Source organism: Triticum urartu, chromosome 5A, assembly GCF_056163025.1.
Source record: "Triticum urartu cultivar PI428250 chromosome 5A, HENAU_Tu73, whole genome shotgun sequence".
NCBI lineage: Eukaryota > Viridiplantae > Streptophyta > Magnoliopsida > Poales > Poaceae > Triticum > Triticum urartu.
The window spans coordinates 487793482-487857699 of record NC_141877.1 but is presented as its reverse complement, the minus strand read 5'-3'; the positions used below and the strand labels follow the sequence as shown (position 1 = coordinate 487857699).

At 43.1% G+C, this 64218-nt stretch overlaps 2 protein-coding genes and 1 pseudogene across 2 annotated transcripts; all 3 read right to left on the bottom strand.

The window, feature by feature from the left end:
- Positions 1-29643: 29643 nt before the first annotated feature.
- LOC125507193 (uncharacterized) lies at positions 29644-35600 on the bottom strand. The gene is made up of 11 exons (XM_087524246.1): positions 34608-35600; positions 34042-34416; positions 33302-33411; positions 33012-33204; positions 32365-32579; positions 32230-32247; positions 31545-32066; positions 31042-31181; positions 30431-30554; positions 29982-30234; positions 29644-29871 (listed from the first exon to the last, which is right to left on the bottom strand). The coding sequence occupies exons 1-11, from the start codon at positions 35595-35597 to the stop codon at positions 29644-29646; spliced, it is 3168 nt and encodes a 1055-aa protein (XP_087380372.1). The 5' UTR covers positions 35598-35600.
- A 4502-nt stretch (positions 35601-40102) lies between these two features.
- Positions 40103-46513, bottom strand: LOC147972153 (uncharacterized; annotated as a pseudogene).
- A 2150-nt stretch (positions 46514-48663) lies between these two features.
- Positions 48664-52723, bottom strand: LOC147972152 (uncharacterized). The gene is made up of 7 exons (XM_087524245.1): positions 51731-52723; positions 51165-51539; positions 50425-50534; positions 50110-50197; positions 49487-49701; positions 49352-49369; positions 48664-49189 (listed from the first exon to the last, which is right to left on the bottom strand). Exons 1-7 carry the CDS (start codon positions 52718-52720, stop codon positions 48664-48666), a joined length of 2322 nt encoding a protein of 773 aa, XP_087380371.1. The 5' UTR covers positions 52721-52723.
- Positions 52724-64218: the final 11495 nt, after the last annotated feature.

Genomic DNA, 64218 nt, shown 5'->3' with positions numbered 1-64218 from the left:
TACTATATGGAAAACTACCCACACATTAGCAACAATCTCTCTCTAGCCCAGCAGTAACGAACGAGCGAACCCAGCTCGAGGTCGTGGGTTCGAGTCCCCGCTAGCGCATATTTTTTAGGGAATTAAACGCTCGTGCACCCACCTGTCAAATGGGTCCCGCCTGTCAGTGTTGCAAATCGTTGCTCTGTTTTATGCCACCTGGTCGAAAGGTCCCACTTGTCAATGATACGAGAGAGCCGTAGTTCTATATAATGTATAGATAAACTCCCAGATGTGAGCAACTGTCCCTCTCTAGCCCAGCGGTAGCATGTGAGCAAACCAAGCGCGAGGTCGTGGGTTCGAGTCCCTCCTCGTGCATCTTTTTTGGGCGAATTAAGCGCTCGACCCCACCTGTCAAATGGGTCCCGCCTGTCAGTGTGTGCCCCGTCTGTCTGTTGAATATTAAAACTCAAGCAAAAATGACACCTAGACAGTGACACATAAGCGAGGTTGCTGAGGTGGCTGCCTAATCATCCTAATTCATTCAAACTCAAGTGTAGTGACCATTTTATATTGGTCGTTATCAGCTAGGCATGAGGCAGTGGACAGTGCTACTAGCTTTACGACCATTTCCTCTAATGAAATTATGACATTTCTGACCAAAATGGTCGTTATGGTTTAGGGTTTAGAGCCCCCTAGACAGCTTTTGACCAATTGGTCTAAAATGGTCATAAATTTATGACCAATTCTTCGAGGGTCACTGACAAAAGGTCATAAGTTGACATATTTCTTGTAGTGTGCGTTGATGTTGTGCACGAGTAGAACACAAGTGATTTGTGGGCGATATAAGCATACTGCTTACCAGCATGTCATACTTTGGTTCGGCGGTATTGTTGGATGAAGCGGCCCGGACCGACATTACGCGTACGCTTACGCGAGACTGGTTCTACCGACGTGCTTTGCACACAGGTGGCTGGCGGGTGTCAGTTTCTCCAACTTTAGTTGAACCGAGTGTGGCTATGCCCGGTCCTTGCGAAGGTAAAAACAACACCAACTTGACAAACTATCATTGTGGTTTTGATGCGTAGGTAAGAACGGTTCTTGCTAAGCCCGTAGCAGCCATGTAAAACTTGCAACAACAAAGTAGAGGACGTCTAACTTGTTTTTGCAGGGCATGTTGTGATGTGATATGGTCAAGACATGATGCTAAATTTTATTGTATGAGATGATCATGTTTTGTAACCGAGTTATCGGCAACTGGCAGGAGCCATATGGTTGTCGCTTTATTGTATGCAATGCAATTGCGCTGTAATGCTTTACTTTATCACTAAGCGGTAGCGATAGTCGTGGAAGCATAAGATTGGCGAGACGACAACGATGCTACGATGGTGATCAAGGTGTCGCACCGGTGACGACGGTGATCATGACGGTGCTTCGGAGATGGAGATCACAAGCACAAGATGATGATGGCTATATCATATCACTTATTTTGATTGGATGTGATGTTTATCTTTTATACATCTTATTTTTCTTAGTTCGATGGTAGCTTTATAAGATGATATCTCACTAAATTATCAAGGTATAAGTGTTCTCCCTGAGTATGCACCGTTGCGAAAGTTCTTCGTGCTGAGACACCACGTGATGATCGGGTGTGATAGGCTCTACGTTCAAATACAACGAGTGCAAAACAGTTGCACACGCGGAATACTCAGGTTAAACTTGAGGAGCCTAGCATATAACAGATATGGCCTCGGAACACTAAGACCGAAAGGTGGAGCGTGAATCATATAGTAGATATGATCAACATAGTGATGTTCACCATTGAAACTACTCCATCTCACGTGATGATCGGACATGGTTTAGTTGATATGGATCACGTGATCACTTAGAGGATTAGAGGGATGTCTATCTAAGTGGGAGTTCTTAAGTAATATGATTAATTAAACTTTAATTTATCGTGAACGTAGTCCTGGTAGTATTAGCATATCTATGTTGTAGATCAATAGCTCGCGTTTAGCTCCCTTGTTTTATTTTTGGTATGTTCCTAGAGAAAGCTAAGTTGAAAAATGTTAGTAGCAATGATGCGGATTGGATCCGTGATCTGAGGTTTATCCTCATTGCTGCATAGAAGAATTATGTCCTTGATGCACCGCTAGGTGACAGGCCTATTGCAGGAGCAGATGCAGACGCTATGAACATCTGGCTAGCTCAATATGATGACTACTAGATAGTTTAGTGCACCATGCTTAACGGCTTAGAATCGGTACTTCAAAGACGTTTTGAACGTCATGGACCATATAAGATGTTCCAGGAGTTGAAGTTAATATTTCAAGAAAATACCCGAGTTGAGAGATATGAAGTCTCCAACAAGTTCTATAGCTAAAAGATGGAGGAGAATAGCTCAAGCAGTGAGCATGTGCTCAGATTGTCTGGGTACTACAATTGCTTGAATCAAGTGGGAGTTAATCTTCCAGATAAAATAGTGATTGACAGAATTCTCTAGTCACCATCACCAAGTTAGTAGAACTTCGTGATGAACTATAATATGCAAGGGATAATGGAAACGATTCCAAGCTCCTCGTGATGCTGAAATCAACGAAGGTAGAAATCAAGAAAAGCATCAAGTGTTGATGGTAAACAAAACCACTAGTTTCAAGTAAAGGGACAAAGGGAAGAAATGGGAACTTCAGGAAGAACGGCAAGCAAGTTGCTGCTCAAGTGAAAAACCCAAGTCTGGACCTAAGCCTGAAACTGAGTGCTTCTACTGCAAAGGGACTGGTCACTAGAAGCGGAACTACCCCAAGTAATTGGCGGATAAGAAGGATGGCAAAGTGAACATAGGTATATTTGATATACATGTTATTGATATGTACTTTACTAGTGTTTATAGCAACCCCTCAGTATTTGATACTAGTTTAGTTGCTAAGAGTAGTAACTCGAAACGGGAGTTGCAGAATGAACAGAGACTAGTTAAGGGTGAAGTGACGATGTGTGTTGGAAGTGGTTCCAAGATTGATATGATCATCATCGCACACTCCCTATACTTTCGGGATTAGTGTTGAACCTAAATAAGTGTTATTTGGTGTTTGCGTTGAGCATGAATATGATTTGATCATGTTTATTGCAATACAGTTATTCATTAAAGTCAGAGAATAATTGTTGTTCTGTTTACATGAATAAAACCTTCGATGGTCATACACCCAATGAAAATAGTTCGTTGGATCTCGATCGTAGTGATACACATATTCATAATATTGTAGCCAAAAGATGCAAAGTTAATAATGATAGTGCAACTTATTTGTGGCACTGCCATTTAGGTCATATTGGTGTAAAACGCATGAAGAAACTCCATGCTGATGGGATTTTGGAATCACTTGATGCTTGTGAACCATGCCTTATGGGCAAGATGACTAAAACTCCGTTCTCCAGAACAATGGAGAGAGCAACAGATTTGTTGGAAATCATACATACTGATGTATGTGGTCCGATGAATATTGAGGCTCGTGGCAGGTATCATTATTTTCTGATCTTCACAGATGATTTGAGCAGATATGAGTATATCTACTTGATGAAACACAAGTCTGAAACATTTGAAAAGTTCAAAGAATTTCAGAGTGAAGTGGAGAATCATCGTAACAAAAATGAAAGTTTCTATGATATGATCGCAGAAGTAAAATATTTGAGTTACGAGTTTGGCCTTCAGTTAAAAACAATGTGAAATAGTTTCACTACTCACGCCACCTGGAACACCACATCATAATGGTGTGTCCCAATGTCATAACCGTACTTTATTAGATATGGTGCGGTCTATGATGTCTCTTACCGATCTACCACTATTGTTTTGGGGTTATGCATTAGAGACAGCTGCATTCACGTTAAATAGGGCACCATCTAAATCCGTTGAGACGACACCGTATGAACTATGGTTTGGCAAGAAACCTAAGCTATCGTTTCTTAAAGTTTGAGGTTGCAATGCTTATGTGAAAAAGTTTCAACCTGATAAACTCTAACCCAAATTGGAGAAGTGCGTCTTCATAGGATACCCAAAAGAAAATGTTGGGTACATCTTCTATCACAGATCTGAAGGTAATATATTCGTTGCTTTGAATGGATCCTTTCTAGAAAAGGAGTTTCTCTCTAAAGAAGTGAGTGGGAGGAAAGTAGAACTTGATGAGGTAACTGTACCTGGTCCCTTATTGGAAAGTAGTTCATCACAGAAATCTGTTCCTGTGACTACTACACCGATTAGTGAGGAAGCTAATTATAATGATCATGTAACTTTAGATCAAGTTACTACCGAACCTCGTAGGTAAACCAGAGTGAGATCCGCACCAGAGTGGTACGGTAATCCTGTTCTGGATGTCATGTTACTTGACCATGACGAGCCTACGAACTATGAGGAAGCGATGATAAGCCCAGATTCCGCGAAATGGCTTGAGGCCATGAAATCTGAGGTGAGATCCATGTATGAGAACAAAGTATGGACTTTGATTGACTTGCCCAATGATCGGCGAGCCATTGAGATTAAATGGATCTTCAAGAGGAAGACAGACGCTGATAGTAGTGTTACTATCTACAAAGCTAGAATTGTCGCAAAAAGGTTTTTGACAAGTTCAAGGTGTTGACTACGATGAGAGTTTCTCACTCATATCTATGCTTAAGTCTGTCCTAATCATGTTAGCAATTGCCGCATTTTATGAAATCTGGCAAATGGATAAACAAAACTGCATTCCTTAATGGATTTATTAAAGAAGAGTTGTATATGACGCAACTAGAAGGTTTTGTCAATCCTAAAGGTACTAACAAAATATGCAAGCTCCAGTGATCCATCTATGGACTGGTGCAAGCATCTCGGAGTTGGAATATACGCTTTGATAAGTTGATCAAAGCATATAGTTTTATATAGACTTGCGGTGAAGCCTGTATTTACAAGAAAGTGAGTGGAAGCACTACAACATTTCTGATAAGTATATGTGAAAGACATATTGTTGATCGGAGATAATGTAGAATTATTCTGCAAAGCATAAAGGAATGTTTGAAAGGAGTTTTTCAAAGAAAGACCTCCGTGAAGCTGCTTACATATTGAGCATCAAGATCTATAGAGATAGATTAAGACGCTTGATAAGTTTTTCAATGAGTACATACCTTGACAAGATTTTGGAGTAGTTCAAAATGGAACAGTCAAAGAAGGAGTTCTTGCCTGTGTTACAAAGGTGTGAAGTTGAGTAAGACTCAAAACCCGACCACGGCAGAAGATAGAGAGAGAATGAAAGTCATTCCCTATGCCTCAACCATAGGTTCTATAAAGTATGCCATGCTGTGTACCAGACCTATTGTATACCCTGCCCTGAGTTTGGCAAGGGAGTACAATAGTGATCTAGGAGTAGATCACTGGACATTGGTCAAAATTATCCTTAGTGGAATAAGGATATGTTTCTCGATTATGGAGGTGACAAAAGGTTCGTCGTAAAGGGTTACGTCAATGCAAGTTTTGACACTGATCCAGATGACTCTAAGTCTCAATCTGGATACATATTGAAAGTGGGAGCAATTAGCTAGAGTAGCTCCATGCAGAGCATTGTTGACATAGAAATTTGCAAAATACTTACGGATCTGAATGTGGCAGACCCGTTGACTAAACTTCTCTCACAAGCAAAACATGATCACACCTCAGTACTCTTTGGGTGTTAATCACATAGCGATGTGAACTAGATTATTGACTGTAGTAAACCCTTTGGGTGTTGGTCACATGTTGATGTGAACTATGGGTGTTAATCACATGGTGATGTGAACTATTGATGTTAAATCACATGGCGATGTGAACTAGATTATTGACTCTAGTGCAAGTGGGAGACTGAAGGAAATATGCCCTAGAGGCAATAATAAAGTTATTATTTATTTCCTTATATCATGATAAATGTTTATTATTCATGCTAGAATTGTATTAACCGGAAACATAATACATGTGTGAATACATAGACAAACAGAGTGTCACTAGTATGCCTCTACTTGACTAGCTCGTTGATCAAAGATGGTTATGTTTCCTAACCATAGACATGAGTTGTCATTTGATTAACGAGATCACATCATTAGGAGAATGATGTGATTGACTTGACCCATTCCGTTAGCATAGCACTTGATCGTTTAGTTTGTTGCTATTGCTTTCTTCATGACTTATACATGTTCCTATGACTATGAGATTATGCAACTCCCATTTACCGGAGGAACACTTTGTGTGCCACCAAACGTCACAACGTAACTGGGTGATTATAAAGGTGCTCTACAGGTGTCTCCGAAGGTACTTGTTGGGTTGGCGTATTTTGAGATTAGGATTTGTCACTCCGATTGTCGGAGAGGTATCTCTGGGCCCTCTCGGTAATGCACATCACTTTAGCCTTGCAAGCATTGCAACTAATGAGTTAGTTGCAGGATGATGTATTACGGAACAAGTAAAGAGACTTGCCGGTAACGAGATTGAACTAGGTATTGAGATACCGACGATCGAGTCTCAGGCAAGTAACATACCGATGACAAAGGGAACAACATATGTTGTTATGCGGTTTGACCGATAAAGATCTTCATAGAATATGTGGGAGCCAATATGAGCATCCAGGTTCCGCTATTGGTTATTGACCGGAGACGTGTCTCGGTCATGTCTACATTGTTCTCGAAACCGTAGGGTCCGCACGCTTAAGGTTTCGATGACAGTTATATTATGAGTTTATGAGTTTTGATGTACCGAAGGAGTTCGGAGTCCCGGATGAGATCGGGGACATGACGAGGAGTCTCGAAATGGTCAAGACGTAAAGATCGATATATTGGACGACTATATTCGGACATCGGAAAGGTTCTGAGTGATTCGGGTATTTTTCGGAGTACCGGAGAGTTACGGGAATATGTATTGTGCCTTATTGGGCCATACGGGAAAGAAGGAAAAGGGCCTCATGGGTGGTCGCACCCCTCCCCTTGGTCTGGTCCGAATTGGACTAGGGAAGGGGGGCGCCCCCTTCCTTCCTTCTCCTTTTCCCTTCCTCTTTTCCTATTCCATATGGGAGGTGGAATCCTACTAGGACTAGGGAGTCCTAGTAGGACTCCACACTTGGCGCGCCCCCTCCTAGGGCCGACCTCCTCCTCCCTTGCTCCTTTATATACGGGTGCAAGGGGACACCCCAAACACACAACAATTGATCCTTGAGATCTATTAGCCGTGTGCGGTGCCCTCCTCCACCATAATCCTTGATAATATTGTAGCGGTGCTTAGGCGAAGCCCTGTGACAGTAGAACATCAAGATCGTCACCACGCCGTCGTGCTGACGGAACTCTTCCCCGACACTCTGCTGGATCGGAGTCCGGGGATCGTCATCGAGCTGAACATGTGCTAGAACTCGGAGGTGCCGTAGTTTCGGTGCTTGATCGGTCGGGCCGTGAAGACGTACGACTACATCAACCGCGTTGTGCTAACGCTTCCGCTTCCGGTCTACGAGGGTATGTAGACAACACTCTCCCCTCTCGTTGCTATGCATCAGCATGATCTTGCGTGTGCGTAGGAAATTTTTGAAATTACTACGTTCCCCAACAATTTGTTGCCGAATTCTAATAGCAACATGCTCTCTTTGTGTTTGTTCTATCGGTTTACTTTTCTATCATGTAATTGTGTGTATACAATGATACAAATGGGTTGGCATGTCTTGTTATGCTCCAATTGTTTGTAGCAGAACTTGAAATTCATGTTCTGGGAGCGGCTGATGTCCGAGCTCCTTTTGGTGTTTGAGCATTTTGAAATAACGATAAACAAGTGCATTCGTATTCACTCCATTTGTAGAAACAAATGTCGTTTCTAGAAACTACTTTTCTTTGCCCTTTCCCCTCGGCTCCATTGATTTTTGACTAGAGTCGTGTCAGCATTTATATGAAGGTGTTGTACGATTATTGGTTTGTTCTAGGAAATCCAACCCATATTTTCGCAATGGTTGATGGTTGAGTTATTGGCTTTACACATTTGACTAGTCTTCATCCTAAACCTAGCTAGGCATTTAGGTTTTCCCTTGTTTGGGCGAAAATTGTATTGTTGACTATCATATAGGCCTGCTGACTACTTGTACAATGGAGGGGACAAAGGATGATTACCTGGAGCACCCCATCCCTTTTTAGTTTTGCACCTCATGTTCTAGGGAATTTGGGACTGAAGGTGATTTAAACTTGGTGTAGTGACATTGTCAACCAGGTTTTTTTCTTCGAAAAGTGTCACACTAGTCAAACCACACCAGTATGCCAAGCCTTTTTTCTGGCGCACTCAAGAAAAGGGGGGGTGCTTTTGCAAGTGCTCGAGAAAATAGGGAAACACTAACATTCAAAAAATCAACTTCGGTCGTGTCGTCCTCTCCCTCGCGCGCGACACGTGTTCATGTGGCCCCACAACTGTTTATCTCCTTCACGCGTTATTTTCATGCGAGAGCTCTCATCCAGCAGTTTTGTTATTCCCCCATTCCCATTTGCTCGATTAACACCATTGACGTACATGTTCGTATCACGTACCACCATCGAACACCACCTCTACAACATGTTCTAGCATGGTGCCACGAGCTCCACCAACAAACCAGTCTTGCAGATGCCACTGCTGGAAAAAAACCGGCTGTCAGTGTTGCAAGCAAGGTGACACTTGGTCACTTTAGAGGGCGTCGCCGGAGGCTGCTTCCGCAGATCGCTGCTGCATGGAAGTTGCTCAGAGATGCTAGAGTGGAGGCTAGTGTTGCAGGGTCGTACTCCATTCCATTGGACGATGATCGTGCCGGTGTTGCAAATATTCTGTACAGAGCGTGACGTGGGTCATGTTGCAACCGGCGTGCGCAACATGGCTCATGTTGCAAAAGGGGTTCAGATAATACGGTGATGAATGAGCACAAATGTTTTTCCCAAGCGCAACATGGGTCATGTTGCAACCAGCGAGTGCAACATGGTGCATGTTGCAAACCAGCGAGTCATAGTGAATGAATAACACGTATAGATTGGGCACCTGCCGCGTGCAGGATCCAGCGGCTCTGGAGGTGGCCGATTCGATCCACACTTTAATCGGCCGACATGTAGCACGCATCATCGATAAAACACTCGCTAAACCCATCAAATTCAACAGTGATCAACTGTGCTATATGTTGGCTGACTGGTATTTTGCAAAGATCGGACGAGCGACAAGCCGTTGGATCTAGTGAGCGACAACTGTTGGATATGTGCCATGTCTACCAGCTGATGAGTGTTTCAACATGATCCATGTTGCACTCAAAGGTTTGCAACATGTCCCATGTTGCGCTCGGAGATTTACAACATGGGTTCTTTGCATATGAGCCATGTTGCACTTGGAGGTTTGCAACATGACGCACGTTGCGGTTTGAGGTTTGCAACAAGGCCTTGCAGCACACCGTCCTGAGCTCGCCGCGGTTGCGGCGCCGCTTGCAACAGTCTTAGAGTGGCATCCGATAGCTCACAACACCATCGTTGGTGGCCATAGGGGTTAGACCCATGAAAGCATAGGGAGGCGATGCTTGCAACATAGAATTTCTACTGACATAGCTTCACTAGGTTCCGGTTGGGGGTGGGGGGGGGGAGGGGTGGGGGTGTCCCTTATCGAAAACATGAACTGTTGGCACACCTGAAACCAAGGAATCAAGTGTCTCTCATCCATCGGTCCTGATTCTTCTATTCTTTTTCGAGTTTTCTATGAGATCATCATCGCCGCTCTTTTACCTTGTATCATATTCCCATCAATGAAGCAGAACAAATAAAGCTCCAAATGTGTCTAGTCATAACCAGTAATGAAAACGACACCTGATTCAACTTCGCACATTGTGTAAGAGCATCTCCAGCCGTTGAGGCCCCCAGGAGGCATTTTTTTTCGCCGCCTGGGGGCTACCGGCGATAATTTTTGCCTGGGTGTCAAAATGTTTCCACTCATAGTCCCCCCACCCCCACATCTGTCTCTCCTCCGCTCGGCCATGGAGGTCGAGGCGGCATGGCCCTGCTCCTCCTTCTTTCTACCCAGCAGCATGACGCCACCAAAGAGCACGCGCAGCTCCCGCCCGCCCAGCAACAGCCGCAGCTCCTCCCGGTAGCCCGAGTCCATGGACACGTCCCGCTCGATGACCTTCACGTCATGGGCCTCGATCGCGGCGCGCACTGCGTTGCACTCCTCGAACGTCTTGCGGATGCCGCAGAGGGTGGTGGTGTAGAGCACGACCGCGTCCGCGCCGCCGGGCGGTCACTTGCCCTCCGCCACGATCGCCGGAATCACCTTCGGCTGCTTGGAGACCCGTCGCATTCGACGCCGCCCCGGCCATGCAGAGGCGGGCGCGAGCTCCGCCCCGGCCACGGGCGCGGGCGAGCTCCGCCACGCACAGGCGGGCGCGGGCGCGGGCGAGCTCCGCGTCTGCTCTGCTCCGCGCGTCGGCCCTCGAGCGCGGCTCCGCCCCGCTCAGCCACGCCGATGCCACACCGATCTGGCCGTCCCCACTCGCGCGCTGCTCCGCCTCGCCTCGGGCGCGTCCGACCTCCTGCGCACGGCTCCGCGGCACTCCCGGCCGTCCCCGGCTTGGCCACGCCTGGCCCTCCGTCCGCCCGCGTCACCGCGCCTCCTTCGCGCGGCTCAGCCCGTTCCAGCCCAGCGCCCCGCCGATGGACCACGCCCCGGTGGCTCCCTGCGCCCGCTACCGTGATGGGCCCGGCCGGCTTGCCGCTAGCCGACCGCGCCGCCTCGGGTCAGCTCCGCCTTTACCCGCGGCTGGGTTCTACGCCTCGCCTCCTCCTGCTTCACGCCTCGCCGGGTCGCCTCGCCTCCGCCTGCTTCACGCCGGCCGGCTCCCGCCGTAGGCAGCTGCCCGTCGCGGCCGGCTGCCCAAGTCCGGTTGGGGCGCGGACGAGCTCTTCCTCGGCGCGAGTGAGGGAGTGAGAAGAGAGTTCATTTTTTCTTGCATGTTGCATGTGGTGGGCCTACGCAGGAGAAGGAAGGAGAGAGGCTGGCAGTGGGCCTTGCAGCAGCTAAAAATAGCGCCGACGCCCCCAGCTGATGCCCAGTTTTCTGTGTTTCGCTTGCCAGCGCCGGCCGTAGTTTTCGCTATTACCGGCGCAAAACGATCACGTGGGGGTGCGGCTGGGACCATTTTTGACCGCCGGCGCAGAAAAAATGCTCCTGGGGGGCTTCCTAGGAGGCCTGGTGGAGATGCTCTAAGGGCGGACCAAGATGGTGGCGTGTACCCAAAACTTAAGGGTGGAGACGGGAAGAGCGCGGGCGGCGGAGAAGACCCACTGTCCGCGGTGAAGCCGGCAGCTCCAGCCTCTAGAGCACGGCGTGGACTGCAGGAGAGAATTTAGAGCGGCGTTGGGATTGGAAAGGGTGGAAGTCGGTGCACGAGAGTGGCAGCTTGGAGAAAAGAGACGATCGCCTCTCCAAAGGCCGCACTGAGAGGTACTTCCTCCGTTTCTTTTTAGTTTGCATAAAAGATTTGGTCAAAATTAAACTTTGTATAGTTTGACTAGCTTTGTAGGAAAAGATATTGACATTCACACTATGAAATCAATATTATTATATGCATGATGAAATTAATTTTCAGAACATATAACTTTTGTATTGTAGATGTTGGTATTTTTTTCTATAAAATTAGTCAAACTTTATAAAATTTGACTTTGACCAAATCTTATATATGCAGACTAAAAACGAAACGGAGGGAGTACACACGAGAGTCAGACGACTCACGGGCCCCTCTATAAATCGCGCACACTCTCCTTAAACCCTTACTAAACCCCACCGTCCCTCTCGACCCCATTTCCCCATGGACACGCTAGGGTTTTCCACCATGGCGTCGACATCGCGCGCGCTCCTCCTATCCAGGCTCTCATCCCTCCCGGCCGCCGCCTCTCGCTTCCTTCGCCCGCCCGCCTCTACGGGGACCTTCCTCCTGGCGGCGCTGGTCCCGGCCCTAACACCGGCACCCGGGGCAGCGGCTAGGCGGTTCGCGGCGCAGCCCGCGGACTCAGCCTCAAACTGCAACAACCGTGCCCCCGAGGACAGGCGATCCCCGGGTGTGACTACGAGCACTGGATGGTCATCATGGAGTCGCCCCCCAGGCGACACCAGCAACCCCGACATCCACCGTAACGAGATCATCGACGGCTACATCAAGACCCTCGCTCAGGTCATCGGAAGGTATGCTGCCCCCTCACCTCACCCTTGATGGGTTAGTGGATCTGGATAGGGTAAGTATGATAAAGTCATTTATGCACTATTTATAGCATATCTGTTTCTCAAATCTATCCTATGTCGTTGCAGTGAAGACGAAGCAAGGATGAAGATCTACTCTATGTCACAAAGTTTCTCTGTAGGTCGATCTACATGGAACCTCTTATCTTCAGCCTTCCGACATTGCTTTGAGATCCGTACTCTCTAGCTAACTTACAACAAGAATATTTCTCTTTTTTGTTTCTCTCAAATGAAAGAACATATAGACTTGAAACTTTGTAGATCAAACAAACTTTACAACTTCAATGTGTGAAAAAACTTTCAGATTTTTTGGACCGACATAAATATACAAAATAAGGATTTTTTTGTTAAAAAAATAATTTTTAGCATTTAAAATCCATGAAAAAAATCTGAAAGTTTTTTCTCACATAGTAATTATAATGTTTTGTTGTCCTGGAAAGTTTGAAGTTTATACGTTGTTTCGTTTGAGAGAAACAAAAAAGACAAATATGCCTGCACGGATCACAATGCAAAAATGAATGGCTAAGATAAGGGGTACCATGTAGCTCGACCTACATAATGTTTTTCTTTTGGTGCCCTACTATCTGACGAACTCGCCGGCAAACTCAGAGGTATATTGATCATTACATGAAATTCGTGTATGTGATCTTTTTATGAAGGTGACTTCAAATGATCTTGTGTTAAATGCCACTAATTTATTATTTTCAGAGTTGCCTAAGGTCCATTGGGTTATTCCCGATTCATACGTGGATGCAAGAAATAAGGACTATGGAGGTAATGATTATGTACTATCTGACTAAATATTCACTATAATAATTTGAAATGGTTGTTGCTTTTTCCCCTCACTAGGTAACAGATTTACCACTCTGTGTGGTACTATATGATGTTGTGTTATGATGACTATCTCAGTTGCAGGTTCCAGATCTAGGAATTTTGAGAAAATTTCCTTTAGCACATGTTTTTAGGAATTGTATTCTTACTCAAAAGGCTTAAGATTGTTATCCTGTCAGAATATTTTTTTCATTTATTAATTAACGATCATCATTGGTATCTTATTTGTGCTGCTAATTGCTTCTGTACCCATTTGTATTATAGTTAAGCATTTAACTGTTTAGTGATGAACATCTCATTGTTGTTGTCATGTGGAGTTTTCTAGTATTTGAGTGTAATCTTGACTGCTCTCTGTAACTTCATTCCTATAGTATGTAGTAAAGGATGTCACCAATATCTAAGATATCTATTCAACTCACAGAAATGGTGAATGGTAACAACTTTGTTTATTTTTAATTGAAGTAGGAGCTTATGTTGGCCACTGTAACTTTTTGGCAGGCTACCAACCAGTAACTTCTATCTTTTGATGAAACCTGAATATTACACAGTACACTCAAAATTGATATGACAGTGCTTCTATAGTTGCTAGTTTTTGTTTAAAATATACATCGCCCCCCTAGTGGTATGATATTTTGGCTGCCGTTTTCTTTCTTATTAGGAGTTATACCCTAGATTAAAGATGCAAATCTATATATAATGAGTATCTAGCCTATCAAGTGCTTTGTGCAAGATGATTTATCGTATTCGGAAGTGTTTGTCATTCTGTACTGGCATTTTGAGCCCCTTGAGGTGACACTTTCAACATTTTAACCTGCCATGTCTTCCTTGGATTATTTGCGCTTGTGCGCTTTCTTCAGTTTTCATCCCTGTCCATATTGTAAGGAGAGTGTATCTGATGCCTTCTCTTGGAACCATTCATAGATGGACAGGCTGTTCCTTACGACCCCAAATACCATGAGGTGTGGGTGAGATACAGTAAAATTGGCACCTAGTGTACTCATAGGCATCCCAACTTTAACACACAGTCCTACCGGAGCGGGCTTGATCCACCAAGTTACCAGTTTCCCCCATAGGCAACCCAAGCCACTAATGCGGCAAATTTGACAATTTTGACCTGTGGATGAAATCATTTCACAAAATGAACTGTCCCTAAAAACATTTCACTCAGCTGACCTTTTTGGGCCAGGCGTGCAGTCAGTCAGGCGCTGCACAATGTAGTGTGGCGCCTTCGTATCGGGCGCCACTCAAAAAGGTCAGCTGAGTGAAATTTTTTTAGGAGCACTTCATTTTGTGAAATGATTTTATTCATAGGTTAGAATTGTCAAATTTGCAACACCGCCCCACCTGCTTACGAAGGCAGGGACGGGCCAGGGAGGCAGAAAACTGCTAGAAGATTGCCGGTAGGAAAGTTACTACGGATTTTATGCATATATTCTCTATCCATGCTAGTGTTCTGAGAAACAGAATTACTAGAGCTTAGGCAAGTGCTCCCTTGTTTCTCTCCATGTTGAAATAAATACAGTGTTGAGTAAGTTATTCGTATGGTGCCAGGATAAACAAGTGCCTCATGGTGCCAGGGTTTAAAATGTTCCTGCCGTAATGTATAGCAACAAGTTCTTTGTGCCATTCCTGACTAGAGTGTGTCACTGCATTTATGCCATGTTTCACCATCGTTTTGTTCTTCTGCGGCTAGTCAGTCTTCCATCCCAAACCAAGCCAAGCTGCCAGGGTGTGCCATGGCTTGGGCTATTGTGCATAATATGTATCCAAATTGTGTTGTTTATTATCCTTTGGGCCTGCTGGCTACCTAGACAATGATCATGTCTTGGCCACCGGCGCCGTATGCAATTTGTAACAACATTTTGTTTCTCTTAATATACAGGCAGTCAACTGCCAATTCATCGGAAAAAATATATGAAGGGGACTAACAGATGATCACCTGGAGCACCCCGTCCCTTTCAATTTCTTCACCCCCAGTCATTCGAGTGGTGCCATAACACAGAGGAGGCTACTCCACAGGTCAGAAATGTTAAACTCAGACATGCAGGCTAGCAAACCGCACCAGGAGTCCTCGGTTATTTAGCTAGGAGATGTTTATCTTCTATAACTATAACTCTATATCTACCTAGCTTATTCTCCAAGTTGTAATCTCTCCCGTATCTCAACTGTATGCGATCTCCAGGACTCGCACCCCTGCCTAATATATACGCAGCGTCTCCTCTAGTCGAGGTAAGACGTTTTCCGCTATCACACATGGTAGTCAGAGCCTTCCTTTTCCCATCTGAAGCTTTTGTCGAATCCATCTAAGCCTAGCCATGTCTTCCTCCTCCGCCTCCGGTGCCTCCTCCTCAAACCTCAATAGCCAGGTCACGGAGAAGCTGTCCCGCACGAACTACGTGCTATGGCGAACACAGATCACCCCCCAATTGCGTGGCGCCAGCGTCTACGGCTACGTCGACGACACCACACCGGAGCCGGCGAAGCTCCTCATCACCACCAAAGACGGCAAGGAGACTTCATCACCCAACCCTCTCCACCCTGTATGGGTCCGGGAGGACCAGCATGTCCTTGGCTTCCTGCTGGCCAACCTCACAAAGGAGGTTCTGGTGACGGTGACCACGGTCACCACGGCGAGCGCGCTCTAGACGATGCTCGCTACCATGTTCTCGTCGCACTCGGCGAGCCGTATCAACAACATCCGCACCTCCCTCATCAACGCGCAGAAGGGTAATCTCTCGGTTGCCTCTTACTTTGCTGCTATGCGCGGATATGCAGATGAACTAGCCGCGGCGGGCAAGGCCATCCAGGATGACGAACTAGTCTCCTACATCATCCACGGGCTAGACACCGATTACCAGCCTCTGGTATCTGCTCTCGACGCTTGTGTCACCCCCACTCACACTCGATGAACTCTACGCCATGCTCTCCAACTTCGACCAACGCATGGCTCATTACCACGGGTCCGGCGGCGGCGGCTTCAAATCTTCAGCCAACATGGCATCGCGTGGGCGGGGTGGCGGCTCCTGTTCATGTGGCCCTCCTCGCAACAAAGGGCGATCTGGTGGCGGCGGCGGCAGTGACCGTGGCTCCTCTCCTCAGCGCGCAGGCGGCAGAGGCCGTGGCCGTCGCGGTCTTGGCAGCGGAAACAGGACGCGCCCCGACACTCCATGATGCCAAATCTGCGGGAAACCTGGACACACAGCAAGGGATTGCTGGTACCGGTACGAAGAGGATGATGATGATTCCCAGGATGATGACAAGGTTGCTGCGGCGGCTGATGGGTCCTACGGCGTCGACACAAATTGGTACGTCGACAGCGGGGCTACAAACCACATCACGAACGAGCTTGAGAAGGTAACCATGAAGGAGAAATATCGCGGCAAAGATCAAATCCATACTGCCAGCGGAGAAGGTATGGGTATAAGTCACATTGGTCACTCTATATTTCGTACCCCTAGTCGTAAACTACACTTTAACAGAATCTTGCATGTCCCTAGTGCACACAAAAATCTTCTTTCCGTACATAGAATTGCCATTGATAATCATGTCTTTCTCGAATTTCATCCTTTTTTCTTTTTGATCAAGGATCAGGCAACGAAGAAAATCCTCTATCAAGGTAGATGTGTTCGAGGGCTCTATCCGTTATTCTGGAGTTTAGAAGATTCAATAAGCAAGCTTGTGGTGCTATCAAGCTGTCGTCTACTCGATGACATGATCGTTTAGGACATGCCTCTTTTTCTTTAGTTGAAAAGTTACTTAGGAAAAATAAGCTCCCGTTTGTTGGTGAGCGTCATGCTGAAACTATTTGTGATTCATGTCAACGAGCTAAAAGTCATCAATTGCCGTATCCCATCTCTACCAGTATTTCTACCAAACCATTGCAACTTATTTTTTCCGATGTTTGGGGTCCAGCCCCCACTTCCGTTGGTAGACATACGTATTACGTCAGTTTCATTGATGACTACAGTAAATTTTCTTGGATCTATCTTCTTAAGAGAATATCAGATGTATTTCAAGTTTTCCAAAATTTTCAAGCGCTCATTGAATGCAAGTTTGATAGCAAAATTATCGCTGTCCAATCTGATTGGGGAGGGGAATATGAAAAGCTAAATTTCTTCTTCCAAAATCTTGGCATCTCACATCACGTGTCCTGCCCGCATGCTCACCAACAAAACGGGTCTGCTGAACGCAAGCACATGCACATTGTCGAGGTTGGTCTTGCTCTTTTAGCAGGTGCCTCCATGCCTCTCAAGTTTTGGGATGAAGCTTTCCTCACGGCTGTTCACATTATCAACATGCTACCTAGTCATGTCATTAACAATGAAACTCCGGTAGAAAGACTTCTTCACACTAAACCAGATTATAAGTCTATCCGCGTCTTTGGGTGTGCATGTTGGCCCAACCTACGTCCATACAACACTCGCAAACTCATGTTTCACTCAAAACAGTGTGTCTTCCTAGGATATAGTGCCCAGCACAAGGGGGTCAAGTGCCTAGATGTCTCCACTAGCCGTGTCTATATTTCACGTGACGTGGTCTTTGATGAAACCAAATTTCCGTTCGCTGACCTCCATCCCAATGCTGGTGCACTCCTAAGGAAAGAAATCCTCCTTTTGCCTCCTCACCTCACTAGTTTTGATCAAGGGGGACCGAATATAGATGATTTATTGTTGACTAACCCATCTAATGAAGTGCATGAGGTTTGTGTTGATGAAACAGAAGAAATCCGTATGGAAACTGAAGAAAACGGAGCTCCAACAGTGCCATATCCCATGTGTTTCACCAGGGGAGACAACCCGCCCTCGGGATCCGCTTGGCTGCAGTGAACCGAATCAGCCTCGGGATCGCCTCCTGATTCTGCGTCAGGGGCAGGCACCGCGGGATCGCCTCCTGCTGTCACGGCTGGCTCAGGCGCGTGCGTGGCATCTTCCTCAGGCCCACGTGCCGGCCCCACGGGGGTCCCGCAGGCACAGGCGCACAACGCCCCGCACCAATCAGGCGGTACGAGGTACGCCAGCCAACCCGTCACGTACACGCGGCGCGATGGCGCGCGGCGCAGGGCTGGCGGTCCGACCGGCACAGCAGCCCAGGCGGATGCGGCGGATGCGTCATCATTATGCAATGATGGGCTTCATGCACATGCAGATGTTTCAGCGGGATCTTCTGTGGCCGTTCCAGGAAATTCACTTCAACACACAGCCGCAGAAAATCAGTTAGAATCTCCCTCGGGATCTGATGCGGTACATGAGCATTTCCCTGGATCTTCTGTGCCTGATTCGGCTGTGCCTCAACAGCGGCGTACACGACTGCAACAAGGGGTAATACAACCTATTAATTATAAGCATATGACCAAGTATGGTATGGTTTGCTCCACAGGTGAACCAGGTGAGCCCAATACCCTTGAAGCAGCACTGTGTGATGAGAAGTGGAAGAAAGCCATGCATGAAGAATACATGGCATTGAAAAGAAACAAAACGTGGAATTTGGTTCCCCCACAGCAAGGTAAAAATTTGATTGATTGCAAGTGGGTTTTCAGGATTAAGAGGAAGGCTGATGGAACCATTGATCGTTACAAGGCTAGACTAGTTGCAAAAGGGTTCAAGCAGCGATATGGCATAGACTATGAGGACACCTTCAGTCCGGTGGTAAAGGCAGCCACCATTCGTCTTGTCCTGTCTATTGAAGTCTCTAGAGGATGGAGTCTCAGACAACTCGATGTTCAGAATGCGTTCCTCCATGGCGTTCTGGAAGAGGAAGTGTATATGAAACAACCTCCTGGGTTTGAGAGTAAGAATGCTCCTTCTTATGTATGCAAACTTGATAAAGCATTATATGGTTTGAAGCAAGCTCCAAGAGCGTGGTATGCTCATCTCTGTCACAAAATGCAAGCACTAGGTTTTGTTCCTTCCAAGTCTAACACATCATTGTTCATCTACAACAAGTCCAACACATGCATATTTGTCCTTATATATGTTGATGATATTATTGTGACTAGCTCATCTGATGAAGCAATCACATGACTTCTTAAGGATTTGAGTGCAGACTTTGCTCTAAAGGATCTTGGTGACTTGCATTACTTTCTTGGGATTGAGGTGAAGAAACACAAGGATGGACTTCTCCTCTCACAAGAAAAATATGCAACTGATCTGATTAAGAAAGCCGGACTGCAGGGATGTAAGCCCTCACTTACCCCATTATCTAGCTAAGAAAAATTATCTCTTGTAGAAGGTGAGGCTTTGAATCAAGAGGACAGCACCAAATACAGAAGTCTGGTAGGAGCCCTTCAGTATCTCACACTCACCAGACCTGATATTTCCTTTGCTGTAAACAAAGTATGCCAGTTTCTTCATGCACCCACCAATGTTCATTTGACAGCTGCGAAACGTATTATTCGATATGTTAAGCATACTTTGAGCTTGGGACTGAACTTCAGCAAATCACCATTCACTCTTGTCAGTGCATTTTTTGACTCTGACTGGGCTGGCTGCCTTGATGACACACGCTCAACTGGTGGTTTTGCAGTATTCTATGGACCAAATTTGATATCGTGGTGTGCACGTAAACAGGCTACTGTATCCAGGTCAAGCACAGAGGCTGAGTATAAGGCATTAGCAAATGCTATAGCAGAGATAATATGGGTTCAGTCCATGCTGAAGGAACTTGGCATACAAAGTAAGCAGGCTCCTTGCTTGTGGTGTGACAACCTTGGTGCAACGTATCTCTCTGCAAATCCGGTGTTCCATGCCAGGACAAATCATATCGAGATAGATTTTCATTTTGTCACAGAAAGAGTTGCTCAGAAGCAACTTGACATTCGCTTTGTGCATTCCAGAGATCAACTTGCAGATGGATTTACAAAGCCTTTGCCTACAAGCAGTTTTGAAGATTTCAAGCATAATCTCAACTTGATGAAGTTGTGATTAAGGGAGGGTGTTAAACTCAGACGTGCAGGTTAGCAAACCGCACTAGGAGTCCTCGGTTATTTAGCTAGGAGATGTTTATCTTCTGTAACTATAACTCTATCTCTACCTAGCTTATTCTCCAAGTTGTAATCTCTCCTGTATCTCAACTGTATGCGATCTCCAAGACTCGCACCCCTGCCTAATATATACGCAGCGTCTCCTCTAGTCGAGGTAAGACGTTTTCCGCTATCGCACAAGAAAGGGCCCAACACTTCTTGTAAGCAGCGTTCATTCAACATGAATAATCTAAGGGGAACTTCATAGTGATGCATGGGTACAAACAAATGTCTTGTGCCGGTTCAACAGTTACATTCCTTGGCCAGACATGAAGCAACACATTTCTGCTGTCTTCCCAATGGTTTTACGATACAAACCTTCCCCAATGCACGCAAATATTTTCTTGAAGGTGGTTAAACTAACTATAGCAGCTCACTTCTTGCCACGTCCCTTGTCAGGCTTCTTCATCCTCTTGGATTTCTTCTTGCTCTTCTGCTTTTGCGCCGCCTTTGTTGAAGTTGAGGCAGCTTCTCCCGTTCTAGCCCGCTCATCAGCTGGGCAAGTTTTGAATAAGCAGTCTGTGGGCAGTTTCAGGAGGCAGAGCCTGGGGTCTTTCCCCTCGCGCCTCTCATCCTGGCATTGGCGACAACTATCCGTGCATGACCCTGAACCAATCACAAGGCAGATGACCTGCTGCAGTGTCTTCCTAGCACCTCCCCACTTCGAGTATAGGTCATCCACCGCTTTTTTGTCCGTCCTGTGAATTTTCACGCGCGCAAGTGGTAAGGTAAATTCTCACAAGACATGTCTTGCACTAGACTAGAAAGGTGGTACATATCATGCAGAAAAGAGAGGATGTTATTACTCACACATGCCTATCAATTACAATATAGCATATAATAATCTAGATAAAGCTGACCCCAAATTAACACTTGCTTACCTGTTAGGAAGCTTTTCGAACTCACTGCAGATGTGCTTGATCTCTTCCAGATAGTGTTCATCAAGCTCTTTATCAACCAATGCTAGAACGCATGTTTCCAACCATGGAAGGGCATCTCTAAGAAATTGAATGACAACCCTTGCATCTTTCTGCAGAAATTAGCTGTTAGGATTACTTGGCACCTGCCAACAATGGGACAAACTGGAAGACAACAAAGTAAGCATTATTATAACATATATGAAACTCACATGGCCTTCCTCATCGCGTAGAAAAGTATCAAGCTTCTTCCAGAGAGTGTCAAAGATACCAGTTGAATCTGTCTTTCTCAAACCCTCTACCTTTAATACTGTTAGAAAACGTGAGGAAGAGAGAATGACCGAACAGTTTTCTGTATTGAGGAGGAGAGAGATATATACAAGGTTACATGGGCCTGGGCCTCACTCTAGACTATGGGCCTAGGCCTGTACAAGACAAACACAACATATATACTTGACACCCCCCTTCAAACTTAAGGTGGGTCAGGAGCATCTGATACACCAAGTTTGAGAGTGTGAAACCTATGCTGATCTCTAGTTTGTGCCTTGGTGAACAAATCTGTGACTTGAAGCTCTGATGGGACATATTGTAGCTTGGCAGTGGATTGTTGACAATGAGATCGAGTGAAAAAGGAATCCACACCAATGTGTTTGGTCAACTCATGCTTGACTGGATCATTAGCAATCTGAATAGCAGCAGTGTTGTCACAAAGAAGAGGTGTTGGTGTATGACATAAGACACCAAGATCATCCAATAGCCAGCGAAGCCATACAATCTCTGCTGTAGTAGTAGAGAGAGCCCTAAGCTCTGCCTCAGCGCTGGAGCGAGACACAGCAGTTTGCTTCTTTGATTTCCATGCAATGAGAGATGTACCAAGAAATATGCAATAGCCAGTGACCGAGCGGCGATCAATAGGATCACTCGCCCAAGTGGAATCAGAGTAAGCTTGAAGCTGGAACTGACTGGAATTAGCATAGAACAAGCGGCGAGATGTAGTTCCCCTTAAATACCTAAGGACTCAGAATAAGTGACCATGATGAACTAAGGTGGGAGCACAGACAAATTGACTGAGAATATGGACTGCATGTGTGATGTCAGGTCTGGTCACTGTGAGGTACACTAGACTGCCGACAATGTGACGATAGCGAGAGGGATCCTCAAGAGGAGTGCCATCAGTAGGACGCAACTGCAGATGAAGCTCCATAGGTGTAGCAGCAATGCGCGTGTCAGTGAGACCTGAGCGAAGAATCAAATCCTGAGTGTACTTTTTCTGGGAGATATAGTAACCATCATCAGTATGCTCGACCTCAATCCCGAGAAAATAGCTGAGAGACCCCAAATCTGACATTTGGAATTGTTCACTCAATTTTTTCTTAACAAAATCAATATACCCAACATCATCTCCAGTGATCAACATGTCATCTACATAAAGTAGAAGCAATGTACGGCCATGCTCAAATGTATGAATGAAGAGTGCAGGGTCATGTTCACAAGGAGAAAAACCGGCAGCTTGAATCACAGAACTGAACCACTCAAACCAGGCATGAGGGGCTTGCTTAAGCCCATAAAGAGCCTTTCGAAGATGACAAACATGACCTGATGGAACCTTGATACTTGGAGGTGGCTGCATATATACTTCCTCATGTAAATCACCATGAAGGAAGGCATTCTTCACATCCATGTGGGAAATTTTCCATGACTGAGTAGCAGCCACAGCAATTAGAGTTCGAACTGAAGTCATGTGAGCAACAGGAGCAAACGTCTCATCATAATCTTTCCCATGAGACTGCTGAAAACCTCTTGCAACAAGGCGAGCCTTGTAGCGTTCCACAGAACCATTTGACTTGGTTTTAACCTTATACACCCATTTGCAAGTGATAGGGACTGAACGAGGAGGTAATGGTACCAAATCCCATGTACCAGTACGCTCTAAGGCTGCAAGCTCCTCAGACATAGCCAGTTGCCACTCAGGTGACACAACTGCCTCCTGATAGGTACTAGGCTCAGAAACAGCCCCTGCATATAAGTCCTTTTTGTATCGCATTGCTAGAGAAGAGCCGACAGTGCAAGGATCAGTAGTACTGGCTGGAGGAGTAGAAGACAAAGGCATAGATGACTGCGTGTCACATGGAACTTTAGAACGACGAGTGTAATGGAAAGTATTGATTGGAGGAGTAGAATAACGATGAGTGTAATGGAAAGGAAGACTATGTAGAGGTGGAGCTAGTGGAAAAGAGAAAGGAGATGGTGAGGAAGGAGATGAAACATGCGGTGGAGATGGTTCTGATGTTAGGACAGAGGAAGGTTGTTCAGCTATGGACTCATCTAAAAAGATAGGTGGAAGTGAAAGAAACGAGGTAGACTCTAAAGAAGTTGAGGATGATGGTTTAGTGGAAGGGGAATAGAAGAAGGGTTGATCCTCAACAAAAGTGACATCGTGAGAAAAGCGAATGCCGCGAGCAGAAGAATCATAGCAACGGTAGCCCTTATGTTCAAGACTATATCCAAGGAAGACACACTGAGCAGACTGAGCAGTCAACTTGGTACGCTCACGAGGTGCTAAAAGAACATAACAAGTACAACCAAAGACACGGAGGTGGTCATACGTGGGAGGAGAACCAAACAAAACCTCACCAGGACACTTGCCTTCAAGGCGAGTAGAAGGTTGGAGATTGATAAGATAAACAACAGTTGAGATAGCTTCACCCCAAAAATGAGTGGGGACAAAGGAAGAAATCAGAAGGGTACGAGCTGTCTCAACAATATGGCGATGCTTACGATCAGCAACGCCATTCTGAGCATGGGCACCAGGGCATGAAAGCTAAGGGAGAGTACCCTCAGATGAGAGAAACTCGCGAAAAGCAATAGATAGATACTCCCCCTGGAGTCAGAACGAAAAACACGAACAACACTGGAAAACTGAGTATGGACCATATGTACAAAAGCCTTATATATAGAAAATAACTTAGAACGATGCTTCATAAAATAGACCAAGTATGTCGAGAGTGATCATCAACAAATATGACATAATGTTTGTGGCCACCTTTCGAAACAAAGGGGGAAGGACCCCATACATCAGAGTGCACTAAATCAAAAGGATGACTAGAATGAGTAGTGCTGGAAGAGTATGGAAGCTGTATTTGTTTCCCTAGATTACAACCCTTACAGTGAAAACCAGCATCTATGGAAACATGACCCAAAACACCTTGTCGAACAAGGGTAGATAAACGAGAACCACACAAGTGACCTAAGCGATGGTGCCACTGGGCAAAAGAAAACGACGAAGTGGATCTTGATGTTGATGCAGCCATCCGGAACGCGGATGTGGTGGAAGCTGAAGGAAGGTGTAAGGTGTCAAGGATGTAGAGGGATGTGGATCCTCTATGGCGATGGCCAGTTCCAATGACCCTCTTGCTCTGACGGTCCTGCACATAACAAAACGAGTCATCAAAACCAACAAAGTAGTTCATATCAGCAAGCTGGCCAACAGACATAAGATTCATGGACAGCTCTGGAGCAAAGGAGATGGCAGGAACAGAAAATTTGGATGTGCAAAGAGAACCCTGATGAGTAATAGAACAAGGTGTACCATCAGCAGTCTGAACAGAGGCACCATCCCGCACTGGCTGGCAAGACACAAGCTGAGAGTGGTCAGAGGTCACATGGAAAGAAGCTCCAGAGTCCAGAACCCAAGGCTGGGTTGCAGCAACAGCGGGCTGAGAGAGAACAGATGTAGAAGCACCCCTCGCTTGCTGCTGATAAGGAGCCTGGGGTGCACGAAGCTGCTGATTGAGGGCCTGTCTAGCCTGAAACTCAGCTAAGAGCTCTGGATGAAGCTTGAAACAACCATCTCTGTGGTGTCCTGCCTTCTTGCAGAATGAGCAAACGACAGCTGAAGGTGTGGCCTTGGAGGCACCTGGCCGCTGAGGAAAAGCCAGAACACTAGTGTGTAGAGTCTGCGCAGAAGTAGCCCCAAGAGAACGGAGACGAGTCTCCTCAACGATCAAGCTAGCAAGTGCCTCTGTCAAGGTGGGAGGAGTCATACGACCAAGCAATTGAGTGCGAATGTTCTCAAAGTCTGGCTTGAGACCCATCACAAACTGAAACATGAGAGTCTAATGGTCATACTTTTCCTTTGCCGCACATGACTCACAACCAGAATTACCCTTTGGAACCATGGAACCTAGCTGCCCAGTGATGCGAGTGAAAGCTCCATAGTACTCTTCTATGGACATGTCTTCTGGCTGCCGAGTGTTGTGTAAATTCTGCAACAAGGAGAAATGAAGTGCACTGCTGGGCTGAAGGTAGTGCTGCTCAAAGTACTTCCATATCTCTTTAGCTGAAGTGTGATGCTCAAGACTCATTCGGAGTGAGGGTTCAACACCCAGAATTAAAACTCCCATCACACGATCATTGATCTTTTGCCAAGACTTCCTTGCTGCATCATCATTTGGACTAGGTGGATCATCTGTCAGATGAGAAACAAAACCAGCCGTCCTTAAGACAGTCCGGGCAGAAAATGCCCATTCCCTGTAGTTTGAACCATCAAGCTTGATATCTATGATCAAAGAACCAAATCCGAAATCATTTCTTGCCATAGTGGTGAGCGGTCAGCAGCTGGAAACACCCAATCTGATAGCAGCTGCAGGCAGCAATAAGAGAAGAGCAGCAGACAGCCACAAACAGGAGCTGGATCTGGATCTCACTGGATAGAAGGTGGAGCTTGCTGGATCTTGCTGGATAGAAGGGGAACGCCTGGAGCTTGCTGTAGAGCAGGGAAGGCACCAAGAGCTTGCTGGAAATGGCTGCTGGAGAGCAGGGGAAGTATTCTCACAGAGCAGCTGTGAGGACACACAGAGGAGCTGCTGGAGAGCAGCTCCTACAGGTTGATGATGAAGATGGGATGGGGCAGCGATGTGGTTGTCTCCTCACCAGACAGATCCGCCTGAATCACCTCACCGGCGGTGATTTCATGGGTGGCGGCTGGAAGAGGGACTAGGGTTTGGTCCTGGTCTGATACCATGTTAGAAAACGTGAGGAAGAGAGAATGACTGAACAGTTTTCTATATTGAGGAGGAGAGAGATATATACAAGGTTACATGGGCCTGGGCCTCACTCTAGACTATGGGCCTGGGCCTGTACAAGACAAAAACAACATATATACTTAACAAATACCTCTACAGGCACAAGGACATCAGTTGATTTTTTCTTTCTCGAACTGATTCCTATCTTTACTAACTCTACATTCAGAGGAATGTTTCCAGAAATAACATTTTTAGCTTGCTACCATTAGAATTTTCTGGCAGTGGAGTCTCTTGCTTTACAGAACTTGGTTCTTCAGGACGCTTGCTACCATCATATTTTTCCGGCAATGGAGTCTCTTGTTTCACAGAACTTGGTTCTTCAAGACGCAGAAGAGCCATTATCTTCGGAACATCATGCAAATCCTCCTTGCTTATTATATAGGCATTCAAGTTTCGACATATTACTGAGCTTTTGGGTGAACCAATAACTACCATATGATCTCCGATTGCGGCAAGTGCATCAGCAAGAACTCTTATGAAGTTGCTCGGTGTGCAAGCCCTCATTTTCAAAGCATCTTCAATCTTCTTAGAGAACTCCAAAGGTAAATCCTTAAATACTTCATTCCTCACAAGGTTACGTGTGACCTCATAGCACTTCCCCAGAGAAAGAGTAAGGATCAGAGGATAAAGTGTAACAACTAGTCTCAGGAGGACTGCTTTGTATGAAGTACTGGAAGGACATGAAGTCTTATGTACCCATTCCTGGAGCATATGCTTGGTCGTCAAGATAGTAATAATTGTCTCGTATATGAAACGGCCTGATAAGTGTGCCACACCATCAAGACCAGAATCTGGGCTTGACTTAGATACCAGGCAGGTGTCAATGAAAGCCTTGCTGGTACGGCACTCCAGCATATTGACCAACAGAGATTTCATCCAGCACATAAAATCATTCTGTACAAAGCATGATGAAGCCAAGAAACCAAGGCACTCCATAAGACCCACATAACATGCCAGGGATATGTAGTCTAGTTCATCCTTCCACTTCACACTTAAGGTAAACTCAAGAGCAAGCTTAAAGTTGGAGATCAAGGATGATCTATTGCGACCACTGTCAATAAATCTCTTGAAATATCGAAAAAAACCTGCCCACTCAGAATTATTGCCCAGGTACTGTAGTAGTCTTGAAAGTAGCACTTTGTCCAATTGTGCTGTATGAAGCAGAAGCATGGTTGTTCTCCCAAGATGCCCATAAGTCAAATTTTTATTTGCTGGGCGAAGATTTGCACTAAGAGAATCAGCAATCAATCCATATGTAGCTGGTGAGTCAAGTACATGCGAGAGGCTCCCCTTTGTCCCATCTCTCCACACAAGAAAAACTAGCTCAAAGAATCGACGCCCGCAGAGAACAAAAAAGCTTCTTAACTTCATGGAACCTTTTGGCATGCTGAACTGTGGTTCTTCCAAAAACTTTTCTATCTCATGTATGATAAGGACAGTTCTCACCAGGGTATACCAAGATGCCGACTTTCGAGAAATTTGAACAATTGACTCCAACTTCTTAAGTACACTGAAACCAACAGAAGACAGCTCATTCATCCAGAAACACTGAGCACATGAATGACACTCGGAGGCACCCAATAAACATCTGTTGCTGTCTTGCTGCAAAGAATTCCTGCCAGCGTTGGAAAGCCAACTTGCATTCATGTTCAGCACCACATATCTGTCACCTTCACCATCTTTTCTCAATCCGAAGTACTTGGCAAAAAGATCTTCATACACAACTGCATAGTCATTTAATTCTGGACCATCGGTGTGGCAAAGATGAGATAGTACTTTGATTATGATCGACTTCCAGCGATTCTAGGCATAAAACAGAGTTTGGGGTGACATCTGGTTAGAGGCCAGCATATCATTACAGCTATTTTCATCTTCAGATCCTGGCCCTAATTCTATCTTGTATCCAGAGGCTCGAGACTGAAGATGAACATCAAGGATTGAACGGGAAGCAACAAGTTCAACTAGTAAGTTTGCACATTTTCTGCCCTCAAGCAAAGTGCAATTCAAACTGGAAAGAGACTTATTCACATCTGACAGTGCATCATCTTCGACGCAAACAAAGCAGTAGAAGCACTCAGAGACCTTTTTTGCCATCTCTTTGGATTTTGCAAGCAACTTTGCCTTCTCTGCATATCTTTTGGGAGGCCACCCCCTACTATTTGAAGACCACAAGGAACCCACAATGATATGGAGGAGGAGAAGCCGTGTTGCATCCTCAAACAAATCTGCCTTCTCGAGTATGTCTACCTCCAGTAAGACATCTCCTTTATGCTTTGCTATTCCTGCAGCTTCTAGGAAATCACCCATTTCCATCTCTAAACTCAATAGTTAATCAATAAGATTTCTAGAATTTAGGAACACCCGTACATGATCCATAGAGCTGAAAGCTTTAACAAAGGGCATCATATTCTTTATGTCACCACGCTCAAAATAATGTTGAGCACAATTATCCAGATACTTCATTCTGATTGTAGAAACCTCCAAGGATTTTGAATTCTCAAGTGAATGTTCCTCCTTTAACTGTTGCACAAACTGCAAGCCCAGATTGTATAATTGTTTTCCTTTCGAGCACATGGAGAAACACTTGGTGTAACATTTAGCTTTCAAAAACATTTCAGCTGCCTCCGACCAGCATTCAGCCCTAGCAAAACAGTCACTAGCTTCCTCAAGTCTAGAAATACCACATTTTTGCGTATAGACCATACCTATGGCAATGCAAGGAACACAATGTTTAGTCAGAGTGCCAGACAGAGCTAAAAATTATCCATATCAAAGCTAAAAATTAGCATGTCTGCAATTTATGGAGGGATTTCATTTCGAATAAATGTTTTGAAATCTGATGACATTTACTTATATGGCAACTTTTTAAGAACAAACTATCATTTGTAAAACGTTATGGAATGATGAGAACTCAAAAGTATGGATACAGCTTGGGAATTATGGAGAGTTAGCAGACCTGCTTTTTTGTAGTCACCTAATTTGATATAGCAAGTAGCAGCTTTCTCATGCATGCCTATGGACTCGTAAATCTCTGATGCTGTTTGCAATGAAGCCTTGCCCAACTCCAAATTTTTTGAGATGACAAGGTCATCGGTCGCTACAAGTCCAGCAGCTCTTGCCCACTTCTCTCTGTGTGCATCACCGGCCTTTTCGAAACACATAGTAGCCATTTCGAATTGCCTCTCATTGAATAACTACAAAAGGAAAAGAGAGAGAACTTGTGGATGGAATAACAATGGTAAAAGTGAAGAACAGAAAAACTGTAAGTAGGTACACGCCGTGACCCGACTAACAAAGAATTTGTGTGCATAGAACAACTGTGAGACCAAAAAACATGAATTTCACAAGATTAAGAACATGCAAAAAATCACTCAGTAGGCAACATAATGCATAGCATGGTAACTAAAATTGGCTTTCCAGACCAAACAAGCAAAGATCACCAACCTTGGTTCCCCGTAGCCTCCAATCATCACTGCTGCTCCCTGTCTGCATTGCCCGAATGAGGGTAGAATCAAGTGATCTAACTTCTACAATACACAACTTCTTCCAGTAGTCAAACATTGGTCGACATTAATCATCTGTATTTTCACATATCCAGAGTCTTTGCCTAGTGCGTGTGATTGCAACATAGAGTTGCTCCAGCTCTGAACAGAGAAGATAATGCTTGCTTCTGTCGAAACCAGGATGAGAGATCTGCTCCGAGTGTGCTATAATATCTTTATCTTCCATGTAGCCGTAGAGAACTCTCCATTTGTTTCTTAAAGGCGACGAACCAAAGAAGTTGTACAACATCACATCCTAGAAAATATCTCAGAAGTGAGTATACTTGACATTTTGAAACAACATGTTTTACAGTTAAAATATTTTGCAAAATGAACACAGATGAAACTGAATATATAGGCCCATACCTGAAACTCAAGGCCCTTACATTCAACAATAGTCAAAACAAGAACTTGTTTACCAACAAGATCAATAATTTGTTTTTTGGTAGCATCATCACGAACTAATATGACTTGCTCGGCACCAAACCCATGCAGGTTACCATGTTTACTTTTACTTTCTCCAAAAATAGTCATAATTGCATTCTCATCATTATCAGACTCCAGCAGCACAGGAGCTTCTCCATGTACAAGTCCAGTCTCTGGATTAAGCTTATCAACACTTGATGGGAAAAAGAAGTACAGAAGGGCTCATGATACTTTGTGCCATACGGAGGATGCCACAATGTGTGCGGAAATTCTGTGATAGTTGGAACATATGTGAGAGATGGACTCTTTTCCCATGTTTAAGTCCTTCATTAGACGCTTCATTTTCTGCGAGGAATGCAGTATAAAAAAGTGAACGGATATCTTCAAACCTGAAATCGATACCCCTTGCTATAGTCTGTGCAGTGTCACCAGCAAAAAGAAAGCCTTCCTTGATGTTCATACAGACATACTTAAGAAGTGCTATTTGTGTCATGGTGAGATCCTGCACCTCATCTATGTAAAAAAATCCACCATATCTCCATTGTAGCCCTCAGATACAAGACTGCTGTGAAGACTATTTACAAAATCTGACAAATCAAACTCCCTGGTAGTGCATTTCATACTCTCATATTCAAGGAATATATCATAAATTCTATCTCTCATCTCATTGTTCAAAGATGAAATTCTTTTATCAGCGAGCATCACATAATCTTGTCTGTCCAGTTTGCCAGTATAAGGCCTGCTTGCTTGATATGCGTCCTTTATATGAGAAATTATTTCAGTGAAGACAGTGGACGCATCAATTTTTTTGTCAGGTCTGCATTAAAACGAGGCCAGTAGGAAGTAGCAAATTTTTCATAGGTAACTTCCTTCCATTCAATAAAAGTATGCACTGCACGAGATCTTGAATGGCCTCTCTCAAAGCTAGACTTCATTTCACCATAAAACGCATCAAAAAAAGATGTATGGCATGTTCCATCAAGCATCATCAAAAACTTACGGTATGTTATAGTAAGAGGATAGTGCCCGTGAGGTAGATCACAAAAACTGTCAGGAATTTCTGTAAACTCTTCCAGGTCATCCATGATGTCATGCATGTGAAGAATGCTAGACTGGTCAGAGACATCACCGGTGCCAAATCTGTAAAGGGTTAAAAATAAATTGGAATTAATACAAGGATTATTGTTGGTACAAAACATAAAAGAAGCAAAGCGAGTATCTTCATAAGAAATCATTAAACCCACTTGCAATGTATAATTTCACAAAAGAGCACCAAGCATGGCTCAGTGGGCTAGTCATGTGAGTGGCTGAGTGCACGCCTAGCCCAGCAACATTCAAGGCCTACCCTCACTACCTCTAACAGAAAGAAGTATAGTGGGAAAAAAATTGAGCCAACTCATGCACACATTTCTGTCCACTTAAATAGTCCTATAAAAATAATTTCCAAAATGGTGTAAACATATGTAATACTTTTAAATAGGGGTTTCAATTCAACTGACTTACCTTTTAAGTTTGCAGATGTGATCTTTTATGGCTGAACATAGCTTTGGGCTTACAGTGATAAATACTTGTTTCACAGAACTTTCTCCTCCATTCTTTGTTGACATAATATTATTGTCATCTACCCCTGATAAATCAGCTCCATCCAAATTTAAACCTTGCGATGCAATCAATGACTGTTGCTCGTTTTGAATCAGTTTCATTGTCAGTACAGTGGTTTTTCTAGTGCCTGACCTCCCAACTATAAAATTAGTGAGCGGGAATTGGATTATCACCTTCTCTTCATCCGTCAGTTCAAAGGGGATGTCGATTTCAGACCCATCAGTAGCTGTCAGCAAATGCTTTGCCATTCCAGATGATAAAGAGTAGAATTTCATCAGTAGGAAGCTTTCACTAACTTTTGAATTCTCCATGCCATATGATGTATCCATGGGATCATGCTCTTCATGAGCATCAGCTTTGCAATCCTTGTTATAGCGGATAATATCATGCACAATATCCCAAACCATTGGAACCTCCAGTTTCCTGTTATCCACAACAAAAAGGAGGGCAAAGATTAGAAGAATGTCTTCAGGCAATTCATTTGTAGGCATGAACTATTTACAGACAGTTCATCTCTGTAAGTATCAGAGGTATAAAAAATCTAAGAAACCTGATTATAGCCCATTAACAATAAAAAAACTCATACCCTTGTGCCTGCACTCTCCTGCAATGATCCAGGTAATCATCCGTGTACATCTAGAATAGATTCTCGAGGCGTTGAACAATCCTTGCAACATATTGCTGTGACAGTAGGTCCCAAATTCTTATTATCTGGGAATACGTTCTTTCAGTTTTCTCAATGTCAGTACTCCAAACAAGATACAAGTCCCAGACCTTGTATACTTTTACAAGATGAGAAACACCAGGCATATCAAGGTTCTTGACTGTTGTCCTCCAACCATCTCCAAGTTTGATAAGATTTTGGAGTACTTCCTTCCTGAGCTGTGGTGATTTTAGTTTGGTGAAAGACTTTCTAAACTCGTCGCTAAGAATGACCTGTTGAATACATGAATACAAAAAATGGAACATGAGAAAGAATGTATACAAGAAAAATGAACATTGTGTACTTCAAGAAAATTAGGAGCTTCACAAAGTAGCACATGTCCTGAAAATCTTATTTACAAACCTCTCACAATCCAATTGCAGAGCAACCAGCCTAGCAGAGACAAGTGAACCACATACATGACTCCAAAAAGTAAAAAACAGATCTATCATGAACACAAAAAAATCACACTATAAAGGAACTGTATATTCAGTAAACCCTAACTACCTGACAACAAGCATGAGTCTCATAAAACAAATGCATATACATGTGGTTTGCATTCTGGGTAATTTAAGTGCAACCGCATATTAGAAAATAAGAAAGTAGTTCAAAGCCAAACTGGCTGAAACCATGGCACTTTCCTTCCATCTGGTATTGCTGAAAACCGCTGATTCAGCACTAAGAAGATCCTCAAGTTCATCAAGGTCTTGCTTTACTAGCAAAACCAACCTACAGATGGTTGCGTCATTAGTGGCACTGAAAATACATTTACGTCTCTCCGCATCAGCAACAAGGTCTGTCCATTCGGTCCCACTTTTATGAAGTGTATGAGCATTCCCAACAATCCAAAGACAGTGCCTGTATGAATAAAGCATCCATCAGATAATTTCTATCATCAGTCTGACATACTTTGAACAGCAATAAAACAAGGGACCGCAAAAAAATTGATGCACACCTTGCTCTAGTAAGAGCAACATTTGTTCTTCGATTATCAGCAAGAAATCCAACAACTCCTCTCCCGTTGGAACTAACAGTTGACAGTATTATTATATCATCCTCTTCTCCCTGGAAACCATCAATGGACTTCACTCGCACATGAGAGCCATCACACGTATTATATTTTTGGCCAAGTCGATTTTTAATTGCATCAACTTGAGCGTTATATGGAGAGACCACACCGATGTTGAGCCCTTGGTCTGTCCTTTTCCAAGCTGCAGAAAAAACTTAGGTGGTATGCTTACTGATCATTACGGATCAATTATTTGACAAGGCTATTGAAAGAATATTCTTCAACAAATTTAAGTTGATTCCGTGTCACCAAATCATTGACATATCATTGCTTTTGAACTACGAAGTCCGATGATAATAGAAGTTACCAAGGCGGGTCCAGGCAATGGCCAAACAACTCTGATAGAGCATAATGCTTCATCTTTCATGTCATCTATCTAATGCTCTCTTTTTTCAAAATAAAAATACATTGTTTACTGAACAGGGAAGTAGAATTGAAATCTAATAAAGTCGGGTTGATGTAATTAACCATATCAAGAGATACACATAGAAAACTGGACTCTCAAACGTACACTATTGTGGTGAACACCTTTCTACCAATGAAGGTCATGCAGTATGCAATACAAGAACGGCAGATCACGTCAGCTTCTAAAGATCCCATGCCCAAGTAGCTTCTTAAAAAATAACTAGAAAGGATATTAAGGTTAAAGAAAGGATAGAGTTCAGCTTAGACATACATTTAAAGATGGTATTGATTAGGTGCAAAACAACATCAACTTCAACCATGTTTCTGCGACTGTTTCCCATGCCCTCTGTGTCTTCCCTTCCATCAGTGAGATTTATAAACGTGTAGCTCCCAAAAGGGAGGCATGTGTAATCCTTATTATAACTAGGAGACATGACATTGGGACCATCTAAAATCTTCCTCTCATAAAACTGAGCATCTGGAAATAAGCTGATACAAGGATTCATGCGATACTGTATATTCAGCAAATGCTTATCAAATTTGAGCATAACCAATCTCTCAAATAAACTTGTCACAAATCCAGCTTCTTTGCATACCTAGAGACAACCAATGAAAGTAAGTAACATTATCGAAAACAGATAAATAACAATGAGACATAAAAGAAAGATATGGCCGTCACATTTTCTATTCTTAGCATTTCAGTATCATAAGTTTATCTTGTTGATAAATGTGCCAATGACTAACAAATGAATTCAGACAATATAAAGAGGGTGAGGCAAAACCTTACTTTGCTTTTAACCATTGCACTCAGCTGACAGTCATCTCCTACCAAAACAACATGTTTTAACCAATGCAGACGTAATGGGATCACCAATTCACACTCCCGCACTTGAGCAGCCTCATCAACAATTAATACTTCGAGGGGTGCAATCTCCATGTGATGTAACCGATAAGAGCTAGAGGTAGTACAGAAAAAAAGTGTTGCATTATGTATGCAGTAGTTCTGGACCCAGTTTTTGTTTACTCCAGTGGGTAAATTAAGCGAGTGTAGCAGATCCTTTAGCAATTTAAGGCATGAAGATCTTGCTCCATCCAGTTCCTTTTCAATAGAAGACATAGGTTGTGCACAAACAGAGTTTTCAGTTGATAGGCAACCAAGTCCCCTTTTTAAGCCCTCATCAGTCAAGTCTACGTTGCACAGAAGAGCACCAAAATTTTCCAGCATATGAAGCAATGTAGATATATTTATGGCACTGTCACGAGAAAAGCACCTCCTAGGAAGGTGAACCCACAAATTCATGATGCATCTTTTCAGAGCTACTGCTATCACATCAAATTGCTTCTTAACGAAGTCCAAAAAGCACACTGGATCAATTTTGCCATCATCCTCAAGAAGCATATCATACCGTGAAGCAGAGTCTTCAAAAAGGGATATCATTGAAGCTATTCTGTAGTTCCATCCAGACGACGATGAAAAGCATTCCACAAGTTCGTCGACACGAAAATCCAAGAAAATCTCCTGAAGATCCTTGGTGATGTCCATGTTAGACCTGCTTCCCAATAACAAGATATCTCCAAGAGAAGAAGGCAGACCAATGTTGTTAGTGCGCTGATTGAAATCCTTCAAGTTTTGAAGGAAACGAGTGCAAACTCCAACAACAGCAACATTTGTGGGAGCACAAGTAAGAGTTCTGCATTTCAAACACGCCAAGACCCACAGTAAAGTGCTAACCGTCTTGGTTTTTCCAGTGCCTGGTGGACCCCATATAAGCTTCATGAGGTTCACATGCCCACATTGTCAACTGAGATGACAGATTCAATAGCATCCACTTGTGATTGATTAAGCTTAACCAAAAGTAATTGTTCTATGAAAGAAGCCAAACACCCCCCATCCTGCTTAACACACATACCGCAAATATCCTCACCCTGTAACAGAGCAGTTAAAGAGGAGCTCAAAAGGTTAGGTCCCATACTAATTTATACTGGGTAATGAAAATGGCAAGTAAAACTAAAACACGAGTATGCATGTCATATTACCAGATTTGTGGGGGCTAAGAGCGACTTGATTATTGTGAAATTTTCATTCATGTGTGCATCGAAGGTAAGTGCTTTCCATACACGTATGTTTGTGGTGATATTATTGAGAAATATTGCATGTTTGAGTTTGTTCAAATCTTCTTCCAAATCAATATTCTTTTCAACTTTGACTGTCTCTGAAGCCCTTCTGGTATTCATCATCGATAGAAACCTCAGTAACCATTGCCAAGCAATGTGTGACACCATGGCGGTTTAAGTCCTCTGCAGCTTCAGGTTTTATGCTAGAAAAAATAAAGATGTCACCATTCCTGGCAGAATAAGCCCCAGTAGAGAAACCAGCATCATTGTCCCAAAAGTCCACATCCATAAAGTATGATCTCGACTTTCCTGCTACCTCCATGGAAAGTATTTTCGACGAGGGTGCTCGACTGATGAGTTCAAGGCATGAGCGCAGATCTGATCTTGTTTCTTCAATCAGAGGCACACGGTAAGATGCGAGATAGTGATCAAGTGACTTGAAGTTGCAGGGAATAGTCTCAACCTAAAAACAAAAGTGGTCATTTCCAAATGAAAAATAATTATAGCTAGCAAAAGATGATTCTCCTACAGTTCCTTGAGCACACAACAAATGGCATGTAAACAGAAGAGCTATATGATCAATGTCATCTACTGCAAGAATCAGTACAGGGCTCATATCACAAGGAGGTTGCTGTACTCAGCTATAGAAATTGTTTTCGTAGCAAGACAGTTTGTAATTTCTGCCACCAAATTGTACAACATCACGCATACATATCATTACGATACATGACTTATGCACCTATCATGTTCCAACAGCGGTTTGAAACTTACAGTGTACTCCCTGCGTTCCTAAATATTTGTCTTTCTAGACATTTCAAATGACTACTACATATGGATGTATGTAGACATATTTTAGAGTGTAGATTCACTCATTTTGCTCCGTATGTAGTCACTTGTTGAAATGCCTATAAAGACAAGTATTTAGGAACGGAGGGAGTATTATCTAATAATAAAGTATTTTGGAGGCACTTGACAAATGGTGGTCACATGATGAAATTAGTATGTCATCATTTTCTACAGCAACGTGCACCTCCAACAGTAGCATACGAACCATTCTCTAAAAATAGAATCATGTAATTAGCCCGAATCAGTCACAAATGGCAGCAACAGACAACAGCAACATGCAATTTCCTGAAATCCAACAATTTCTGGGGAAAAAATCCTGAAGTCCAACAGTTAGCGTGCAACAATTATGTGCGTTGCCACTTGACATCAGACAACAATCCTGAAATCCAATAGTTGTGTCATCGTTTTCTACATCACCTATCTGCCACCAAATAAAGTTCTTTGGAGGCACTTGACAAATGGTGGTCACATAATGAAATTAGTGTGTCATTGTTTTCTACAGCAATGTGCACCTCCATCATCAGTAACATAAGAAACATTCTCTAAAAAAAGAACCATGGTATTAGCCCAAATCAGTCACAGATGGCAGCAACAAGCAACAGCAACATGTAATTTCCTCAAATCCAACAATTTCTGATTTTTTTTCCTGAAACCCAACACTTAGCGTGCAAGAATTACGTGCGTTGCCACTTGCCATCAGACGACAGTCCAGAAATGGCACTCCCACTCAGCACATGCTAATTAATTGCAGTTATAGTTCCATTCCATGGCACGTGGACAGAAACCCCATCCTAAACCCTAGCGGCCGGATCACACACACCGCAAGCTGGAACATCCAACAGCTGACCCAGCTTCGATTACACACAAAAGGCAGCGCACTAAACGCTATTAATGAAAAAAGTCACCAGATTTAAATTAAACCTAGCACAGACACGCAGCATACACCTCGCTTGTCCAGAGTCCGTGCCATACACACACAGATTCAGCCGATAAAAGGGTGAAGCCCGCACAAATCATCATCATCCGGATTCCGGAGGCGGGCGAGAGGAGGGGTGAATGAATGGCGCACGGAGAGCACCACGGCGCGTACCTTCCCCCTATAGAGGTCGTCGTCGTTGATCTCCTGGAGTGACCAGGAGAGCACCACGTCCTCCAAATCCGCCTCCCCCATGGCTTCCCCCCTCGGCCTCGTGCATCGTCCTAGCCGCTCATGCGCGAGCACCGGAGCAGGCCGCCGTCATTTGGGAGGAGGAATGGAAGGAAGGGGGTTGGTTTGTGGCCTTGGCCATCTGGACTGGAGGAGGGAGGAGTCGCTTGTGGTCAGTCAATGCAGAAAAGCAGAGCAGATGAGCGATCAATGTGAGGGGAGGGGATCAGACGATCAGTATAGCAAGTGCGCAAAAATCTTTTGCTTGTGGGAGAGGAAGAAGGGACAGAAATGCAGAGCAGATGAGCGATCAATGTGAGGGGAGGGGATCAGACAATCAGTATAGCAAGTGCGCAGAAATCGTTTGCTTGTGGGAGAGGAAGAGGGGACAGAAAAGCAGAGCAGATGAGCGATCAATGTGAGGGGAGGGGATCAGACGATCAGTATAGCAAGTGCGCAGAAATCTTTTGCTTGTGGGAGAGGAAGAGGGGACGGAAAGCAGAGCAGATGAGCGATCAATGTGAGGGGAGGGGATCAGATGATCAGTATAGCAAGTGCGCAGAAATCGTTTGCTTGTGGGAGAGGAAGAGGGGACAGAAAAGCAGAGCAGATGAGCGATCAATGTGAGGGGAGGGGATCAGACGATCAGTATAGCAAGTGCGCAGAAATCTTTTGCTTGTGGGAGAGGAAGAGGGAGGATGGCAGTCTTTTGGTGTGGTGTCTTGGAATTCGGGCCCTTTTTCACGGGGCTGGTAAAGAGAGGAGCGCGGCAGCCAGCCGCGGTGAACACTGAACAGTGCCGCAGCTGGTCTAGAGAGCGCCGTGGTGCTACAGCTACAGTAAAATGCCATGGTAAAAAGTACTCTTCTCTCCTGCGTTTGGCTTAGTCATCTCTCTCGCTGCCAACGTGTTCTCTTGTCGTATAGGAACAGTAATATTGGAAAAATACCATGTGAACCTGGTGGTGGATGGACCCTATAAAAATTCATGGAAAAAAGATTAGCAATTTTGGAAAAAAGTCATAAATCTTCATAACTTTTTTTTGAACAAGGTTGACTTATTGGGCTACTCGTAAAAATAAATTGACCACAAGAAAATGCCCCTAAAAATCTGAGCATAAAAACAAAGTGTCCATGACAATACAGACTGAATAGTTGATAGAACATGCGGTGCCCCCATGTTTGGTTTTGGTAATTGATGACAATCTCTATGGACTAATGGTTGCCTTGAGTTATATTTGAAGGTTTTGTCCATAGGCTTTTCTTGGAGTACATGTGTTGATTTCAAGGAGAGTTTGTGTCGTCCAAGGTGTTATTCAAGGAATTATCCAAAGATTTGTCATGTGAGAGTTGAGCTTATTGCAAGCATGTCTTGAAGAAGAAGATTGTGTGATCATTCATGTCTACCTTCAAGACATCATCCAAATGAAGAGAATTGGAAAGGTTCAAGGTTAATCAAGACTAAGTCAAGAGTGAATCAAGTTGATCAACTCACAAAGCGCAGAAGATGTACCTAGAGGGATCAAGTGATCCCATGGTATGGTTGCGGTGTGCAAGTTCAAGTGGAGCATCACGAAGAGATCGAATGCTTGAAGCTTGCCATCCTTTTTGGTGATAATGGACTTGTGAAGATGTGCGGAAGAGTGGCTCACCCATAGTGGAGTATGGGGGAGCAATCAACTAGTCTTCATCGAGTCAACACAATCAAGAAAGGTGGTCCAACTTGAGGGAGTCAAGATCGTCATCATCTAGCTCAAGTGGACCATGTGCAAGGCAAAGGTTTGCCCTTGATATGTTTTCTATTTTACCGGTCTCATGATGGTAGTTGGGAGACCGGGTTATAGGATCAATTGCCGTACTATCAAGGGGGGCTCTCGATGAGTAGCTTGATCGTATCGTTCGTAGAGAGCTCAAACCATTGCATCATTGCATCATCTTTATTGGTTCTTGCTTGGCTCTCTTTGAGAGTTTTGGAGCTTATGGTCATCTTGATGACAAGCTCGAGTTCATCGAAAACGGAGTTCACATGCATCTTCTATGATGTTTTCGATGTTGGAGGTTTTGCCGGTTCTTCTCGGTTGGAGGTTTCACTCCTCCATTTGTTAGGCTGTGATCTTTTAAATAGGGGTGTAAACATATGTAATACTTTTAAATAGGGGTTTCAATTCAACTGACTTACCTTTTAAGTTTGCAGATGTGATCTTTTATGGCTGAACATAGCTTTGGGCTTACAGTGATAAATACTTGTTTCATAGAACTTTCTCCTCCATTCTTTGTTGACATAATATTATTGTCATCTACCCCTAATAAATCAGCTCCATCCAAATTTAAACCTTGCGATGCTATCAATGACTGTTGCTCGTTTTGAATCAGTTTCATTGTCAGTACAGTGGTTTTTCCAGTGCCTGACCTCCCAACTATAAAACTAGTGAGCGGGAATTGGATTATCACCTTCTCTTCATCCGTCAGTTCAAAGGGGATGTCAATTTCAGACCCACCAGTAGCTGTCAGCAAATGCTTTGCCATTCCAGATGATAAAGAGTAGAATTTCATCAGTAGGAAGCTTTCACTAACTTTTGAATTCTCCATGCCATATGATGTATCCATGGGATCATGCTCTTCATGAGCATCAGCTTTGCAATCCTTGTTATAGCGGATAATATCATGCACGATATCCCAAACCATTGGAACCTCCAGTTTCCTGTTATCCACAACAAAAGGAGGGCAAAGATTAGAAGAATGTCTTCAGGCAATTCATTTGTAGGCATGAACTATTTATAGACAATTCATCTCTGTAAGTATCAGAGGTATAAAAAATCCAAGAAACCTGATTATAGCCCATTAACAATAAAAAAACTCATACCCTTGTGCCTGCACTCTCCTGCAATGATCCAGGTAATCATCCGTGTACATCTAGAATAGATTCTCGAGGCGTTGAACAATCCTTGCAACATTTTGCTGTGACAGTAGGTCCCAAATTCTTATTATCTGGGAATACGTTCTTTCAGTTTTCTCAATGTCAGTACTCCAAACAAGATACAAGTCCCATACCTTGTATACTTTTACAAGATGAGAAACACCAGGCATATCAAGGTTCTTGACTGTTGTCCTCCAACCATCTCCAAGTTTGATAAGATTTTGGAGTACTTCCTTCCTGAGCTGTGGTGATTTTAGTTTGGTGAAAGACTTTCTAAACTCATCGCTAAGAATGACCTGTCGAATACATGAATACAAAAAATGGAACATGAGAAAGAATGTATACAAGAAAAATGAACATTGTGTACTTCAAGAAAATTAGGAGCTTCACAAAGTAGCACATGTCCTGAAAATCTTATTTACAAACCTCTCACAATCCAATTGCAGAGCAACCAGCCTAGCAGAGACAAGTGAACCACATACATGACTCCAAAAAGTAAAAAACAGATCTATCATGAACACAAAAAAATCACACTATAAAGGAACTGTATATTCAGTAAACCCTAACTAACTGACAACAAGCATGAGTCTCATAAAACAAATGCATATACATGTGGTTTGCATTCTGGGTAATTTAAGTGCAACCACATATTAGAAAATAAGAAAGTAGTTCAAAGCCAAACTGGCTGAAACCATGGCACTTGCCTTCCATCTGGTATTGCTGAAAACCGCTGATTCAGCACTAAGAAGATCCTCAAGTTCATCAAGGTCTTGCTTTACTAGCAAAACCAACCTACAGATGGTTGCGTCATTAGTGGCACTGAAAATACATTTACGTCTCTCCGCATCAGCAACAAGGTCTGTCCATTCGGTCCCACTTTTATGAAGTGTATGAGCATTCCCAACAATCCAAAGACAGTGCCTGTATGAATAAAGCATCCATCAGATAATTTCTATCATCAGTCTGACATACTTTGAACAGCAATAAAACAAGGGACTGCAAAAAAAATTGATGCACACCTTGCTCTAGTAAGAGCAACATTTGTTCTTCGATTATCAGCAAGAAATCCAACAACTCCTCTCCCGTTGGAACTAACAGTTGATAGTATTATTATATCATCCTCTTCTCCCTGGAAACCATCAATGGACTTCACTTGCACATGAAAGCCATCACATGTATTATATTTTTGTCCAAGTCGATTTTTAATTGCATCAACTTGAGCGTTATATGGAGAGACCACACCGATGTTGAGCCCTTGGTCTGTCCTTTTCCAAGCTGCAGAAAAAACTTAGGTGGTATGCTTACTGATCATTACGGATCAATTATTTGACAAGGCTATTGAAAGAATATTCTTCAACAAATTTAAGTTGATTCCGTGTCACCAAATCATTGACATATCATTGCTTTTCAACTACGAAGTCCGATGATAATAGAAGTTACCAAGGCGGGTCCAGGCAATGGCCAAACAACTCTGATAGAGCATAATGCTTCATCTTTCATGTCATCTATCTAATGCTCTCTTTTTTCAAAATAAAAATACATTGTTTACCGAACAGGGCAGTAGAATTGAAATCTAATAAAGTCGGGTTGATGTAATTAACCATATCAAGAGATACACATAGAAAACTGGACTCTCAAACGTACACTATTGTGGTGAACACCTTTCTACCAATGAAGGTCATGCAGTATGCAATACAAGAACGGCAGATCACGTCAGCTTCTAAAGATCCCATGCGCAAGTAGCTTCTTAAAAAATAACTAGAAAGGATATTAAGGTTAAAGAAAGGATAGAGTTCAGCTTAGACATACATTTAAAGATGGTATTGATTAGGTGCAAAACAACATCAACTTCAACCATGTTTCTGCGACTGTTTCCCATGCCCTCTGTGTCTTCCCTTCCATCAGTGAGATTTATAAACGTGTAGCTCCCAAAAGGGAGGCATGTGTAATCCTTATTATAACTAGGAGACATGACATTGGGACCATCTAAAATCTTCCTCTCATAAAACTGAGCATCTGGAAATAAGCTGATACAAGGATTCATGCGATACTGTATATTCAGCAAATGCTTATCAAATTTGAGCATAACCAATCTCTCAAATAAACTTGTCACAAATCCAGCTTCTTTGCATACCTAGAGACAACCAATGAAAGTAAGTAACATTATCGAAAACAGATAAATAACAATGAGACATAAAAGAAAGATATGGCCGTCACATTTTCTATTCTTAGCATTTCAGTATCATAAGTTTATCTTGTTGATAAATGTGCCAATGACTAACAAATGAATTCAGACAATATAAAGAGGGTGAGGCAAAACCTTACTTTGCTTTTAACCATTGCACTCAGCTGACAGTCATCTCCTACCAAAACAACATGTTTTAACCAATGCAGACGTAATGGGATCACCAATTCACACTCCCGCACTTGAGCAGCCTCATCAACAATTAATACTTCGAGGGGTGAAATCTCCATGTGATGTAACCGATAAGAGCTAGAGGTAGTACAGAAAAAAAGTGTTGCATTATGTATGCAGTAGTTCTGGACCCAGTTTTTGTTTACTCCAGTGGGTAAATTAAGCGAGTGTAGCAGATCCTTTAGCAATTTAAGGCATGAAGATCTTGCTCCATCCAGTTCCTTTTCAATAGAAGACATAGGTTGTGCACAAACAGAGTTTTCAGTTGATAGGCAACCAAGTCCCCTTTTTAAGCCCTCATCAGTCAAGTCTACGTTGCACAGAAGAGCACCAAAATTTTCCAGCATATGAAGCAATGTAGATATATTTATGGCACTGTCACGAGAAAAGCACCTGCCAGGAAGGTGAACCCACAAATTCATGATGCATCTTTTCAGAGCTACTTCTATCACATCAAATTGCTTCTTAACGAAGTCCAAAAAGCACACTGGATCAATTTTGCCATCATCCTCAAGAAGCATATCATACCGTGAAGAAGAGTCTTCAAAAAGGGATATCATTGAAGCTATTCTGTAGTTCCATCCAGACGACGATGAAAAGCATTCCACAAGTTCGTCGACACGAAAATCCAAGAAAATCTCCTGAAGATCCTTGGTGATGTCCATGTTAGACCTGCTTCCCAATAACAAGATATCTCCAAGAGAAGAAGGCAGACCAATGTTGTTAGTGCGCTGATTGAAATCCTTCAAGTTTTGAAGGAAACGAGTGCAAACTCCAACAATAGCAACATTTGTGGGAGCACAAGTAAGAGTTCTGCATTTCAAACACGCCAAGACCCACAGTAAAGTGCTATCCGTCTTGGTTTTTCCAGTGCCTGGTGGACCCCATATAAGCTTCATGAGGTTCACATGCCCACATTGTCAACTGAGATGACAGATTCAATAGCATCCACTTGTGATTGATTAAGCTTAACCAAAAGTAATTGTTCTATGAAAGAAGCCAAACACCCCCCATCCTGCTTAACACACATACCGCAAATATCCTCACCCTGTAACAGAGCAGTCAAAGAGGAGCTCAAAAGGTTAGGTCCCATACTAATTTATACTGGGTAATGAAAATGGCAAGTAAAACTAAAACACGAGTATGCATGTCATATTACCAGATTTTTGGGGGCTAAGAGCGACTTGATTATTGTGAAATTTTCATTCATGTGTGCATCGAAGGTAAGTGCTTTCCATACACGTATGATTGTGGTGATATTATTGAGAAATATTGCATGTTTGAGTTTGTTCAAATCTTCTTCCAAATCAATATTCTTTTCAACTTTGGCTGTCTCTGAAGCCCTTCTGGTATTCATCATCGATAGAAACCTCAGTAACCATTGCCAAGAAATGTGTGACACCATGGCGGTTTAAGTCCTCTGCAGCTTCAGGTTTTATGCTAGAAAAAATAAAGATGTCACCGTTCCTGGCAGAATAAGCCCCAGTAGAGAAACCAGCATCATTGTCCCAAAAGACCACATCCATAAAGTATGATCTCGACTTTCCTGCTACCTCCATGGAAAGTATTTTCGACGAGGGTGCTCGACTGATGAGTTCAAGGCATGAGCGCAGATCTGATCTTGTTTCTTCAATCAGAGGCACACGGTACGATGCGAGATAGTGATCAAGTGACTTGAAGTTGCAGGGAATAGTCTCAAACTAAAAACAAAAGAGGTCATTTCCAAATGAAAAATAATTATAGCTAGCAAAAGATGATTCTCCTACAGTTCCTTGAGCACACAACAAATGGCATGTAAACAGAAGAGCTATATGATCAATGTCATCTACTGCAAGAATCAGTACAGGGCTCATATCACAAGGAGGTTGCTGTACTCAGCTATAGAAATTGTTCTCGTAGCAAGACAGTTTGTAATTTCTGCCACCAAATTGTACAACATCACGCATACATATCATTACGATACATGACTTATGCACCTATCATGTTCCAACAGCGGTTTGAAACTTACAGTGTACTCCCTGCGTTCCTAAATATTTTTCTTTCTAGACATTTCAAATGACTACTACATACGGATGTATGTAGACATATTTTAGAGTGTAGATTCACTCATTTTGCTCCGTATGTAGTCACTTGTTGAAATGCCTATAAAGACAAGTATTTCGGAACGGAGGGAGTATTATCTAATAATAAAGTTTTTTGGAGGCACTTGACAAATGGTGGTCACATGATGAAATTAGTATGTCATCATTTTCTACAGCAACGTGCACCTCCAACAGTAACATACGAACCATTCTCTAAAAATAGAATCATGTAATTAACCCGAATCAGTCACAAATGGCAGCAACAGACAACAGCAACATGCAATTTCCTGAAATCCAACAATTTCTGGGGAAAAAATCCTGAAGTCCAACAGTTAGCGTGCAACAATTATGTGCGTTGCCACTTGACATCAGACAACAATCCTGAAATCCAATAGTTGTGTCATCGTTTTCTACATCACCTATCTGCCACCAAATAAAGTTCTTTGGAGGCACTTGACAAATGGTGGTCACATAATGAAATTAGTGTGTCATTGTTTTCTACAGCAATGTGCACCTCCATCATCAGTAACATAAGAAACATTCTCTAAAAAAAGAACCATGGTATTAGCCCAAATCAGTCACAGATGGCAGCAACAAGCAACAGCAACATGTAATTTCCTCAAATCCAACAATTTCTGATTTTTTTCCTGAAACCCAACACTTAGCGTGCAAGAATTACGTGCGTTGCCACTTGCCATCAGACGACAGTCCAGAAATGGCACTCCCACTCAGCACATGCTAATTAATTGCAGTTATAGTTCCATTCCATGGCATGTGGACAGAAACCCCATCCTAAACCCTAGCAGCCGGATCACACACACCGCAACCTGGAACATCCAACAGCTGACCCAGCTTCGATTACACACAAAAGGCAGCGCACTAAACGCTATTAATGAAAAAAGTCACCAGATTTAAATTAAACCTAGCACAGACACGCAGCATACACCTCGCTTGTCCAGAGTTCGTGCCATACACACACAGATTCAGCCGATAAAAGGGTGAAGCCCGCACAAATCATCATCATCCGGATTCCGGAGGCGGGCGAGAGGAGGGGTGAATGAATGGCGCACGGAGAGCACCACGGCGCGTACCTTCCCCCTATAGAGGTCGTCGTCGTTGATCTCCTGGAGTGACCAGGAGAGCACCACGTCCTCCAAATCCGCCTCCCCCATGGCTTCCCCCCTCGGCCTCGTGCATCGTCCTAGCCGCTCATGCGCGAGCACCGGAGCAGGCCGCCGTCATTTGGGAGGAGGAATGGAAGGAAGGGGGTTGGTTTGTGGCCTTGGCCATCTGGACTGGAGGAGGGAGGAGTCGCTTGTGGTCAGTCAATGCAGAAAAGCAGAGCAGATGAGCGATCAATGTGAGGGGAGGGGATCAGACGATCAGTATAGCAAGTGCGCAAAAATCTTTTGCTTGTGGGAGAGGAAGAAGGGACAGAAATGCAGAGCAGATGAGCGATCAATGTGAGGGGAGGGGATCAGACAATCAGTATAGCAAGTGCGCAGAAATCGTTTGCTTGTGGGAGAGGAAGAGGGGACAGAAAAGCAGAGCAGATGAGCGATCAATGTGAGGGGAGGGGATCAGACGATCAGTATAGCAAGTGCGCAGAAATCTTTTGCTTGTGGGAGAGGAAGAGGGGACGGAAAGCAGAGCAGATGAGCGATCAATGTGAGGGGAGGGGATCAGATGATCAGTATAGCAAGTGCGCAGAAATCGTTTGCTTGTGGGAGAGGAAGAGGGGACAGAAAAGCAGAGCAGATGAGCGATCAATGTGAGGGGAGGGGATCAGACGATCAGTATAGCAAGTGCGCAGAAATCTTTTGCTTGTGGGAGAGGAAGAGGGAGGATGGCAGTCTTTTGGTGTGGTGTCTTGGAATTTGGGCCCTTTTTCACGGGGCTGGTAAAGAGAGGAGCGCGGCAGCCAGCCGCGGTGAACACTGAACAGTGCCGCAGCTGGTCTAGAGAGCGCCGTGGTGCTACAGCTACAGTAAAATGCCATGGTAAAAAGTACTCTTCTCTCCTGCGTTTGGCTTAGTCATCTCTCTCGCTGCCAACGTGTTCTCTTGTCGTATAGGAACAGTAATATTGGAAAAATACCATGTGAACCTGGTGGTGGATGGACCCTATAAAAATTCATGGAAAAAAGATTAGCAATTTTGGAAAAAAGTCATAAATCTTCATAACTTTTTTTTGAACAAGGTTGACTTATTGGGCTACTCGTAAAAATAAATTGACCACAAGAAAATGCCCCTAAAAATCTGAGCATAAAAACAAAGTGTCCATGACAATACAGACTGAATAGTTGATAGAACATGCGGTGCCCCCATGTTTGGTTTTGGTAATTGATGACAATCTCTATGGACTAATGGTTGCCTTGAGTTATATTTGAAGGTTTTGTCCATAGGCTTTTCTTGGAGTACATGTGTTGATTTCAAGGAGAGTTTGTGTCGTCCAAGGTGTTATTCAAGGAATTATCCAAAGATTTGTCATGTGAGAGTTGAGCTTATTGCAAGCATGTCTTGAAGAAGAAGATTGTGTGATCATTCATGTCTACCTTCAAGACATCATCCAAATGAAGAGAATTGGAAAGGTTCAAGGTTAATCAAGACTAAGTCAAGAGTGAATCAAGTTGATCAACTCACAAAGCGCAGAAGATGTACCTAGAGGGATCAAGTGATCCCATGGTATGGTTGCGGTGTGCAAGTTCAAGTGGAGCATCACGAAGAGATCGAATGCTTGAAGCTTGCCATCCTTTTTGGTGATAATGGACTTGTGAAGATGTGCGGAAGAGTGGCTCACCCATAGTGGAGTATGGGGGAGCAATCAACTAGTCTTCATCGAGTCAACACAATCAAGAAAGGTGGTCCAACTTGAGGGAGTCAAGATCGTCATCATCTAGCTCAAGTGGACCATGTGCAAGGCAAAGGTTTGCCCTTGATATGTTTTCTATTTTACCGGTCTCATGATGGTAGTTGGGAGACCGGGTTATAGGATCAATTGCCGTACTATCAAGGGGGGCTCTCGATGAGTAGCTTGATCGTATCGTTCGTAGAGAGCTCAAACCATTGCATCATTGCATCATCTTTATTGGTTCTTGTTTGGCTCTCTTTGAGAGTTTTGGAGCTTATGGTCATCTTGATGACAAGCTCGAGTTCATCGAAAACGGAGTTCACATGCATCTTCTATGATGTTTTCGATGTTGGAGGTTTTGCCGGTTCTTCTCGGTTGGAGGTTTCACTCCTCCATTTGTTAGGCTGTGATCTTTTAAATAGGGGTGTAAACATATGTAATACTTTTAAATAGGGGTTTCAATTCAACTGACTTACCTTTTAAGTTTGCAGATGTGATCTTTTATGGCTAAACATAGCTTTGGGCTTACAGTGATAAATACTTGTTTCATAGAACTTTCTCCTCCATTCTTTGTTGACATAATATTATTGTCATCTACCCCTAATAAATCAGCTCCATCCAAATTTAAACCTTGCGATGCTATCAATGACTGTTGCTCGTTTTGAATCAGTTTCATTGTCAGTACAGTGGTTTTTCCAGTGCCTGACCTCCCAACTATAAAACTAGTGAGCGGGAATTGGATTATCACCTTCTCTTCATCCGTCAGTTCAAAGGGGATGTCAATTTCAGACCCACCAGTAGCTGTCAGCAAATGCTTTGCCATTCCAGATGATAAAGAGTAGAATTTCATCAGTAGGAAGCTTTCACTAACTTTTGAATTCTCCATGCCATATGATGTATCCATGGGATCATGCTCTTCATGAGCATCAGCTTTGCAATCCTTGTTATAGCGGATAATATCATGCACGATATCCCAAACCATTGGAACCTCCAGTTTCCTGTTATCCACAACAAAAGGAGGGCAAAGATTAGAAGAATGTCTTCAGGCAATTCATTTGTAGGCATGAACTATTTACAGACAATTCATCTCTGTAAGTATCAGAGGTATAAAAAATCCAAGAAACCTGATTATAGCCCATTAACAATAAAAAAACTCATACCCTTGTGCCTGCACTCTCCTGCAATGATCCAGGTAATCATCCGTGTACATCTAGAATAGATTCTCGAGGCGTTGAACAATCCTTGCAACATTTTGCTGTGACAGTAGGTCCCAAATTCTTATTATCTGGGAATACGTTCTTTCAGTTTTCTCAATGTCAGTACTCCAAACAAGATACAAGTCCCATACCTTGTATACTTTTACAAGATGAGAAACACCAGGCATATCAAGGTTCTTGACTGTTGTCCTCCAACCATCTCCAAGTTTGATAAGATTTTGGAGTACTTCCTTCCTGAGCTGTGGTGATTTTAGTTTGGTGAAAGACTTTCTAAACTCATCGCTAAGAATGACCTGTCGAATACATGAATACAAAAAATGGAACATGAGAAAGAATGTATACAAGAAAAATGAACATTGTGTACTTCAAGAAAATTAGGAGCTTCACAAAGTAGCACATGTCCTGAAAATCTTATTTACAAACCTCTCACAATCCAATTGCAGAGCAACCAGCCTAGCAGAGACAAGTGAACCACATACATGACTCCAAAAAGTAAAAAACAGATCTATCATGAACACAAAAAAATCACACTATAAAGGAACTGTATATTCAGTAAACCCTAACTAACTGACAACAAGCATGAGTCTCATAAAACAAATGCATATACATGTGGTTTGCATTCTGGGTAATTTAAGTGCAACCACATATTAGAAAATAAGAAAGTAGTTCAAAGCCAAACTGGCTGAAACCATGGCACTTGCCTTCCATCTGGTATTGCTGAAAACCGCTGATTCAGCACTAAGAAGATCCTCAAGTTCATCAAGGTCATGCTTTACTAGCAAAACCAACCTACAGATGGTTGCGTCATTAGTGGCACTGAAAATACATTTACGTCTCTCCGCATCAGCAACAAGGTCTGTCCATTCGGTCCCACTTTTATGAAGTGTATGAGCATTCCCAACAATCCAAAGACAGTGCCTATATGAATAAAGCATCCATCAGATAATTTCTATCATCAGTCTGACATACTTTGAACAGCAATAAAACAAGGGACCGCAAAAAAAATTGATGCACACCTTGCTCTAGTAAGAGCAACATTTGTTCTTCGATTATCAGCAAGAAATCCAACAACTCCTCTCCCGTTGGAACTAACAGTTGATAGTATTATTATATCATCCTCTTCTCCCTGGAAACCATCAATGGACTTCACTTGCACATGAAAGCCATCACATGTATTATATTTTTGTCCAAGTCGATTTTTAATTGCATCAACTTGAGCGTTATATGGAGAGACCACACCGATGTTGAGCCCTTGGTCTGTCCTTTTCCAAGCTGCAGAAAAAACTTAGGTGGTATGCTTACTGATCATTACGGATCAATTATTTGACAAGGCTATTGAAAGAATATTCTTCAACAAATTTAAGTTGATTCCGTGTCACCAAATCATTGACATATCATTGCTTTTCAACTACGAAGTCCGATGATAATAGAAGTTACCAAGGCGGGTCCAGGCAATGGCCAAACAACTCTGATAGAGCATAATGCTTCATCTTTCATGTCATCTATCTAATGCTCTCTTTTTTCAAAATAAAAATACATTGTTTACCGAACAGGGCAGTAGAATTGAAATCTAATAAAGTCGGGTTGATGTAATTAACCATATCAAGAGATACACATAGAAAACTGGACTCTCAAACGTACACTATTGTGGTGAACACCTTTCTACCAATGAAGGTCATGCAGTATGCAATACAAGAACGGCAGATCACGTCAGATTCTAAAGATCCCATGCCCAAGTAGCTTCTTAAAAAATAACTAGAAAGGATATTAAGGTTAAAGAAAGGATAGGGTTCAGCTTAGACATACATTTAAAGATGGTATTGATTAGGTGCAAAACAACATCAACTTCAACCATGTTTCTGCGACTGTTTCCCATGCCCTCTGTGTCTTCCCTTCCATCAGTGAGATTTATAAACGTGTAGCTCCCAAAAGGGAGGCATGTGTAATCCTTATTATAACTAGGAGACATGACATTGGGACCATCTAAAATCTTCCTCTCATAAAACTGAGCATCTGGAAATAAGCTGATACAAGGATTCATGCGATACTGTATATTCAGCAAATGCTTATCAAATTTGAGCATAACCAATCTCTCAAATAAACTTGTCACAAATCCAGCTTCTTTGCATACCTAGAGACAACCAATGAAAGTAAGTAACATTATCGAAAACAGATAAATAACAATGAGACATAAAAGAAAGATATGGCCGTCACATTTTCTATTCTTAGCATTTCAGTATCATAAGTTTATCTTGTTGATAAATGTGCCAATGACTAACAAATGAATTCAGACAATATAAAGAGGGTGAGGCAAAACCTTACTTTGCTTTTAACCATTGCACTCAGCTGACAGTCATCTCCTACCAAAACAACATGTTTTAACCAATGCAGACGTAATGGGATCACCAATTCACACTCCCGCACTTGAGCAGCCTCATCAACAATTAATACTTCGAGGGGTGAAATCTCCATGTGATGTAACCGATAAGAGCTGGAGGTAGTACAGAAAAAAAGTGTTGCATTATGTATGCAGTAGTTCTGGACCCAGTTTTTGTTTACTCCAGTGGGTAAATTAAGCGAGTGTAGCAGATCCTTTAGCAATTTAAGGCATGAAGATCTTGCTCCATCCAGTTCCTTTTCAATAGAAGACATAGGTTGTGCACAAACAGAGTTTTCAGTTGATAGGCAACCAAGTCCCCTTTTTAAGCCCTCATCAGTCAAGTCTACGTTGCACAGAAGAGCACCAAAATTTTCCAGCATATGAAGCAATGTAGATATATTTATGGCACTGTCACGAGAAAAGCACCTGCCAGGAAGGTGAACCCACAAATTCATGATGCATCTTTTCAGAGCTACTTCTATCACATCAAATTGCTTCTTAACGAAGTCCAAAAAGCACACTGGATCAATTTTGCCATCATCCTCAAGAAGCATATCATACCGTGAAGAAGAGTCTTCAAAAAGGGATATCATTGAAGCTATTCTGTAGTTCCATCCAGACGACGATGAAAAGCATTCCACAAGTTCGTCGACACGAAAATCCAAGAAAATCTCCTGAAGATCCTTGGTGATGTCCATGTTAGACCTGCTTCCCAATAACAAGATATCTCCAAGAGAAGAAGGCAGACCAATGTTGTTATTGCGCTGATTGAAATCCTTCAAGTTTTGAAGGAAACGAGTGCAAACTCCAACAATAGCAACATTTGTGGGAGCACAAGTAAGAGTTCTGCATTTCAAACACGCCAAGACCCACAGTAAAGTGCTATCCGTCTTGGTTTTTCCAGTGCCTGGTGGACCCCATATAAGCTTCATGAGGTTCACATGCCCACATTGTCAACTGAGATGACAGATTCAATAGCATCCACTTGTGATTGATTAAGCTTAACCAAAAGTAATTGTTCTATGAAAGAAGCCAAACACCCCCCATCCTGCTTAACACACATACCGCAAATATCCTCACCCTGTAACAGAGCAGTCAAAGAGGAGCTCAAAAGGTTAGGTCCCATACTAATTTATACTGGGTAATGAAAATGGCAAGTAAAACTAAAACACGAGTATGCATGTCATATTACCAGATTTGTGGGGGCTAAGAGCGACTTGATTATTGTGAAATTTTCATTCATGTGTGCATCGAAGGTAAGTGCTTTCCATACACGTATGTTTGTGGTGATATTATTGAGAAATATTGCATGTTTGAGTTTGTTCAAATCTTCTTCCAAATCAATATTCTTTTCAACTTTGACTTTCTCTGAAGCCCTTCTGGTATTCATCATCGATAGAAACCTCAGTAACCATTGCCAAGAAATGTGTGACACCATGGCGGTTTAAGTCCTCTGCAGCTTCAGGTTTTATGCTAGAAAAAATAAAGATGTCACCGTTCCTGGCAGAATAAGCCCCAGTAGAGAAACCAGCATCATTGTCCCAAAAGCCCACATCCATAAAGTATGATCTCGACTTTCCTGCTACCTCCATGGAAAGTATTTTCGACGAGGGTGCTCGACTGATGAGTTCAAGGCATGAGCGCAGATCTGATCTTGTTTCTTCAATCAGAGGCACACGGTACGATGCGAGATAGTGATCAAGTGACTTGAAGTTGCAGGGAATAGTCTCAAACTAAAAACAAAAGAGGTCATTTCCAAATGAAAAATAATTATAGCTAGCAAAAGATGATTCTCCTACAGTTCCTTGAGCACACAACAAATGGCATGTAAACAGAAGAGCTATATGATCAATGTCATCTACTGCAAGAATCAGTACAGGGCTCATATCACAAGGAGGTTGCTGTACTCAGCTATAGAAATTGTTCTCGTAGCAAGACAGTTTGTAATTTCTGCCACCAAATTGTACAACATCACGCATACATATCATTACGATACATGACTTATGCACCTATCATGTTCCAACAGCGGTTTGAAACTGACAGTGTACTCCCTGCGTTCCTAAATATTTTTCTTTCTAGACATTTCAAATGACTACTACATACGGATGTATGTAGACATATTTTAGAGTGTAGATTCACTCATTTTGCTCCGTATGTAGTCACTTGTTGAAATGCCTATAAAGACAAGTATTTCGGAACGGAGGGAGTATTATCTAATAATAAAGTTTTTTGGAGGCACTTGACAAATGGTGGTCACATGATGAAATTAGTATGTCATCATTTTCTACAGCAACGTGCACCTCCAACAGTAACATACGAACCATTCTCTAAAAATAGAATCATGTAATTAACCCGAATCAGTCACAAATGGCAGCAACAGACAACAGCAACATGCAATTTCCTGAAATCCAACAATTTCTGGGGAAAAAATCCTGAAGTCCAACAGTTAGCGTGCAACAATTATGTGCGTTGCCACTTGACATCAGACAACAATCCTGAAATCCAATAGTTGTGTCATCGTTTTCTACATCACCTATTTGCCACCAAATAAATTTCTTTGGAGGCACTTGACAAATGGTGGTCACATAATGAAATTAGTGTGTCATTGTTTTCTACAGCAATGTGCACCTCCATCATCAGTAACATAAGAAACATTCTCTAAAAAAAGAACCATGGTATTAGCCCAAATCAGTCACAGATGGCAGCAACAAGCAACAGCAACATGTAATTTCCTCAAATCCAACAATTTCTAATTTTTTTCCTGAAACCCAACACTTAGCGTGCAAGAATTACGTGCGTTACCACTTGCCATCAGACGACAGTCCAGAAATGGCACTCCCACTCAGCACATGCTAATTAATTGCAGTTATAGTTCCATTCCATGGCATGTGGACAGAAACCCCATCCTAAACCCTAGCAGCCGGATCACACACACCGCAACCTGGAACATCCAACAGCTGACCCAGCTTCGATTACACACAAAAGGCAGCGCACTAAACGCTATTAATGAAAAAAGTCACCAGATTTAAATTAAACCTAGCACAGACACGCAGCATACACCTCGCTTGTCCAGAGTTCGTGCCATACACACACAGATTCAGCCGATAAAAGGGTGAAGCCCGCACAAATCATCATCATCCGGATTCCGGAGGCGGGCGAGAGGAGGGGTGAATGAATGGCGCACGGAGAGCACCACGGCGCGTACCTTCCCCCTATAGAGGTCGTCGTCGTTGATCTCCTGGAGTGACCAGGAGAGCACCACGTCCTCCAAATCCGCCTCCCCCATGGCTTCCCCCCTCGGCCTCGTGCATCGTCCTAGCCGCTCATGCGCGAGCACCGGAGCAGGCCGCCGTCATTTGGGAGGAGGAATGGAAGGAAGGGGGTTGGTTTGTGGCCTTGGCCATCTGGACTGGAGGAGGGAGGAGTCGCTTGTGGTCAGTCAATGCAGAAAAGCAGAGCAGATGAGCGATCAATGTGAGGGGAGGGGATCAGACGATCAGTATAGCAAGTGCGCAAAAATCTTTTGCTTGTGGGAGAGGAAGAGGGGATAGAAAAGCAGAGCAGATGAGCGATCAATGTGAGGGGAGGGGATCAGACGATCAGTATAGCAAGTGCGCAGAAATCGTTTGCTTGTGGGAGAGGAAGAGGGGACAGAAAAGCAGAGCAGATGAGCGATCAATGTGAGGGGAGGGGATCAGACGATCAGTATAGCAAGTGCGCAGAAATCTTTTGCTTGTGGGAGAGGAAGAGGGGACAGGAAAGCAGAGCAGATGAGCGATCAATGTGAGGGGAGGGGATCAGACGATCAGTATAGCAAGTGCGCAGAAATCATTTGCTTGTGGGAGAGGAAGAGGGGACAGAAAAGCAGAGCAGATGAGCGATCAATGTAAGGGGAGGGGATCAGACGATCAGTATAGCAAGTGCGCAGAAATCTTTTGCTTGTGGGAGAGGAAGAGGGAGGATGGCAGTCTTTTGGTGTGGTGTCTTGGAATTCGGGCCCTTTTTCACGGGGCTGGTAAAGAGAGGAGGGCGGCAGCCAGCCGTGGTGAACACTAAACAGTGCCGCAGCTGGTCTAGAGAGCGCCGTGGTGCTACGGCTACAGTAAAAATGCCATGGTAAAAAGTACTCTTCTCTCCTGCGTTTGGCTTAGTCATCTCTCTCGCTGCCAACGTGTTCTCTTGTCGTATAGGAACAGTAATATTGGAAAAATACCATGTGAACCTGGTGGTGGATGGACCCTGTAAAAATTCATGGAAAAAAGATTAGCAATTTTGGAAAAAAGTCATAAATCTTCATAACTTTTTTTTGAACAAGGTTGACTTATTGGGCTACTCGTAAAAATAAATTGACCACAAAAAATGCCCCTAAAAATCTGAGCATAAAAACAAAGTGTCCATGACAATACAGACTGAATAGTTGATAGAACATGCGGTGCCCCCATGTTTGGTTTTGGTAATTGATGACAATCTCTATAGACTAATGGTTGCCTTGAGTTATATTTGAAGGTTTTGTCCATAGGCTTTTCTTGGAGTACATGTGTTGATTTCAAGGAGAGTTTGTGTCGTCCAAGGTGTTATTTAAGGAATTATCCAAAGATTTGTCATGTGAGATTTGAGCTTATTGCAAGCATGTCTTAAAGAAGAAGATTGTGTGATCATTCATGTCTACCTTCAAGACATCATCCAAATGAAGAGAATTGGAAAGGTTCAAGGTTAATCAAGACTAAGTCAAGAGTGAATCAAGTTGATCAACTCACAAAGCGCAGAAGATGTACCTAGAGGGATCAAGTGATCCCATGGTATGGTTGCGGTGTGCAAGTTCAAGTGGAGCATCACGAAGAGATCGAATGCTTGAAGCTTGCCGTCCTTTTTGGTGATAATGGACTTGTGAAGATGTGCAGAACAGTGGCTCACCCATAGTGGAGTATGGGGGAGCAATCAACTAGTCTTCATCGAGTCAACACAATCAAGAAAGGTGGTCCAACTTGAGGGAGTCAAGATCGTCATCATCTAGCTCAAGTGGACCACGTGCAAGGCAAAGGTTTGCCCTTGATATGTTTTCTATTTTACCGGTCTCATGATGGTAGTTGGGAGACCGGGTTATAGGATCAATTGCCGTACTATCAAGGGGGGCTCTCGATGAGTAGCTTGATCTTATCGTTCGTAGAGAGCTCAAACCATTGCATCCTTGCATCATCTTTATTGGTTCTTGTTTGGCTCTCTTTGAGAGTTTTGGAGCTTATGGTCATCTTGATGACAAGCTCGAGTTCATCGAAAACGGAGTTCACATGCATCTTCTATGATGTTTTCGATGTTGGAGGTTTTGCCGGTTCTTCTCGGTTGGAGGTTTCACTCCTCCATTTGTTAGGCTGTGATCTTTTAAATAGGGGTGTAAACATATGTAATACTTTTAAATAGGGGTTTCAATTCAACTGACTTACCTTTTAAGTTTGCAGATGTGATCTTTTATGGCTGAACATAGCTTTGGGCTTACAGTGATAAATACTTGTTTCATAGAACTTTCTCCTCCATTCTTTGTTGACATAATATTATTGTCATCTACCCCTAATAAATCAGCTCCATCCAAATTTAAACCTTGCGATGCTATCAATGACTGTTGCTCGTTTTGAATCAGTTTCATTGTCAGTACAGTGGTTTTTCCAGTGCCTGACCTCCCAACTATAAAACTAGTGAGCGGGAATTGGATTATCACCTTCTCTTCATCCGTCAGTTCAAAGGGGATGTCAATTTCAGACCCATCAGTAGCTGTCAGCAAATGCTTTGCCATTCCAGATGATAAAGAGTAGAATTTCATCAGTAGGAAGCTTTCACTAACTTTTGAATTCTCCATGCCATATGATGTATCCATGGGATCATGCTCTTCATGAGCATCAGCTTTGCAATCCTTGTTATAGCGGATAATATCATGCACAATATCCCAAACCATTGGAACCTCCAGTTTCCTGTTATCCACAACAAAAGGAGGGCAAAGATTAGAAGAATGTCTTCAGGCAATTCATTTGTAGGCATGAACTATTTACAAACAATTCATCTCTGTAAGTATCAGAGGTATAAAAAATCCAAGAAACCTGATTATAGCCCATTAACAATAAAAAAACTCATACCCTTGTGCCTGCACTCTCCTGCAATGATCCAGGTAATCATCCGTGTACATCTAGAATAGATTCTCGAGGCGTTGAACAATCCTTGCAACATTTTGCTGTGACAGTAGGTCCCAAATTCTTATTATCTGGGAATACGTTCTTTCAGTTTTCTCAATGTCAGTACTCCAAACAAGATACAAGTCCCATACCTTGTATACTTTTACAAGATGAGAAACACCAGGCATATCAAGGTTCTTGACTGTTGTCCTCCAACCATCTCCAAGTTTGATAAGATTTTGGAGTACTTCCTTCCTGAGCTGTGGTGATTTTAGTTTGGTGAAAGACTTTCTAAACTCATCGCTAAGAATGACCTGTCGAATACGTGAATACAAAAAATGGAACATGAGAAAGAATGTATACAAGAAAAATGAACATCGTGTACTTCAAGAAAATTAGGAGCTTCACAAAGTAGCACATGTCCTGAAAATCTTATTTACAAACCTCTCACAATCCAATTGCAGAGCAACCAGCCTAGCAGAGACAAGTGAACCACATACATGACTCCAAAAAGTAAAAAACAGATCTATCATGAACACAAAAAAATCACACTATAAAGGAACTGTATATTCAGTAAACCCTAACTACCTGACAACAAGCATGAGTCTCATAAAACAAATGCATATACATGTGGTTTGCATTCTGGGTAATTTAAGTGCAACCACATATTAGAAAATAAGAAAGTAGTTCAAAGCCAAACTGGCTGAAACCATGGCACTTGCCTTCCATCTGGTATTGCTGAAAACCGCTGATTCAGCACTAAGAAGATCCTCAAGTTCATCAAGGTCTTGCTTTACTAGCAAAACCAACCTACAGATGGTTGCGTCATTAGTGGCACTGAAAATACATTTACGTCTCTCCGCATCAGCAACAAGGTCTGTCCATTCGGTCCCACTTTTATGAAGTGTATGAGCATTCCCAACAATCCAAAGACAGTGCCTGTATGAATAAAGCATCCATCAGATAATTTCTATCATCAGTCTGACATACTTTGAACAGCAATAAAACAAGGGACCGCAAAAAAAATTGATGCACACCTTGCTCTAGTAAGAGCAACATTTGTTCTTCGATTATCAGCAAGAAATCCAACAACTCCTCTCCCGTTGGAACTAAAAGTTGATAGTATTATTATATCATCCTCTTCTCCCTGGAAACCATCAATGGACTTCACTCGCACATGAAAGCCATCACATGTATTATATTTTTGGCCAAGTCGATTTTTAATTGCATCAACTTGAGCGTTATATGGAGAAACCACACCGATGTTGAGCCCTTGGTCTGTCCTTTTCCAAGCTGCAGAAAAAACTTAGGTGATATGCTTACTGATCATTACGGATCAATTATTTGACAAGGCTATTGAAAGAATATTCTTCAACAAATTTAAGTTGATTCCGTGTCACCAAATCATTGACATATCATTGCTTTTCAACTACGAAGTCCGATGATAATAGAAGTTACCAAGGCGGGTCCAGGCAATGGCCAAACAACTCTGATAGAGCATAATGCTTCATCTTTCATGTCATCTATCTAATGCTCTCTTTTTTCAAAATAAAAATACATTGTTTACCGAACAGGGCAGTAGAATTGAAATCTAATAAAGTCGGGTTGATGTAATTAACCATATCAAGAGATACACATAGAAAACTGGACTCTCAAACGTACACTATTGTGGTGAACACCTTTCTACCAATGAAGGTCATGCAGTATGCAATACAAGAACGGCAGATCACGTCAGATTCTAAAGATCCCATGCCCAAGTAGCTTCTTAAAAAATAACTAGAAAGGATATTAAGGTTAAAGAAAGGATAGGGTTCAGCTTAGACATACATTTAAAGATGGTATTGATTAGGTGCAAAACAACAGCAACTTCAGCCATGTTTCTGTGACTGTTTCCCATGCCCTCTGTGTCTTCCCTTCCATCAGTGAGATTTATAAACGTGTAGCTCCCAAAAGGGAGGCATGTGTAATCCTTATTATAACTAGGAGACATGACATTGGGACCATCTAAAATCTTCCTCTCATAAAACTGAGGATCTGGAAATAAGCTGATACAAGGATTCATGCGATACTGTATATTCAGCAAATGCTTATCAAATTTGAGCATAACCAATCTCTCAAATAAACTTGTCACAAATCTAGCTTCTTTGCATACCTAGAGACAACCAATGAAAGTAAGTAACATTATCGAAAACAGATAAATAACAATGAGACATAAAAGAAAGATATGGCCGTCACATTTTCTATTCTTAGCATTTCAGTATCATAAGTTTATCTTGTTGATAAATGTGCCAATGACTAACAAATGAATTCAGACAATATAAAGAGGGTGAGGCAAAACCTTACTTTGCTTTTAACCATTGCACTCAGCTGATAGTCATCTCCTACCAAAACAACATGTTTTAACCAATGCAGACGTAATGGGATCACCAATTCACACTCCCGCACTTGAGCAGCCTCATCAACAATTAATACTTCGAGGGGTGCAATCTCCATGTGATGTAACCGATAAGAGCTAGAGGTAGTACAGAAAAAAAGTTTGTGGTGTCTTGTGGGAGAGGAAGAGGGAGGATGGCAGTCTTTTGGTGTGGTGTCTTGGAATTCGGGCCCTTTTTCACGGGGCTGGTAAAGAGAGGAGGGCGGCAGCCAGCCGTGGTGAACACTGAACAGTGCCGCAGCTGGTCTAGAGAGCGCCGTGGTGCTACGGCTACAGTAAAAATGCCATGGTAAAAAGTACTCTTCTCTCCTGCATTTGGCTTAGTCATCTCTCTCGCTGCCAACGCGTTCTCTTGTCGTATAGGAACAGTAATATTGGAAAAATACCATGTGAACCTGGTGGTGGATGGACCCTATAAAAATTCATGGAAAAAAGATTAGCAATTTTGGAAAAAAGTCATAAATCTTCATAACTTTTTTTTTGAACAAGGTTGACTTATTGGGCTACTCGTAAAAATAAATTGACCACGAAAAAATGCCCCTAAAAATCTGAGCATAAAAACAAAGTGTCCATGACAATACAGACTGAATAGTTGATAGAACATGCGGTGCCCCCATGTTTGGTTTTGGTAATTGATGACAATCTCTATGGACTAATGGTTGCCTTGAGTTATATTTGAAGGTTTTGTCCATAGGCTTTTCTTGGAGTACATGTGTTGATTTCAAGGAGAGTTTGTGTCGTCCAAGGTGTTATTCATGGAATTATCCAAAGATTTGTCATGTGAGAGTTGAGCTTATTGCAAGCATGTCTTGAAGAAGAAGATTGTGTGATCATTCATGTCTACCTTCAAGACATCATCCAAATGAAGAGAATTGGAAAGGTTCAAGGTTAATCAAGACTAAGTCAAGAGTGAATCAAGTTGATCAACTCACAAAGCGCAGCAGATGTACCTAGAGGGATCAAGTGATCCCATGGTATGGTTGCGGTGTGCAAGTTCAAGTGGAGCATCACGAAGAGATCGAATGCTTGAAGCTTGCCGTCCTTTTTGGTGATAATGGACTTGTGAAGATGTACGGAAGAGTGGCTCACCCATAGTGGAGTATGGGGGAGCAATCAACTAGTCTTCATCGAGTCAACACAATCAAGAAAGGTGGTCCAACTTGAGGGAGTCAAGATCGTCATCATCTAGCTCAAGTGGACCATGTGCAAGGCAAAGGTTTGCCCTTGATATGTTTTCTATTTTACCGGTCTCATGATGGTAGTTGGGAGACCGGGTTATAGGATCAATTGCCGTACTATCAAGGGGGGCTCTCAATGAGTAGCTTGATCGTATCATTCATAGGGAGCTCAAACCATTGCATCCTTGCATCATCTTTATTGGTTCTTGTTTGGCTCTCTTTGAGAGTTTTGGAGCTTATGGTCATCTTGATGACAAGCTCGAGTTCATCGAAAACGGAGTTCACATGCATCTTCTATGATGTTTTCGATGTTGGAGGTTTTGTCGGTTCTTCTCGGTTGGAGGTTTCACTCCTCCATTTGTTAGGCATACCTCCCCTACCTCTTCTTACTATAACCAGTCGCTGTTCTGATGCTACTCGTCGTCTTGTTTCTAACAAGCTTGAGTTTGCTCAATTCGGAGCTCATATGCAGAAGTTATGGCAGTTCTTGTTTTCTTGAGTGTGGTTTTTGACAGGGTCCCAGTGGTAGTACCGTGGTACCCAGCGGTAGTAACGCTGAGGGGTCACAAGCGGCAGTACCGCTCCGCAGCGGTAGTACCGGCGGTGACTCTGCAGCAGTACTACCGCTGGCTTACCATGTCCCTACCGCGTCGATTCGAGGGGTCTTTTTTTGTGTCGGATTGTGCGGTACCTCGCTGCGGCAGTAGTGCGGCAGTACCGCTCCTTAGCGGCAGTACCGCCCTTCCTCCGCGGTAGTACCGCCCGGTTCCCTCTTTCCCTTTCCCCTTCGTTCTGCGCGACAGTACCGCCGAAGGGTGCGGTAGTACCGCTTAACCCAGCGGTAGTACCGCTGTCTCCTGCGGTACTACCGCCCCAAGGTTCATGTTTTGTTGCTCCTTTTCCCTGTTTCTTCTGCCTGAGCGGTAGTATCGCTCATGTGCGGGCTGAGCACATAACGGTTGGATTTTCCCCCTCCTATAAAAGGGGGTCTTCTTCCCCAATGAATCTTATCCTTTGAGCTCGTGTTCTTCCCCCATTGTTGACCTTCTTCAAGCTTGCTAACTCTCAATCCCTCCGTGGATTCTTGCTAGTTTTTGAGGGAAAAGAGAGAGGAGGTCTAGATCCACATTTCCTCCAATCACTTTCTCCTCTATGTGAGGGGAACCCCTTGGATCTAGATCTTGGAGTTCTTGGTGTTCTCCTTCTTGTTCTTCCTCTCAATTTCCTCCCTAGCATTAGTTGCTTCGGTGGGATTTGAGAGAGAAGGACTTGGGCACTCCGTGTGCCCTTGCCATTGCATTTGGTGCATCGGTTTGAGTTCTCCACGGTGCTACGTGGAAGTGAAGTTTGAGAAGCTTATTACTCTTGGGTGTTTGGGCACCCTAGAGCTTGTTCCTCTTGGGTGCCTTGGCGCCCTAGACGGTTGGTGTTGTTCGGAGCTCAATCATTGTGGTGTAAAGCTTCGGGCAAGCGTCGGGGTCTCTAATTAGGTTGTGGAGATCGCCCCGAGCAATTTGACGGGTACCGGTGATCGCCCCGAAGGGTTACCAAAGTGTACGGGTTTGGTGATCGCCCCCAAGGGTTGCCATTTGTACGGGTTCGGTGACCGCCCTCAAGGGTCCCTTAGTGGAATCACATCATCTTGCATTGTGCGAGGGCATGAGGAGATTACGGTGGCCCTAGTGGCTTCTTGGGGAGCATTGTGCCTCCACACCGCTCCAAACAGAGATTAGCATCCGCAAGGGTGTGAACTTCAGAATACATCATCGTCTCCGCGTGCCTCGGTTATCTCTTACACGAGCCCCTTTACTTATGCCCTTTACTTTGTGATAGCCATATTGTTTCTTGTCATATATCTTGCTATCACATAGTTGCTTATCTTGCTTAGCATAAGTTGTTGGTGCACATAGGTGATCCTAGTTGTTTTAGGTTTTGTGCTTGACAAATTAACCGCTAGGTTTATTCCGCATTTGTTAAATCCTGAACCGTAATTATTTTAAAACGCCTATTCACCCCCTCTAGGCGGCATCGACGATCTTTCAATAGTGCTCCTAATATAGTGCTGATTTTGACTTTGCCTTGAAAGATACCAATAAAGTCATTTCGTCCCCATAATTTTTACGTGAGTGTAGCGCTTTATTAAGTTTGTTGCTGATAGTTTTCATGACTTTTTTACCATTTGTAAAACTACTAAAAAGTTGAAAGACGAGTCCATTTGCCCATGTGTCCCATTCGTTCCCTTCCTAGTAATCCAGCGAATCCCAAAAATTATATACAAGGGCGAACCGAGCCTAGCTTAGATGTTTAGGTTCTTTATGATGGAACTAGCCCACCAAGGTTCAAATTCTAAATTTGGCATCGGTGCTCGCATTTTTCTAGATTTATTTTAGGCTTTCTGTTGATATTCGTTCAAGGGAAGGAGATGTTCCCATCGACTATGGAGGCGCCGTGGTGACTTTGTCAATCTCAAGATCATATGTCGGCTTGGTCTCGCGGATGCGCTCATGGGGGTGAGGTCTATGCATACGTTCCTAGGGGGTAAGTGTATGAGTGTATGTATGAGTGTTTGCATCTATACTGTGTTCAAAAATATTATATACCAAGAGAAATTTTCTGGTTTACGGAATTAATCATGATCTATTTTTTTATTCTGAGTT

Excerpts from the sequence above, each read along its gene's own strand:
- LOC147972152 (XM_087524245.1), bottom strand. The coding sequence starts at position 52,720 with ATGAAGCTTATATGGGGTCCACCAGGCACTGGAAAAACCAAGACGGAT. Across the intron at positions 51,540-51,730 it reads GTGCAATGGTTAAAAGCAAA|GTATGCAAAGAAGCTGGATT; the intron begins GTAAGGTTTTGC and ends GGTTGTCTCTAG. Across the intron at positions 50,198-50,424 it reads GTTGCTCTTACTAGAGCAAG|GTTGGTTTTGCTAGTAAAGC; the intron begins GTGTGCATCAAT and ends AACCATCTGTAG.
- LOC125507193 (XM_087524246.1), bottom strand. The coding sequence starts at position 35,597 with ATGAAGCTTATATGGGGTCCACCAGGCACTGGAAAAACCAAGACGGTT. Across the intron at positions 31,182-31,544 it reads CACATCTGCAAACTTAAAAG|ATTTGGCACCGGTGATGTCT; the intron begins GTAAGTCAGTTG and ends AACCCTTTACAG. Across the intron at positions 30,235-30,430 it reads GCAAGGGGTATCGATTTCAG|TGTTGATAAGCTTAATCCAG; the intron begins GTTTGAAGATAT and ends TTTCCCATCAAG.